General features: G+C 38.1%; 2 protein-coding genes across 5 annotated transcripts in view; both read left to right on the top strand.

Moving 5' to 3' along the window:
• LOC122556381 (endothelin-converting enzyme-like 1) overlaps positions 1-23,341 on the top strand; it is an 89,116-nt gene extending 65,775 nt beyond the window's left edge. Inside the window, exons 14-18 of the mRNA XM_043703015.1 lie at positions 227-351; positions 3,729-3,794; positions 3,882-3,977; positions 16,939-17,015; positions 22,811-23,341. Of these exons, the coding sequence (XP_043558950.1) occupies positions 227-351; positions 3,729-3,794; positions 3,882-3,977; positions 16,939-17,015; positions 22,811-22,910 (464 nt within the window). The 3' untranslated portion in view covers positions 22,911-23,341. The remainder of the gene's footprint in view (positions 1-226; positions 352-3,728; positions 3,795-3,881; positions 3,978-16,938; positions 17,016-22,810) is intronic.
• Positions 23,342-26,490: 3,149 nt separating this feature from the next.
• On the top strand, positions 26,491-58,353 carry cops7a (COP9 constitutive photomorphogenic homolog subunit 7A). 4 transcript variants are annotated; one of them, XM_043702290.1, is made up of 7 exons: positions 26,491-26,594; positions 35,934-36,113; positions 39,101-39,176; positions 52,175-52,263; positions 53,842-54,044; positions 54,845-54,950; positions 57,955-58,353. In XM_043702290.1, exons 2-7 carry the CDS (start codon positions 35,952-35,954, stop codon positions 58,111-58,113), a joined length of 795 nt encoding a protein of 264 aa, XP_043558225.1. In that variant the 5' UTR covers positions 26,491-26,594; positions 35,934-35,951; the 3' UTR covers positions 58,114-58,353. The 4 variants fall into 4 exon arrangements, with proteins under 4 accessions (XP_043558225.1, XP_043558228.1, XP_043558226.1 ...); XM_043702293.1 differs by lacking the exon at positions 35,934-36,113 and adding an exon at positions 49,079-49,244 and having other exon boundaries at positions 26,510-26,594; XM_043702291.1 differs by lacking the exon at positions 26,491-26,594 and adding an exon at positions 26,749-26,839.
• The last annotated feature ends 13,736 nt before the right edge of the window (positions 58,354-72,089 follow it).

Here is a 72,089-nt window from a genome sequence, read left to right as displayed (position 1 = left end):
TTCAATATAACTGATTCCCAAATGACTATAGTTGAGTCCTTCGCTTGCAGCTTCAGGAGTGTTGGTTTTATATTTTTGTGAATAAATTATTAAGTAGAGAATGTTATGAAGTTGTAATGCTAGAAAGAGTATATTTTTTGTTACATTACCTTGCCTGCATTCACATGTAATTTTCACATATGAATGTGAAAATGCTGTTATAAAGATAATACTTATTTTGTTTCAGGGAGTCATTATGATAAATATGGCAATCTGAAAAAATGGTGGACAGAAGGATCCTATGATAAATTTATTATGAGAGCACATTGCATTGTCAATTTATATGGAAACTTTACTGTTTACGACCAAAGGGTAAGTTCCCTGGTGTCTGTTTCTGCTAAACATTCATGAATTCTGAATTCCTATTTTTTAAATTGAGGCAGAGGTATTTATATAGAAGATCCAAAGAAAGACAACACCTTATTTAAAATGTGTGTCTGAATATTTAGAAGAAAACTGTAAGGAAATGAAATAATTTGGAGATGGCATTCGATGTATTTTGCAAATCCGTTCATACTTATTGATCAGAATTTTACAGCAGAGTCTGAAAATCTAAATACTTTTGAGAATCATGCTTACGGATATTAATCATTTGATATTTTAGGTCTGAACTTCCCTCCATTACGGTCCTCAAAATTACACATAATTATGGTGAAAACAGGGGTGAAATCAGGTACTAAGTCTAAACAATGGTATTTGTTCTCAATTTTCTTTCCTCTACTGCTCCTGATCGAGCCTTCCCCACTAACCAGACACATCTATGATATAAAATATTACTCAGAAAATAATTAAGAATGCTAATGGAATGCTATAAGAATGGAATATAAGGATGCAGACATTATGCTGCAGTTACAAAACACCTGGGTAGACTTCACGGAGTACTGTGAGCAGACCTGGGCACCACATTTCAGGAAGGATACATTAGCCTTGGGGAAGTACAACGAGGTTTACGAGAATGATACATGGACTTCAGGATTTAAATTATGAGGAGAGATTATACAAATTAGGCCATTTTCTCCAGAATTTCGAAAGTTAAGGGGTGAGCTGATTGAAGTCTTCAAGATATTAACAGAAAAAGAGAAAATAGATAAAGATAAAGATATTTCCACTGGTTGGGGATTCTAGAACTAGGGCCAGACCATTCAGGAGAGGTGTTAGGAAGAGCTTCTACGTACAAAGGGTGGTAAACGTTTAGAACTCTCTTCCATAAACAGCAATATAATTGGATCAGTTGTTAATTTTATATTTTAGATCGATAAATAATTAAGTAAAAGTATTAGGGATATTGGCCATAGCCAGGTAAATGAAGTTCGGCCATTGATCAGCCATGATCACATTGAATAGTGGAACAGGTTTGAGGGGCTGAATGGCCTACTTGTGTTCCTCTGTACATAACTGGACAATCATCCTAACACAAGACTTCCAAAACTTAATTACAAAAATTCAACTTGCTCTCAAGCAGGGTATTAATACAACAATGCTCATGTTCATTACTTGTACACTGCAAGGTATGAACTGGACATCAAAGTATGGTATGGCCCAGGAATAAATCTGTCCTGGGGATATTGAGGGTACAAGCAACAAAGCATTGAAAGTAGTACTTCAAGGACACCAGATTTACTGAGGCAAATGTTACCTTGGTCCTTGAGGATTGTATCAGTACAGTCCTAAGCACAAAGCTCACAACTGACACAGAGGGAACAGAAAAGAATTTCAGACATACAAGTTAGTTATAGAGTCACACAGCATGGAATCAGGTGCCTTTTGCCCGAAATGCCGATTCTCCTGCTCCTCGGATGCTGCCTGACCTGCTGTGCTTTTCCAGTACCACACTCTCGACTCTAAGCCAGTCCATGCTGACCATAATCCCAAACTAAACTAGTCCCACCTGCCTGCGCTTGGCCCATATCCCTCCAAATATTTCTTATTCATGTGCTTATCCAAAGTGTATTTTAAACATTGTAACTGTACCCACATCCACATTCTCTAGAAGATCATTTCACACATCTGTGTAAAACATTTGCCGCTCATATCTTTTTAAAATCTTTCTCCTCTTACCATAAAAGTATGCCCTCCAATCTTGAAAACTCCCACCCTAGGGAAATGACACCTGCTATTTACCTCATTCATACCCCTCATGATTTTATAAATTTCTGTAAGTTCACCCCTTGACATGCTACCCTCCAGTGAAAAAGGTTCCAGCCAATAGGTATGTTTTTGTGCTATTTGACTCTATTCAACCTCCCCCTATAACTCAAACCCTCCATTCTTAGCAATATCCTGGTAATTTGTTTCTGAACCCTCTCCAGTTTAAAAATATCCTTCCTATAACAGGGCAACTAGAACTGGACGCAGTATTTCAGAAGTGGCCTCACCAATGTCTCAACAACATGACGTCTCTACTCCTGTACTCAAAGGTGTGGGCAACGAAGGCAAGCACACTAAATGCCTTCTTAACCATCCTGTCTACGTGTGATGCAAATTTCAAAGAATTATGTACCTGAACCTCTCGTTCTCTCTGTTCTACAACACTACTTAAGGCCCTACTTTTAATTGTATAAGTCCTGTATTTATTTGTTCTCCAAATGCAGTATCTCGCATTTATCCAAACTAAATAGTTGTAATGATTTTCTCTCGAGTAGGCCAAGTGCATTCATTCTCTAGAAAAAGTAACTTCACTAAATGTTATGGTCGTCCCAGTAATGAACCTGCTGCAGATATAGTAGCGTAAGTGGTCGCATGTCACTAATAGATAAGTAGAAGGGAAAGAAAAATACAAGGTCAGATTTTCATGATGCAAATTTTTGTGACATTACTCCTGTAAGATTTTAATCAATTGCTCAATTTCCTGTTCAAATAACTGTGTAACCTTAATTTTCTTAACTTGTTGTTTCGTAATTGTACAGAAGAAAACTATCATGATTGTCACGAGGTCAGCCAGGTGGACCTGATAGAATATGAGTTCACTGACTGGGGCTGTTAATCTGCTCCAATCAAAGAGCCCTGGCTGACAGATATAAACAGGAGTAACATCCTGTTCACTCTGAGAGCTCGGAGTAAACTGGATCAGTGTGAAGGACTCTCGACATGTAAATAAACGGCGACTTGGTGATGGGATACCAGGCCTGTGTGGAATTATTTCAAGAACATTAGAAGAGTAGAAAAGGAATGATATGTTTGGACACAAAGACTAGTTCAGACTGAGCAGTACAGATTTTGAAGGAGACAAATAGTGAAAATGAACAATGTTTCTTGGCCACAATATGGGTATATGCTGATATCTGGGCAACTATTTCCTTTAATTTTACATGTCCACATTAGGCTTTTGACAATACATCTCCTGAAAACAAACTCAGATGCCTAATTAGAAATCATCAACGTATGTTGAAATTTACAGAATAAAGCAGATTCCATTTTCAAATGTTCAAGATATTGAGGAAATGTTCAGGATAAACAATAAACTGAAGTCAATATGAAAAATATGCACCCCCTCCCCACCACGCCCCAAAAAGACAATACAAGAGAAAATCACTACAACTATTTAATTTGGATAAATGTGACAATTAAAAGACAATTGTTAGAAAACGTGTGTCTTAGTAGGGAATACATCAGATTTTAAAGGGAATAATTTTACATTGGACTATATCCTATCTACAATATGTTTTGCTACTATTGGTCTCCCTCTACAGGTCAATGGCCAACTTACACTTGGAGAAAACATTGCTGATATGGGGGGACTTAAACTTGCATACTATGTGAGTGAACTTGTAATATCTCTTTAAAGAGCTGTATTTTTAAATTGCCACAGCCTATAGTCAATGGCTATTTTGTCTATATTCCAGGCATATCAGAAATGGGTTCGTGATCATGGTCCTGAACATCCACTTCCAGGCCTAAAATATACCCATAACCAACTTCTCTTCATTGCGTTTGCACAGGTAAGAAAACAAGGCTATTTTAGCCAATGATCTGAACAGGTCTACTTCATTTTGAATTAAAGACCTTTCATAAACTCCCATTCATTTTTCAAATACACAAATGGCGAAAGGCCGAGTATTGTCAGGGTTTGCTTACTTTGCAATGAATAAATGCACTCTTATTTGAAGTGTTCTCTGTTTTGTTGGTCAATGTTATAAGGCCTAAGTATTATTTTAGGAACTTCAGGGTTGGCATCATCAGGAAACTTAAATGTTTACACATACTATGAATTGAACAAATGTTTTCATTAGACAAACTTAGAAAAGATATAATCAGACAGTTAGAGTGGAAAGGTGTCTCTGAAGAAGGTAATGGCAAACTACTCAGTTCCTCAGAAAGTATGATGGAGGAAGAGGCAGAAAGACAATCTTCTTCTGCTTATACATCACAGAGTGGTAACAAGAGCATAGTAGCACTGTCTAGCATTGGACTAACAATCCAATAATGCTCTAAAGACGTGAGTTCAAACCCCACCCTGGAACTAGAATGATTTGATTTTAATTAATTAATAAATCTGGAATAAGCAAGTTTAATACTGAGAATGTTTGATTGATTGTGCATTAGGCTATTTTCCTTGAAAAGAGATTTTCTAGAGGTCTTCAAAATCTTGAGTGACCTTGACAAAACCATGCAAAACTGTCCCTATTAACAGAAGGATCAAAAAGTCAAAACACAGATTTAAAGTGATTAGCAAATGAAGCAATACTGATATGAAGGAAAGCATTTTTACATGGCAAGTGTTTAGGGTCTGGAATGCACTGTCTGAACATGCTGTGGTGGCAGGTTCAACTGAGGCAGTCAAAAAACTTTACGTAATTATCTGAAGGAAACAAAATGCTAGGTTGGATAAAAGAATGAGGGAATGGGATTTTAAGCATGGCACTTGTAGAGGAGCAAAATGCACTTGATAGGCAACTATTCCACGATTCTGCTATAACTGTAGTTATAGTGAGGAATCCTTTGCAGATTACCACTCGGCCTTGTTTGTCAGGTACTGAATTAGTCCTCCTTCATGTTGAGCTCCATTTTGAAGAAGCACTAAGGGTAGCAGGGACACAAAATATACTATGGGTGGAGACCATCAACGTTCATCATCAAGGGTAGCTCAGTAGCACAACTACTGACTGCATCCTGACAAACCTATATGCTAGACTACACAAGAAGCCAAGGGTGAGAAAACCAATGAAAAGAGAAAAAAACTTACTTGACTTCATCCTCACGATCTAACTGTTGTTGAATTATCAATCTGTTGTAGATGGGGCTGAAATGGTCTGAAGACATTAATACCATTTAAGCACCAGCCACTGCAATAACATCACAAGGACATCAGAGTAAAGGAGGAATTTCTAGGATACAGATGCAGGGCTAGTGAATTTCTAACAAGCTCTGTAATCTTTTAGGCAAAATTCATGTAGACTGTAAATAGTTGCAGTAAGGTTTGGAAACCATGGTATCAGAAACAGTATTGCCAGCAAGATTTAATTTCACAAATGGACCAAATTAGATTAGATTCCCTACAGTGTAGAAACAGGCCATTTAGCCCAACAAGTCCACACCAACCCTCTGAAGAGTAATCCACCCATACCCATTTCCCTCTGACTCATGCACCTAACACTATGGGCAATTTAGCCTGGCCAATTCACCTAACCTGCACATCTTTGGACTGTGGGAGGAAACCAGACCGCCCAGGGGAAACCCATGCAGACACAGAGAAAATGTGCAAACTCCACACAGATAGTCACCTGAGGCTGGAATTGAAGCTGGGTACCTGGCGCTGTGAGGCAGCAGTGCGAGCCACTGTGCCACACCTGTAGAACACAAAATTGGACATCCTGCAGAAAATAATTCTTAAGGCATAGAATAGTCTCTAAACCGGATATTAAGTCAGAAGCTGAACAAAAAATACACTTATTTACATATTTAGGAGGTTTCAAGATGATGTTATCGATCACTGTTGTGTAAATGAAACATCCAGTCAAACTCACTGAGACATGGAAAACCTTTGACAATTACTTCAAACTCCGAACTAATACATTTTTTTGAAAAGGCAAGATTTAACAAAAAAAGTCAGCTTCCATATTACGTGATTTCATTAACAATCTTTACATGCTAGCAGAGAAATGCAACTGTGATAACTTAAACTCAGAATCCATAAGCGACCAGGTTAAGACTCCCATTGTTATATGCAATACAGATGAGTCAAAGAGTCATAGATTCATAGAGATGAACAGCACAGAAACAGACCCTTCAGTCCACCTCGTCCATGCCAACCAGATATCCCAACCTAATCTAGTCCCACTTGCCAGCACCCAGTCCATATCCCTTCCTATTCATATACCCATCCAGATGTCTTTTAAATGCTATAATTATACCAGCCGCCACCACTGCCTCTGGCATCTCATTCCATACATGTACCACCCACTGCATAAAAAAGTTGTCCCTTAGGTCTCTTTTATATCTTCCCCCTCTCACCTTAAACCTATGCCCTCTAGTTCTGGTCTCCTGCACTCCAGGGAAAAAACTTTGTCTACTTATCCTATCCATGCCCCTCATGATTTTATGAACCTCTATAAAGTCACTCCTCAGCCTCTGATGCTCCAAGGAAAACAGCCCCAACCTATTCAGCCTTCCCCTATAGCTCAAATCCTCCAACCCTGGCAACATCCTTGTAAATCTTTTCTGAACCCTTTCAAGTTTCACAAAATCCTTCCGAAAGGAAGGAGACCAGAATTGCATGCCTTATTCCAAAAGTGGCCTAACCAACATCCTGTACAGCCACAATATGACCTCCCAACTCCTATAGTCAATGCTCTGACCAATACAATGGCAATTCTGCTATAATAGACAAAGGAAATGTTCACAAATGTTAGACATTGTTACACATACCACATTTCAGTCCTTCACATTGACATTGGCTCTACAACAGTCCAAAACTACTGAAGGTCTGCTCTCTCTCACTCTCTCTGTCTCACTCTATCTATCTTCCTTTCTCTCTCTCTCTGTTTCAATCATTCTTTTCTCTCAACAAACCAATCTCTGCATCAATCATTTCCCTGTGGAAAAACATTCATCCCTCTGCACAGAAATTTCCCTATCCTGTCTACTCTCCATGACAATTTTGAATTGATCACTTTGTCACTGATTTCCCATTAGAGGAAATAGTTTCTCCCAATTTACAACACAATCTTCAACAAAAAAGACTGTCAAATCTCTGTCCTGTGTTCTTGCTATCTCTCCTGACTGTCCCATCTCCCATATAGCTAAAAGATTTCATCATTTGGTAGCTTGCCGATAAAATGCTCAAAACCATCACTTTGGACATGGCATTCACTCTCAGTTTGGAAATGTGTTAAACTAGAGGGATAATAATTATAAAACCAGACAGGGGTACAAAATAAAATTGGCAGAGTATTCACTGTCCAAAATATATATATGTGTACATATATGGTTTCTGACTGTAATCATGGAGACTCAGAATGACAAATGCTGACATTCTGTAGATGTAGGTTCTCAAAGGACTGCAGTGTCTCAGTTCTAGAAAATGGTTTAAGTACAGTACATCCCATTGACTCCAATCCAGTTTATGTAAAATTAGCTTTATTTACTCCTGTATTAACTCCTGTCTTTTTGCGATTTGTTGAGGTGAATCTTGGCCACCTGTAGCTTTGATATCCAAAACAGGATTAGAAATACAGTAAAGTTCCCTTGACACTGTTCCCATCAAACACTCCCAGGCTGGTACAGCAAGGAGTTAGATAGAGCAAATCTCTCCACACTGCCCCCAAATAAACCGAGGGGACAGATCATGACGTTAGAGGCAGACTAAGTGTTCCACTGTCTGATCAATTTCTTGCTTCCACCAGTTCCTGTAGTATAGACATTTCCACTTCCTGGTCCTTTGAGACCACAACTGCCAATTAAAATTGTTATAACCAGTTACCCTCCTCAGAGCCAGAGATACCAGGTTAAGACTCCCAAGAAATATGACGCTCATATACAGCAGAATGACTTTGTCTCATTGTTCATGTGTTGGATTTGATTGCCAGTACAGCAGGGGATGAACAATGTTCACTGCACTGCTCAAACCCTGAATAATCCAGTTGTTACTTATTTAAGGTAGGTGATTTGATATCAAGTTGAGAGGTGACATAGAGAGAAATGTCTGTTTCTGCTGCTCTCTGTGCACAGATATCAGAGCACAGGGAACATACAAGTTTAGTCCCATATTGACAAGCACTTTCAGATCAGATTTAATATTTAAAGAGATCCACTTGATCTGCTTCGATGATATTGGCTTGTGAAGAAAACTGTCAACCAAACACAAAACAAATTTACTGTGAGGACTGCTCTACCTGCTCCACTCCTTCGCCAACATACCCATAACTTCTTTCTCCTCTGAACACTAACATTCACACAAGTGGGAGATGAAACATCATTATGTCTCATCTGTTAAACTCACTTGCTTCTTGTAGCAATGTTCAGGTCTTGCCACACAAGGCTAAAAGCCTGGCTGATAGTGAGACCTCAGTATCAAGGACAGGACACAAGCAATACCTCACCTCACAGCCAAACTCTGGTTCAGTACTGACTGACCCTATAAACTCATTCACCCACCATTCTGACACTCAATTAGTATAGGCAGCACAACCATGTCTTCCATGCCCTCTGTCATTGCAAATACCTCTTCTGTCCAATGCACTCTCATATCTTCATACTGTGTTGGAGCAACTGCTTATTCTCTCTCCTGCACTTCTGTAGCGCCTCATTCCTGTGGAACACCCCACCATGTCAGTCTTGCTGAAAAAAACAAGCTTGGAGTCATCCACTCAACTGAGTTTCAGCAGTATCCTGCACTTCAAATGTTGACCATTCAGTCGGGTTTCACCACCTAAATACAAAAAATTGCTTTTTCTGCAACTCAGCAAGTGTCACATCAACTTTCTGGAGCAGCAGTCTAACTTGAGGCATGATACACTCTTCACTGATAGATTGAAATGTTACAGATTTATTTCAGATCAAGGAAAACTTAATACTAGAGAAAGCCATTTAGATTGTGAGTGTGACAAAGGCCCGGAAAGAAAACAGAAGGATCAGCAAAAGGGTCACTGAACTCAAATCGTTAACTTTGCTTTCTCTCTACAGATGTTGCTCGACCTACTGAGTTTCACCAGCAATTTCTACTCTTGTTTCAGATTTCCAGCATCTATAGTTCTTTGTTTTAAGATAAAATTTGGCAAGGAGATCTACAGAATCTCTTTTAGTACAAACCACAAAAGGCACACCAGATATGGCCATAGAACAGGTAAAACAAATAGCAGACAATGAAGGTCGTTGCAAGTACAGAGGAACCTCGATTATCTGAATGAGATGGGCAGGCACTATTTCGTTCAGATAATTGATTATTCGGTTAATTGATTTCGTCTGGGGCTCGGAGTTTTCTTTATTTCAATGGAACAAATCTATCTCCCTTATTTAGTGAGCCAAAATGCATACGATCATTTAATGAAAAAAACTGCATTCAGCCCACAATCCCATCCATTCCCACCCCGACCCCACCCGCCCCAAACCCCGCACCCACCATCCGATCCCTGGCCAACTCCTCCACCCCCCGACTCCCCAGGCAGCCGGACCGGACACCAACAGTAAGACTGCTGCTGTCTTTGTGGGGTAAGCCTACACACACACACATCCGAAATGGAAAGGTTGAATAAGAAAGTTGTCAACTCAGTAGATCCATTTCCTTTAAAAAGACCCCTCCTCTTCAAATTTCTGTTTCATAGAGGTGCAGGTGGGATGGTATCAGAAACAAGAATAGGTGTGGAAATCCTGGAATTGGTCCTAAATGACATTTTTAAAGAATTCCCAAGTTATCCTATTCAGCAAAAACCTGGGCCTAAGAATTCAGTTGTATTGGTGGCACAGTAACCTCCATGTGAAAATGAAATTTAAGATTTAGGGAGCCAACTACAGTAAGTGCTGTTGCTGTTCCTCAAAAGCCAAATTGAAAACTGGGTGTAACAGATACTGAATAAATGTACCAAAATACTAGGGAACTTTAGCAGATACGGCAACATCTCTGAAGTGAGAAAAAATAGTTAACTACTTAAGTCCTATATGTTTCTTCTTTAGAACAGGTTCAGAACAGTTTGGTATTGAACTCAAAACATTAACTTTCTATTTCCACAGATGCCGCCAGACCTGCGGAGTTTCTCCAACATTTTCTGTCTTTGCTTCACATTTCCAGGATCCGCAATATTTTGCTTTCATATTACTGTACTAGTTTTGAAAATAAAGATAAATAGTAAAACCATAAATGCAACAAAGCAGCCCATTATATTGTATTTTTAGATACCCGACAGCAAATATTCTACTTAAGATTATCTGTAAAAGATTATACTTAAAACTGGATCGAAATAAAACCAGAAAGTGCGAGAGAAACTGAACATGTCTGACAGCATCTGTGGAGAGAAATCAGAGTTAACTTTTCAAATGTAATATAACTTCTTCGGAACTGAAAGGAGCTGGAAAACCATTGCTTTTATTTTAGTGACAGGGAGGAAGAGTGACTGATATGGTGATTGCGCCCACAGCACAAAGGCAGTGATAATGGTCGTAAAGCAGTGATAGATTTGCAAAATTGGGGTAAATGTTACCTGTGAAAAGGAGAAAATGGATCTGCTCTGCTGAGAAAAAAAGGCCAATAAAACACAACATGGTTAGAGACAAAAACAAACTGCAGATGCTGGAATTCAAGCAGGAGGCTGGAAGAAGATAGCAAGCCAGGGAACATTAGGAGGTAGAGAAGTTGATATTTTGGGTGTAATCCTACTTCAGGATTTGGCGAGGGTGGAAGGGGAGCTGCAGATAAAGTGGGTGAGGGGAGGCAGGGTGGTTAGGTGCAGACTGGTGGAGGGTATGACTTGGTTGGTCGATGGGAGGGATGAATCCAGTAGGTGGCTGAGAGGAATGAAAAGGAGGGGGAGCAACTGGGAAGGGAGTCAGGAGATGGGAAGGGAGATTATTTGAAATTGTAAAACTCAATATCGAGTCCTCCGGGCTGTAGGCTTCCCAAGTGGGAGATGAGGTGTTCCTCCAATTTGCGGTTTGATTCATTGTGGCAATGGAGGAGGCCAAGGGTGGTCATGTCGGAAAGGGAGTGGGAAGGGGAAATAAAATGGGTGGTGACTGGGAGATCCAGTCAGCTCCTGTCGGCCTGGCTGAGATGCTTGCCGAGACATTTCCTTGGTTTATGTTTGGTCTCTCTGATATCGAGAAGACCACATTGAGAGGTCCGGATACAGTAAACAAGGTTGGAAGAGAAACAGGTGAACCTCTGTCTCACCTGGAAGGACTGTTTAGGGCTCTGGATGGAGGTGAGGGGGGGTGATGTGCTGGCAGGTTTTGCATCTTTTCCAATTGAGGTGGAAGGTACCTGGGGGTTTGGGCGAACTGGTGGGGAGAATGTCGCAAATCAAGGATTGGCGAAGGGAATGGATCTTGCAGAAGGTAAAGAGGGGTGGGGAGGGGAAGATGTCCTTGGTAGTGGGGTCTAGTTGGAGTTGATGCAAGTGTTTAAGGATGATGCATTACATGTGGAGGCTGGTGGGGTGGTAGGTGAGGACAAGGGGGACTCTGTCTTTATTGCATTGGGGGGGGTTTAGAGCAGTTGAACGGAGAATTAAGGTGGTGTGGTGGAGGGCTGTCTGGATGACAGAGCGGGGGAAGCACTTTATTCGAAATAGGTGGATATCTGGAATGCTTGGGAGTGGAATGTCTCCTCATTCGAGCAGAGGTGGAAGAAGTAGGAGAATGGGGTGGAGTTCCTGCAGGATACTGGGTGGCAGGAAGTATAGTCCAGGTAGTGAGTCTGTGAGTTTGTAATAAACGTCCGTCTGGAGACTGTTGCCGGAGATGGAAATGGAGAGGTAAGGAAAGGGGAAGAAGCTGTCCGAGATGGACCAAGTGAATTTGAGGGTGGGATGGAGTTTGGGCAAAGTCAATTAACTTCTTCAGTTCAGCCTGGGTACAGGGCATGCACCGGTACAATCATTGATGGAACAGCGGAAGAATTGGGGCACAGTGCTTGTGTGTGTACTGAGGAAGGTCTGTTTGATGTGGCCGACGAAAAGGCAGGCATAGCTGGGGCCCATCCGAGTGCCCATGGCTAACCCCGGATTTGGAAAAAATGGGAGGAGTTAAAGGAAAAGTTATTAAGGGTGAGGATAGTTCGGTGAGATGGAGGAAGGGATTGGTGGAGGGGGATTGAATGGGTCTGTTGGAGAGGAAGAAGCTGAGGGCCTGAAGGCCATCCTTGTGGGGTATGCATGTGTATCAGAATTGCATGTCCATACTGAATATAAAGCACTAGGGTCGGGGAACTGGATGTTACTGAAGAGGTGGAGGGCATGGTAGGTGTCGCAGATGTAGGTGGGAAGTACCTGAACCAATGGGGAGAGGATGGAGTCATGTTTTAACGAGATGAGTTGAGTAAGGCAGGAGCATGCCAAGACAATGGGTTGGCTGGGGTAGTTGGGCTTATGGATCTTGGCGAGCAGGTGGAAATGGGCAGTGCATTCCTAGGGCCAATGAGATTGGAGGCAGTGGAGAGGAGACCTCCGGAGGCATTGAGAGCATGGACAGTGCGAGTGATTTTGGCCTGATGGGTCACAGTGGCATAGACTCTCAGAACAACCTGGACTACACCTCCTCCCACTCAGTTCCTGCAAGAACTCCATCACTTTCTCCCAATTCCTCCGCCTTGGGATATAAGAAGGATGGAGTAAAGAGGTCATATTCTGAAGCGGTGCAACTCAGTATTAATTCCTAGATGCTGTAAATTGCCTAAGCTTAAAATGGAATGTGAGTTTAGTCATTTTTTGGGACATCATCCAGAGATATGCTTTATAGACATTGCATTTGTTTGTGTTTGATCAGATCTGCTTAATTCCTGCACCATAGCTTAGAGGTGAGATGTAGAGCCTAAGAGATCTCTACCATGGTTTAAATGCTCTAAGAAGATCATGAAACTGAAACATACATGAAAATATATCGAAAGCAGTCACTTTTAGGGAATAAGAGATGCCTTCGAGTTATTCCCATTAGTGTAAGTTTCAGCGCAACTTTACAAACCTCAGTTGTAGGAAAGTAATTCTTCATATCTGAGCAGCAACCAAGCTTTTTTAAGATTAAATCTAGTCCCCCAAGTTCTCTCTTTGCTGCAGTACTATGACCTGTTCAAATAGCCAGATTGCTGTTCCATTATCTGTCAATCTGTTGGCGGGTTTTTGTTATTACTATCACAACTAATGAATGCGAGTGGGATTTGTGACAGCAGTTTGACTCAATCTCTGCATTTGCCATTTGGGAAGTATCTGGTTTCCTCTCCTTCCCCATCAATACCTCATCTCAAACTGCAACCAATCACTCAGGCTGACCACTGTCTATTTGTAGCATCCTCAGTAAATAACATCAGTTATAGAGTCATAGAGATATACAGCACAGAAGCAGACCCTTCAGTCCAGCTTGGACATGCCAACCAGATATTTGATCTTTTACTATAAATTCTCGGTCCAAATGATCCTCCCCACTAACTATGTGGTGAAGGAGCAGCGCTCCAAAAGCTTGTACTTCCAATAAACCTGTTGGATTATAACCTGGTGTTATGGGATTTTTAACTTTGTCCACCCCAGTCCAACACCAGCACTTCCACATTATTTGTACCATGGTCCTCTCCCATTTTTTGTACAAAAATGTTTGCAGATAAACTTTTACTGTGGTGACATTAGCTCTTTCAATTTTTTTTCTTAACACTGTACGTCCATACCAAGAACTTGAAAAAACAACCAGAAATCCTGATTGAGATCAAACTGGCAATTTAAATACTTGCAGCTTTTTCTGAAGCTTCTGTACAGGAAGGATCATCCTATTGGAACAATGAAAGGAAGCTAACAGGTAGCTCACAACATATGATCTAAAATAGAGCTTTCTTTTTTTATTATTCTGGCTTATGAGATTGTCGTGAGATTTCAGAACATCCAAAGGAAATAAATCTGTTAATGGAATTCTTTTAAATAATATTTTTAAAAGTGTAAAACTGTTACTGCAATATTCAAGCTGATAAAGAAGGCAACTCTAGTGCAAGCATTTTTGATATGAAGTGCAAGTGTTATTATTCGTTTTGCAATGCAACCTCCAGGCAAGCCTTATCTGATTGATAACTTGCACAGGGAGATCCACTTTACAGATGTCAGACAGGGAAAGGGCTCAGGACATATTGTTAGTAGATTAATTAAGAAATAATAAAGAATTATACCGCTCAGATAAAGGCCATTCAGCCCATCATGGGTACGTAGTTGTTTGACAGAGGCAACCAACTAGTTTCACTGTCCAGCTATTTCACCCATCCTGGCATTTTTCCCCTTCAGTTATGCATCCAATATTCTTTTAACTATTACAATTGAATCCACTTCAACCACACATTCCCTGCCTGTTCACAAGTCTCTTGTAAATGCCTCTTAATTGTTGCTATGTTATCAGTTTCTACAACCTCCCCTGGTAGAGTGTTCCAGGCACTTACGACCCTCTGTGTAAAATTTTGGTTAACACATTTCCTTTAAACTTTTCCCCCTCACATTAAATCTTTGTTCCCTAATATTCTCATTCCTGATGAAGGCCTATGCCCGAAATGTCCATTCTCCTGCTCCTCGGATGCTGCCTGACCTGCTGTCCTTCTCCAGCACCACACTCTCGACTCTGATCTCCGTCCTGCAGTCCTCACTTTCTCCTCATTTTATATACGTCTAACAATTCATCCCTCAGCCTTTGATGCTCTAGCAAAACAATCTAAGTTTGTCCAACCTCTCCTTATAGCTAAAACACTTCAGTCCAAGCAACATCCTGGTAAACCCCCTTTGTATCCTCTCCAAAGCCTCCACATCCTTCTTATAACTGCTGAATGTGGCCTAACTGAAATTGTATACAGCTGCAGCATGACTTGTCAACTTTTATTCTCAATGCCCTGACTGATGAAGGCAAGTATGCCATATACCATCTTTACCATCTTATTCACTTGTGTTGTCACTTTCCGGGAGCTATGATGTACACCCGAAGATTATTTTGTATATCAATTCTCCTAAGGTAAAGGGTCCTGCCATTTACTGTATACTTTTCTCTTACATTTGACCTCCAAAAATGCATCACCTTGCACTTGTCCAGATTAAATTCCATCTGCTATTTCTCCACCCAACTTTCCAACTGATCTATATCCTGCTGTATCCTTTGACAAACTTCCTTACTATCCACAATTTTCATGTCATTTGAAAATTTACCAATCTGACCACCTACATTTTCATCCAGATTATATACATATATTACATACAACCCACAGAAAACAACTGGTCACAGACCTCCAGTCAGAAAAACTACAAACTACCACCTGTCTTCTGTGACCGAGCCAATTTTGTTTCCAATTTACCATCTCACCATGGATGCCATGTGACTTAATCTTCTGGACGAGCTTGCCATGAGTGACCTTATCAAATGCTTTAGTAAAATCTATTTAGATGACATCCACTGTGCTACCCCCAATCATTTCATCACTTCCTCAAAAAACTGAATCAAATTTGTGAGACTGCCAACAGCAACCCACAGTGAACCTGATCCTTGCCAATGGTCAATGTAAATTAATTCAGATAGCTAACTTTGGTGTTACTGTTGGTTATGGGTGACTGACATGTCAGAAAACTAGGGAATTGATGCCTCATTTAATTCAACATAAAATCACCCACTATGTCAGGTCATTAGAATTATGGGTCTTTTTGTTAAAGTTCAATAGTGCATATTGATTTGGCCCATTGCCAGCTAAATAATCTACTCATCATTAGCAATTGTAAAGTGGTACAAATTAATTTATAATTATCTCCTGATGGATAAATTCATCACAAAGGTTTGTTTTCCTTAACAATAATAATCAATAATAACAATAATTAGGGCGGCACGGTGGCTCAGTGGTTAGCACTGCTGCCTCACAGCACCAGGGTCCCAGGTTCGATTCCAGCCTCGGGCAACTGTCTATGTGGAGTTTGCATATTCTCTCCGTATCTGCATGGGTTTCCTCCAGGTGCTCTGGTTTCCTCCCACAGTCCAAATATGTGCAGGTCAGGTGAATTGGCCATGCTAAATTGCCCATAGTGTTAGGTGCATGAGGGAAATGGGTCTGGATGGCTTATTCTTCGGAGGGTCAGTGTGGACTGGTTGGGCCGAAGGGCCTGTTTCCACACTGTAGGCAATCTAATCTAAGAATGTTTCCCTTCAGATTGTTTGTATTAATTTCTTTGGTATTTAAGTCACCTAAGCTACCAGGTTACCCTGTTCTCGAAAAGACAGTCAAACAGGAAAGAGTGCAAAGAAAATTTACAAGGATGTTGCCAGAACTAGTAGGCCTGAGTTGTAGGAGGAGGTTGACCAGGGGAGGACTTTTTCCTTGGAATGTAGGAGAATGAGAGGTGACCTTGTTGAGGTATATAAAATCACGAGGGACATAGATGGGATGAATTCATATAGTCTTTTCCCTAGGAATGGGGAATTGAAAACTAGAGGGCATCGGCTTAAGGTAAGAGGGGAAAGGTTTACGAAAGACCTGAGGGGCAACTACTTCATATAGAGAATGGTGTGTATATGGATGGGCTGCCAGAAAAGTAGTTGAGGCAAGCATAATAGCAACATTTTTTTAAAATTAGGATAGGTACATGGATAGGTAGGATTTAAAGGGATATGGACGAAATATGGGCAATTTGAACTAGCTGAGTGGTCAGCATGGACTAGTTTGGGCCGAAGGGACTGTTTCCATGCTGTATTACTGTATGACTCTATGACTCTAATGAAATACTGACTATTTTTTAAATTATTACACTACCTCATTAGAATTGGTGCATGAAGAGAAGATCACAGTCCATCTACCTACAGCTGCTTACTGATAAACATGCCCCAGAACACTGCAGGTATGATTCTTTAAAGCACTTTATCCTTCTGCTCTTTCATGAAATTAAAAAAAGTTTATTTGTAGATACTTTTGACTTCATGATTTACATCCTACATTATGTCAAAATCATTTTGATACTCACTCAGTCAGAATTAACATTTGTACTTAAGCTACAGATTTTTGTGTTCTGTACATCATCAATAGCAAACTTATTTCAAGCATTTTTCCTCACATTGATGTGCCAACATAAACTGTCTGAATGGAACTTCCATTGATGTGACCATAAAGACAGTACAACTCTCGGTGCCCTGAAAATGTGGTTTAACTTCCTGCTGCATAGAAACTCTTTTTACAACTAAATGGCTTACATTGCTATTTAAAAAGTTGTTAAAAGTTAATAGAATAGATCCTGATCTTACATAATAGTGCAAAATGGGTGAAAACAAGGGAGAAGACACTTTTGCTTGTCTTCATTTTATTTCCATTGATTTCAAAGTTTCAAAACTGTCCTTGTTCCATAAGTAATGGAAAGTCATGGCAGCCTTGTCAATATCTGTCTCACTGAGTAGTGACCTCACAAATGTCCTTTCAGTCTTACTTATTGCCATCCCATCCCCAGACCACCACTGATTCTTGGATTTTGCTAGAAGGTCGCTAACACTCTGCATTTTCTCTCTTAATTTTTATTCACTCGTAAACAAGGCCTTACCATTGGTAATTTTATTGTGAATAATAGCTTTGACATTCCACTTTGATTGAAACCTAATTAATAAGTAGCAGAGTTTTCCCCTTTCTGAGGGTTCTCCAAACCTAAACAGGTCCAAACCATTCATTCACAATTGAGGGGATTTGTGGGAGTAGAGGTCCTGTTGCAATTGTATCGAATTGTGTGTCGAGAATATTGTGTGCTATTTTGGCTTCCTTAAGTAAGAAAGGATATACATGCATGCATGCCATAGAGACAAAGCAACAGAGGTTCACTAGTCTGATCCCTGGGATTATGGAATTGTTTTATGATGAGAGATTGAGGAGACAGTCCATATTCATTCATTTAGAAGAATGAGAGGTGATTGCAATAAAATACACAAGATTCTTATGGGTTTGACAGTAGAGAAAAGGAAAAATATTTCCAGATTGTGTTGTCGAGAACCAGGAGCCCGATCTCAGAGAGAGAGTTTGGCCATTTAGGACTAAATAAACAGGAACTTCTTCACATGGTAAATCTTTGGAATTCTCTATCCCAATCTTGGACTACTGGGATGCCATTCAGTAGAAGCAGCTAAGTACTCACACAACCAGCACACCAGATCAATTCAAAGCCAGTGGCGTTCCCACTTTTTCTGCTCCCCAGGATTTGTTTTGAGTCTGTTTTAAAAAAAATTCTCAAGGTCAGGTTCGTAGGAGAGTAGTCTGACACAGAACAAACGACCAAGAGGCGAGACTGCTAGAATATGGGCATTTTATTCCCCGCAGCGTCGCCAGAACGGGTCTGGCTTATACTCACTCTACATGTTACAAAAACTGGGAGCCGTCAGTTCTCGTAGAGCGGTTGCCAACAACCCACGCTCGGCGGTTAAACGTAACCCCGGAGCAGACTCACCGAACTGGAGACTTTTCCAGCTGATATACTCTTTTCCAGATATAAACATTCATGTGAACAGCAGAGCAAGGCTAAAAAACACATTCCATTCTGGTTACATACAGATAAGAAGATTCACACGGGACTAAGCAACACCTCCATTCCGGTTAGATTCACACATGTATTGGGACATAATTTTTAACCGTTTCACCACATTCCACTGCTTGGAATTTTACACCACAGAGTCTTATCTCCAGTAATTGCCTGCTATTATCCATTCTTGGAGCTTAGCAAAACATTCATAACAAGACCACCTGAGAACAAAAGAGATGTCTGGCCATTTGTTCAACCTGCTTTTGTTGATACAGTTGACAGGTGGCCTCATTCTAAATACTTGGACTGAGCTCCAAGAATGGTTATTAGAGTCGTCCCAGCAAACAATATTGACAGATTTTGCAAAATAGTTCTAACATTGTTTGATTGGCATTTTTATTATCTTATAGTAAACTGTTCTTTCTTTGAAGAGCTCTTTCAATGTCTTTATTTTTACTTGGATAAGATTAAGGTGTATAAAGTGAATTGTAAGTTTCCTCTATGGGACTTCCACCACCTGTAATCGATTAAATGTTTTATGAGAAGGTGTGGAGGCAATATTTTTCAAAGGAAAGTTGAATGTCTGAATTTTTTGTTCCCAAACTGCAGACAAAGATTTCCCCATAGTTCACACATTCTCTGAGATACTGTGAACTATATTTATGATCAACATCACCCAAGTCCATTAAAAAAAAATAGAAACATTGGAAAAGGAATAGGAAAAGCCACCCTGACAGTAGTATTTTCCATACTCCCAATGACAGATTAAGCCTAAGAATTTACATTACAGAAACAGTCCATATTTCTCCAAAACATTAGCATTAATGTTGGCCCTCCATATGAGCAGGAGTTGTAAATCCATCTGGTTCTCATATTCTTGTATTGTCCATCTATAGTTAGTTGGTAACATTGATTAGATTAGATTCCCTACAGTATGGAAACAAGTCCGCACTGACCTTCCAAAGAGTAATCCAACCAGACCCATTCCCCTACCCGATATTTATCCTGATTAATGCACCTAACACTACGGGCAATTTTAGCATGACCAATTCACCTAACCTGCACATCTTTGGATTGTGGAAGGAAACCAGAACACCTGGAGAAACCCACGCAGACACGGGGAGAATCAAACCCGGATTCCTGGTGCTGTGAGGCAGCAGTGCTAGCCACTGAGCCACTGTGCCACTGAGATTGTCTCTACATCAATCACCCCCAATCCCCTCCAGCTTAAAAACCCTCTCCCAAACTGTCTGATACTTTGTCTTCTGTTTCATGGCTCTGCGCAACAATCCAGCACATTTGTTTATTTGTATAATTCTCTTGCAAAAACATAAATAAGGTATTCAAACAATTACATTATGACGATTTGCTAAAAAGTGCAGAAAGGCAATCTGCTAAGTATGCATTTACACTAGTTTTCATTCATTGAAGAATAACTGTTTTGTTTCAAAAACAAAGCCAATGACCTGGAAATACGGCAGCCCATTGAGGCAAACTTCAATGGGTGATAACTAATGATTTACTATAAAAGCTATCTTCATCTATTTACCTTGCATCAGGTAGATAACTGAAAGTCTCTCTCTGGTTTGGTATTGTCTTTTTTGCACTCTGTTCCTTTCAGCTTTGCTATCTTGTTCTTCCTTTACTATCCTTAAAAAATAATCTATGTGATGTTTCCTGTGGAATTTTTTTCCATTCCATGTGTCAGTCTGGAACAAAGGATTTCCTATTCACTGACATTGCCAAATCATGCCAGATTTTTTATAAAAATAATAGCAAAATTAAAGTTATATATCTTGTCAGCCTCTTAAACCCAGGACATTTGTAAATTTGAATGCATATGATTCATCTAAACCTTCAGTAGCTCAGATGGATCCTATTATTTTTAATATCTAGGTCAACTTGGCAAATTGAGTTCAAAGTAGTTTTTTCTAGCAAGAAGCAAAGGGTAATGGCTGAAGAGTATTTTTTTTTTATTGGAAGCCTGTGTCCAGTGGTATATCATAGTTTTCGGTGTTGGGTCTCTAGCTGTTTGTTTTGTGTACATTAATGATTTAAACTTGAATATAGGAGGGTTCATGGATGATACAAAAATTGGTGGTGTGTTAAATAGCAAAAAGGGAAGAGTTAGACGACAGAACAACGTAGTTCGGGTGGTTAGATAGGCTGAATAGCAGCAAATGAATTTAATCCTGAAAAGTGTGAGGTATTGCATTTTGGGAGGACTATCAAGGAAATTGTGTACATGTTGAATGGCAGGAGCCTAGGAAACACAGAGGATTCCAAGGATCTTTATGTGCATGTCCATAGATATTAAAGGCAACAGGACAGGTAAATAAGACAGTAAAGATAATATTTGGGATTCTTTCCTTTCTTTGTTAAGGCATTGAATACAAGATCAAGGAAGTTATAATGGAGCTATAAATAACTTTATTCTGGATTAGTGGTGCTGGAAGAGCACAGCAGTTCAGGCAGCATCCAAGGAGCTTCGAAATTGACGTTTCGGGCAAAGGGCTTTTGCCCGAAACGTCGATTCGAAGCTCCTTGGATGCTGCCTGAATTGCTGTGCTCTTCCAGCACCACTAATCCAGAATCTGGTTTCCAGCATCCGCAGTCATTGTTTTCACCCCTTATAAATAACTTTAGGTAAGCCACAGCTGAAGTACTTCGTACAGTTCTGATCACCATACTAGAGGAAGGATATGATTGCACTATAGAGGATGCAGACAAGACTGATCATAATGTTGCCTGGATTTGAGCGATTCAGCAATGAAGAGAAACTAGAGAGGATATGCTTGATTTCCTTCAAGCAGTGAAAGCTGAATACTGTCTGATTGAGGTGTTCAAACTTCTGAGGGTCATTAATAGGGTAGCCAGAGAGAACATTTTCCTCTTAATTGAGGGCCAATAGCCAAAGGGTACAGTTTTAATGTAAGGAGCAGTAAGTTTATAGGGAATTTGAGGAATTCTTCAGAGAGTCAAAAGGATTCTTCACTGTCTAAAAGGATGGTAAAGATGGGAACCTCAAGAACTTTTAAGAACTATTTAAATGGACACTTGAAACAGGATCACACAACAGCCTACAGGCCAGGTGCTGGAAAATGGGATTAGAATAGATGGAAGTTTGATGACCAGCGCAGACACTACAGGCCTTAATGCATGCTGTAAAAAAAAAACTCTGACTTCTTAACTCTAAGACATTCCTCATTAATGTCCTTCCTGCAGCCCCAAATGTCTACAGCTGATTGATGTGCTTTTCCAGAGTAGTAATGTTCCTCTGGTGTGGACCTTTCAGTCAATAGTCTAATTTCTATCCTTTAAATTCTGAGTGATTTTGAAATTGGCCCAAAAAAATACTAAATCATTACATTAGTGCACATAATAATTTATTTGGTTATTTCTTTATGAATTCTACATTTTTCCTTTAAACCGTGGTGTACAATAAATCAAAATTCTTTAACCACAAACCTTCCTGGTTATAGCCAATTTATATTCTGTTAGTACTTTGTATTTTCTAAGATTATTTTCTACAGCATCTAAAATGTAAATAAATATCTTATTAGAACATGGACTTTTTAAAATTACAGCCAGCTAAAACAGAGAATAGATAAGTATTTAAAAAGGAAATTTGTAAACGGATACAAGGAAAAGGAGAAAAAATTGGACAGTATTGCTCCAGCTATCAAGTTTGCAATTCCCTGTTGTTCTAAAGAACCAGGACTGTGGATCCACGGGCATTGATTACATTTATTCTGCCACCTAAGTGATTATTCTGTAAGTCCAAAACATATGTCAGCAGACTATTTCATTGTAGAAAGCTGACATCCAATTCTAATCATCTTCTTGTTCAATATCAATTTTTAACAGAGGTCAATGAATAGCAATGAAAGTTGTTATATTGTTATATTGCCCCTCTTTCGTTTAGGAGCACTGAAGTCAATTGTAGTGTCTTAATATTCTGTAATAATTGCAATATCCAGAGACCAGTAATTGAATAAAGGATATGGTTCAGCCATGGGTATTTATTTTACAAACTAAGCCATAAATACTTGTAACTAAACTTTACAAACTAAATATAATATAGATTTACAAGAATAGGTTGTTTAACTTGAAAGCAGTAATCTTCATTCTTATTTTAACAGGGTTCTTGGAAGTGTTTCCCAGTTTGATGAATTTGGAAGGGTATTCCATTGTCCTAAAAGAGCTCCAATGAATCCAGTTGAAAAGTGTTCAGTGTGGTGATTCCAGATTCAATTTTTAATATACAAAGCTATTTTACTTTTTCCTTAATGTTTGATAAAATGTGGCCAGTTCTTTTTATCTCAATTGCATTTTTATTTTTGTAAATAAATGTAGGCTGAATTCTTGACTGTTTTCAGAGCAGCAAAATGTCATTATTTTAATGATTCACGTAAAATTCACATCTTTGCACAAGAGATTTGAATAAGAATCTTTCTCTTTTCACTATGCCTCGTATTACCAATCCTAAACTACGTTTAGGTAATAGATGCTTCATGATTGAACTGTACTTCATGTTACTTTTGTGTTTCAATGTATGCCAGTTGTTAAAAATCAAGCAAGGTGTTTTAGACTGGTTGAATATTTGTGCACTTTATTAAAAGCTTAACAAAAGCTTATGTCTTACAAATAAAAATGTATCATAAAAAGAAGTAACTGAGTTTCTTTTTTCTTTAAATTCATAGCAGAACATGAAATAAATCTACACCAAACTGCTTGAGCTTTTAGAGTGTGTGATATCCATTAAACAAAAATTGTTCAGTGTATAACCTTTGTGTAAAAATTGAAAATGTGACTAGTTAATTTTTATATTTAGTATCATTGAAAACTAACTTGTTAGCTTGTTAAATGTCAACGGCTGTAGTTATCAAGTCTTCTGGTATTTAATCATGCTATCAAACAGCTGTCTTTTCTAAAGTATTTACTGATTCTGTGTCTGCACTTTCCTTTGAAGATATAACGTGCAAACTCAAAATAATGTAAGAAAGTTGTAGTATCCTGACGTAGTGAGGAAGCAGATGAATCCTTAATACTTTCCTTTAATGCTTTACTAAGGAGCCATTTGTGTTTTTTCCCCTCAGTATAGACCTTGTGATGAAATAAACGTGACTTGGCTCAGCAAACTGTTTTGCTTTCAAATCAGTTGAGATCAAAGAGGTTTTAGTTTATTCCCCTAGCTTAATTCTGCTGTGTCTGTGAATATTTTTCAAACAGAAAGCCATATGAAGAACAATATTTGTTGGTTATAAATCACAAGGAAAATTTAAAATTCTCACACAAACACTTGATAGACATGCATAAATATAATCAATGTTACCTAACATTGAGTTGCAAGTCATTAAAGGGCATAGTTATGTAACAAAATAGGAAACCCACTATTCAACATATCATTTTAAGTCATCACTAGCAGTGACCAGAGTCTGTATTTATAAGTTGATGAGATCACTTTAGGAGTAATTCCCAAGGTAGCTGACAAGTTAACAGCTTTGAGTAACCAGACTATCACTTAGCTCAACTGCCTGTATGTGCTGAGCAACATTCAGAAATGACACAACTTCAATCTCAGGATTGATGTACTTGAGTTAAACATCGTTCTTTCCTGAGATATGGTCATTAGCTTTTTGGGAGATTGATTCCATGATCACATTTCATTGCATGGAGTCTTTCTGGGTGGGGAAAACTGAGTTTGAGAGATGATCCATAAGAAGCCTTGCCAAGTTTCTAAATAACGTCCTACAGTTAGTATAAATGGTGTATGAAAAAAAAGTCAATATTTTGGCTAGGAATGATATACTAATCTGATGCTTTGGTCTAGAGATGGTGTTGAACTTTGTCAGTGTTGATGCAGATGCATCCATCCAAATGAGACACCATTCCATCACACGCCTAATTTTGTCTTTTAAATAGTGGAAAGGCTTTGCAAGCTAAAAGCTAAGCCTCTTAACAAAAAATACCCAGCCTCTGACTTATGCTATTGACACAACACTTATGCTATTTGTCCAGTAGAGTTTCTTAATATTCAAGAATGAGGTTAAAAGAAATATGCATGAGATTTTTCTCATACAACTCCTCGTGCAACAGCTCTCCCATCCCTGGAATCAACCTGGTGAACCTCTTCTGAACTGTCTCCAATGCCACCTTCAAGTAAGGAGACCAAAACAGGACACAATATTCCAGATATGATCTCACCACAGTCTGAGTTTGACACTAAATATAAACTGAAAGAACTGCAGATGATGTAAATCAAAAACAAAAACAGAAGTTGCTGGAAAAGCTCAGCAGGTCTAGTAACACCTGTGAAAAGAAATCAGAGTTAATATTTCGGGTCCAGTGACCCTTCCTCAGAACTGATAGTAATTAGGAAAATATCGGTTTATATGCAGAAGATAGGGTGGAGGGAGGAGGTAAGGAGAAAGTGAGGTCTGCAGATGCTGGAGATCAGAGCTGAAAATGTGTTGCTGGAAAAGCGCAGCAGGTCAGGCAGCATCCAGGGAACAGGAGAATCGACATTTCGGGCATAAGCCCTTCTTCAGGAGGAGGTAAGGAGTAAACTATAGGTGGGAATTGAGCCCCTTATCTTCTGCACATAAACTGACATTTTCCTAGCTACTATCAATGCTGAGGAAGGGTTACCGGAACCTGAAATGTCAACTGAGTCGAACAGCTGGGAGGTCTATAGGTTGAAACAATTAGGACTACTGTTCCTAAAATAGGTAGCATGAGGCTCTTGTGTCACCTCTGAACCAGGAGATCTGGCTCAAGTCACTCCAGAGATGCATTACAACATCTCTAAGCAAGCTGATTATGATAGTTTCTAAAAGAGGCAGTGGCAGATGCCATGTGCAGGATAGAGAACATTAAGGAAGATAACTGAGTCATGGCCTTCATCAGGATTCTACGTTGAAATGGTATCAGGAAAGAAAATAAGTTGAGGTTTTATGCTTTTCTCACTTGCACTGACTGCTAACCCCATCACGCAGGGCAGAACTGTTCAAGGGAAAGTCCACTTGTAGCATCATTGTCATTGCATCACAAATTGTGTGGTGGCATTGAATTCCCAAATCATATTGAATTGATTAAAAATGGGAAAATCAGTATGAGAGACAGAACATTTGTTGATTTGCAAATGTTAACAAAGGGATAACCAGTTAGGAAACGTAATATTTGGAAATATTGTTGTACAGGTTCTCCATTTTAAGAGTATAAAAGATATGTTAGATCTCTTTCACCTTAATTACTGTTTTTTTTCCTTCTGGTGTACCTATATACTGACCCTGGTTGCAGTGGTGAGATGCCTATAATCTCAACTTCAATTCCGTCCAAATAATGTTTGATAAATATTGTCCTACCTAGAATTGGGGCCCTGTTTGGTTTCCGTGCTAACTTAAATCAAGCAACGTGATATCTTGATGTTTTGTCAATTTGATTCCTCAACGCTAAAGGTTCCTTAACTTGAGTGATTGCCCCGCAGTTGCTAACTGAATCGCTATTTCGAGCCTTTCTCATTTTCGTCCTCTCTCCTAACGTAAAACAGGAGCAAAAAGAAACAAAAGAACTGCAGACGTTGGAAATCAGAACCAAAAATATAAATGCTGGAAAGACTCAACATTTGTGGAAAGAAATCATCCTTCCACAGAACACAATAGTAGGAGCGACAGCTACTCCGCGTGCGTGAGACTTAAATTTAAATGTCAGAATCACGAGGCGCACCTAACGGATCCGCCTTATGAATGAAATACGGTTGGCGGGTTTACGTGTTTGATCGATAGCTGAGCCAGCAAATAGAAAGCTCGATTGGTGTTAGGGGTGGGTCCAGGAGGTTGCTGTTCCGGCCAATAGGCGCTAAGCGAGGCGGGGGCGCCCAGCTCTCTTCTGAAAGAGGGACTGAGGCAAAGGGCCTAGTCGTAGGTGAGTTCTTCAAAAGCATGTGGATTGTAGATGCTTCGGTAGTGGTTGACTGAAAGGCAGTAATTGTAGTTGTCAGTTAAATGTATTGTAAGGCTTAGCTGTTTGAGTTATTAGCACGTTGTGTGGTTGCAGGGATATCGGATGTGGGCCTAGCAGTGAGCGTCAAACACATTGTTCTTTTTTTTGATTGTGTGATTTAAAGGATCGAGCATTTTCTTCGTAATTTAAAACGTGACTTCTTAAAGGTGTGTTCTCTGTCGCTCGATTTGAGCGGGAAAGCCCTTTTTTAAAATGGGTTTAAAACTGATGATCTACAGAGCTCTCATAGAGCTGAAGTGTAAATGAGTACAATGCAGACGAGAACTCATGCACCTTCTTTTGTTACTAAGCGTAATTAGGTTCTCTTAATTCCAAACAGCTCTAAAGAACTGCGGATACCTGTAAATCAAAACAACAAGGAAATTGCTTGGAAAAAACTTAGCAGGTCTAAAGAAAAGTCACTGATCCCGAAATGTTAACTTTGCTTTCTCTCCACGCATGCTCCCAGACCTGCTGAGTTTTTTTTAAGAAAAGTAATTTTCTTTCTCTCCTATGTCCCCATGTACTTTGGTACTTGGCTGAAAATCCAATTTTTTTTAACAAAGAAAGAAAATGAATTTAACCGTTCATTGGATTGTTTTCCCTCAAGATGTTAATGTAAATTTTTAAAAAATCATGTGCAGTAAGAGAAGTTGCCACAAAGTTGTGACAAAAGGTGAAGGTGTGTGGAGTTAGATGAGTTGTAGAATGTGTTACATGACCAGAAAATATCAGTGCTAATATGAGGGTTTTTGGACATGGGAGAAGTGTTTTCTAGTGGTGATAATCTTGCATTGGCAAAGATTAGGAATGTGAAGTACTATATCAAAATATAGAAAGAAATAGGCTGGTAGATAAATGAAATTTATAGCAAGCTGATCCATTTTAGTAGAAGTGTATGGAAGATAAGTAATTAAACAAGGTAGCAAGACAGTGAAATCCAGGATTACAAGTCCATCACTGAAAGTAGTACAAGTTGATCAGGCAAACCAAGTTCTGGTATTTTATTTATGCAGGAATGCATGTTGAATATTGGTTCAAATATATGGTCCTTATTTTATAAAAGGGAAGCTGCAGGTCTGGGAAAATGTCAAAAATATCCTCAATGTTGCTAAACTTGAGAGGAGGAGAAAGTGAGGGCTGCAGATGCTGGAGATCAGAGCTGAAAATGTGTTGCTGGAAAAGCGCAGCAGGTCAGGCAGCATCCAAGGAACAGGAGAATCGATGTTTCGGGCATAAGCCCTTCTTCAGGCTTATGCCCGAAACATCGATTCTCCTGTTCCTTGGATGCTGCCTGACCTGCTGCGCTTTTCCAGCAACACATTTTCAGCTCTAAACTTGAGAGGATTCAGCTACAAGGAATGATTAAGTGCGCTGGTGTGTTTTTTTTTCCTATTCTGATAGAGGCCTTTAAATTATGAAGGGATTTGCTTGGGTGTTAAAACCAAAGCTATCCACTTTGTCAATTCCATCATGCTGCTCCTTCCAACAGTCACCACAATTTTCCATTTGGCTGATTTTAAAATCTCAATTGATCCTAAGCACATGTTTAAACCTCTCAGTAAGACTAGATTTTTCTGCTCTCTTTGTTCATCAACTAACCCAAGTCATAAACTACTTGTTTCTTAAACATCACTTTTTTTTTAATCCACTGAGCAACTGTTGCTAGATTGATTGTGCTTATAAAAGGCTGTTCTAAACTGCTAATGATCAATGTATTTAGAAATGTCATTGTTGAAGGGTCTGTCTTTGTAGAAATGAACTATTTGTTCACTCTTAACTTCAGAAAATGTCTATAATTCAAACTTCTATATTCTAGGCAATGAAACTAGTTTGTTGAGTCCTTCCCTTGTATTTTTTTTTCCTGCACCTCAGATGCTGCCTGACCTGCTGTGCTTTTCCAGCACCACTTTAATCTAGACTCTGGTAATTCCAGCATCTGCAGTCCTTGTTTTTACCTCTGTCTTTGTCCTTATTCCACCCGTTGACAGACATGGTCCGCCAAGGAGGGCCTTAAACTAAATACAGGGATGGATTCAGTTGCATGGAAATTTAGAAAATCAAAAGTAAAGGAGAAAGTAAGAGTGCAGGTTAGTGATGGGCTCGTTGTTACTTGAAAATAAGAGACTGTGTGAATGTCATTTTGCACCAACAAATCATTAAAAGTGGAAGAAAATTTAATAATAGATCAAACTTAAATGTTTTGTATCTTAACACATGAGGCTTTTTGGAATAAGAGAGATGAATCGGCAGTGCAATTGGAGTTCAATGGATATGATCTCAAAGCCATTACACACAGAAGGTTACAAGGAGGTCCAAACTGGCAGCTTAACGTTCAGGTGTATTTCACCTTTCAGATCGTAGGGAAGGAAATGTGGTGGGGTAGCACTGTTAATAAAAGATAGAGGTCAGTTCTGAGACACCATCTAGGCTTGGGTGGTGTAAAGTTCCATTTGAGTGGAAGTAAAAAAATGGGAAAGAAGACATTAGTAGGAGTAGTGTATGAGCTACCAAACATTAGTCACGCTGAGAAAGTGTATAAATTAACAAATAATTGGAGCAGTTTTATGAATGGAACAGGAACACGATTTTTGCTTGTGAGTGGGTTAATAAAGGAGTTATGAATGAATAGAAATAAAGAGCTTGTGAATGGGTTAGTGAAGGTACCGAGAATACAATATCTCTCAGAAGTTAAGGAAAGTGCTGGATGTCTTGTAACGCATAAAAGTGGTTAAACTCCAAGGACCTGATTAGGTGTACCCTAGAACTCTGTGGCAAGCTAGGGAAGTGATTGCTGGGTCTCTCGGTGAGATATTTGTATCATCGATAGTCACAGGTGAGGTGCCGGAAGACTGGAGATTGGCTAACGTGGTGCCACTATTTAAGAAAGGTAGTCAGGACAAGCTAGGGAGCTATACCTGACGTCGGTGGCCGGCAAGTTGTTGGAGGGAATCCTGAGGGGCAGGATGTACATGTATTTGGAAAGGCAAGGACTGATTAGGGATAGTCAACATGGCTTTGTGTGTGGGAAATCGTGTCTCTCAAACTTGATTGGGTTACTTTTTGAAGAAGTAATAAAGAGGATTGACGAGGGCAGAGCGGTGGGAGTGACCTGTATGGACTTCAGTAAGGTGTTCGATACGGTTTCCCGTGGGAGACTGTTTAGCAAGGTTAGATCTCATGGAATACAGGGAAAGCTATCCATTTGCATACAAAACTGGCTTAAAGGTAGAAGACAGAGGGTGGTGGTGGAGGGTTGTTTTTCAGACTGGAGGCCTGTGACCAATGGAGTGCCACAAGGATTGGTGCTGGGTCCACTACTTTGCATCATTTATATAAATGATTTGAATGTGAGCATGAGAGGTATAGTTAGTAAGTTTGCTGATGACACTAAAATTGGAGGCGTAGTGGATAGCGAAGAAGGTTACCTCAGATTATAACAGGATCTTGATCAGATGGGCAAATGGCTTAAAAGTGTCAAGTGCAGTTTAATTTAGATAATTGTGAGGTGCTCCATTTTGGGAAAGTAAATCTTAGCAGGACTTATACACTTAATGGTAAGATCCTAGGGGTTGTTGCTGAACAAAGAGACCTGGGAGTGCAGGTTCATAGATCCTTGAAAGTGGAGTCGCAGGTGGATAGGATAGTGAAGAAGGCATTTGGTATGCTTTCCTTTTATTGGTCAGAGTATTGAGTACAGGAGTTGGGAGGTCATGTTGCAGCTGGACAGGACATTGGTTAGACCACTTTTGGAATATTGTGTGCAATTCTGGTCTCCTTCCTATTGGAAGGATGTTCTGAAACCTGAAAGGGTTCAGAAAAGATTTACAAGGATGTTGCCAGAGTTGGATAATTTGAGCTATAGGGAGAGGTTGAATAGGCAGGGGCTCTTTTCCCTGGAGCGTTGATGGCTGAGGGGGGTGACTTTTATAGAGATTTCTAAAATTAAGGGACATGGATAGGATAAATAGACAAAGTCTTTTCCCTGGGCTGGGGGAGACCATAACTGGAAGGCATAGGTTTTGGGTGAGGGGGGAAAGATATAAAACAGACCTACAGAGGCAAATTTTTAACATAATGAGCTGCTAGAGGAAGTGGTGGAGACTAGTACAATTGCAACATTTTAAAAAGGCATTTGGATGGGTATATGAATAGGAAGGGGTTGGAGGGATATGGGCTGGGTGCTGGCAAGTGGACTAGATTTTGGTTGGGATGGACAAGTTGGACCGAAGGGTTTCCAAGCTGTACATCTGAGTATAAATTTGAAAGAAAAAGCTTATAAGGAAGTGAAAGTTAGTGATAGCTCTGAAGTCTGGGATAGGAGGACTCAAAAAAAAAAAAGGACTCAACAAAAAAAGAGAAAAACTACATGGACAAATTAGCAAGAAATATTAAAAACTGATCAGCTTCTGTACATTTATGAAAAGGGTGAGAGGTCAAAATGAACATAGACCCCTTTTAAAAAATGAATCGGGGGGAAAAAGTTTTAAGAAACGAGGAATTGCAGAGGAGTTAAACAGATGTCCATATGATGGAAGATACTTCAAACATCCTATTCTTACTAAAGAGTATGGGAGAGGAATTGAGTACTCATCACTAAAGTAGTAGTATTGGACAAACAAATGAGATGAAAGACCGATATGACCCCTGGTCCATGATGGCTTGCATCTGCAGATTTCAAGAGATAATGGAGGCATTGGTTGTAATTTTCCAAAAATCTTTGAAGTCTGGGGAAGTACATGATGATTGGAAAACTGGTAGTATGGCAAAAAGGGAGGGAGGCAAAAAAGCAATTACAGGTTGATCAGCATAACTTGTATTGGAAAAATATTGGGATCATTTTATAAGGAATTAATAGCACATTTTGGGAAATCATAATCTAATCGTAGAGTTGCCCATGGCTTCATGAAAGGCAAATAATGTCTGACTAATTTCTTCATGTTTTTGAGGAAGTCTGAACTGGAGTGAACAGTGGGCAACCTGGAGGTGTGTTTGTACTTGGATTTCCAGAAGGCATTTGACAAGGTACCTCATAAAAAGTAAAATGGTGAGATCGGAGCCCACAGTGTTAGAGGTAGTATATTGACATGGATAGAGGACTAGCTAATGGACGGTAAATTGAGAATGGGGAAAAGGGGTTCTTTTTCAGGTTGGCGAACTGTAACCAGTGGGGTTCCACAAGAATCAGTGCAATGATAGCAACTGTTTACAATATTTAATGACTTGGAAGAAAGAAGCAAATCTATTGTTGCCATATTTGCATATGACAAAAATAGGTGGAAAGGCGAGTTGCAGCAGGGATACAAAGAATTTAGAGATATTGAGAGGTTAAGTAAGTAAATGTGAAGTTGTTCATTTTGGGCGGCATGGTGGCACAGGCCCAACAAGTCCACACCGACCCGCCAAAGCGCAACCCACCCAGACCCATTCCCCTACATTTACCCCTGCCCCTCATACTACAGGCAATTTAGCATAGCCAATTGGACTGTGGGAGGAAACCAGAGCACCTGGAGGAAACCCACGCAGACACAGGGAGAATGTGCAAACTCCACACACAGTCACCTGAGGTGGGAATTGAACCCGGGTCTCTGGTGCTGTGAGGCAACAGTGCTAACCACTGTGTAATGTGGTATTGTTAGAGACCAGGTGAATGAACTGATGGTCTTATTCCTTCGAGATCCCAAGATGTTGTTCCACCAGATCTTCATGACATTATAGTGAGTAGTATTTAAGGCGCTCCTCATTATTGACCCTTTTTCAGGCTCTTCCATCAACTGATATTTATTTCGTTTTAATTGTTGTCATTAGTCGGTGGCACAGTGGTTAGCACTGCTGCCTCACAGCGCCTAAGACCCGGGTTCAATTCCCGCCTCAGGCGACTGACTGTGTGGAGTTTGCACATTCTCCCCGTATCTGCGTGGGTTTCCTCCGGGTGCTCCGGTTTCCTCCCACAGTCCAAAGATGTGCAGGTCAGGTGAATTGGCCATGCTAAATTGCCCGTAGTGTTAGGTAAGTGGTAAATGTAGGGGTATGGGTGGGTTGCACTTCGGCGGGTCGGTGTGGACTTGTTGGGCCAAAGGGCCTGTTTCCACACTGTAACCTAATCTAATCTAATTCCTCAACCATTTAGAATCTATCAATTCATTGTGAGAAGTGACCAAGTACAATGTGGAAAAGTGTAAATCTGCCTACTTGAAAGTATAATCTTTAAATGGAGAAAGATTGCAATACTTGGATGTGTAGAAGGTGTCCTGGAATATTAGTCTCTCAAAGCAGTAAGTGATTAGGAAGGCAAATTAAATATTAGACATATATTGCAAAGGAATGGAATGTTGTTTTTTGTTTAAAAAAGCAGGTTTTATTGTCTGTGCAGGGTGTTGGTGTGTCCACATCTCAAGTACAATATAAGAGTTTTTATCTCCTTTGTGAACCAAGGATAAATTGTTAGAAGCAGTTCAGAGAAGATTCATATGACATTCCTGGGATGAAGGTTTAATTTGTAAAGAAAGGTTGGACAGGTTTGTCCTTATACCCTTTTGCAATTTAGAAGAATGTATAAAGATATTGAAATATAGGTCCTGAGGGACTTGGTAGAATGGACACTGGGAGAATGTTTCCTCTTGTTGGGCTGGCAGTTTGCAGTGGTAATGCCATGGGACTAGACATCCAGAGGGTGGGCTAATTCTTGGGTCACTGGTTCACATTCCACCTTGGCAGGTGGTAGAATTCAATTTTGATTAATAAAAGTCTGGAATTGAAAGCTAGTCTCAGTTTTGGTCACCGTGGAACTATCCTAGATTGCCATTAAAACCCTTTTTAGCTCATTAATGATCTTTTTGGGGATAGAAATTTGCTGTCCTTACCAGGTCTGTGTGACTCTAGACTTGATTCAATATAATTGACCATTAACTGTATTTTGAAATGACCTTGAAAATCATCTGTCACGCGCAATTTGGAATGGGCAACAAATGTTGATCTTGCTAGTGACATCCACATCCCATGATGAGATGGGACTAGAACCACAAATCAAAGTTTAAGAATGAGTTGTTTTAAGATGGAGATGAGAATTTGTTTTTCTGAGGGTTATTGGTTTGTGGAATTATCTTCTCCAGAAGGCAGAAGGGGCTGGTTCATGAAGTGTATTCATAATGGAGTTAGATTGTTGATGAGGGAATCAGAATTATTGTAGGGGTGGGGGATTTTGCAAACAGATGAGTGGAGTCGAGACTACAACCAGATTAGCGATTATTTTATCAAATGGCAGATCATGTTTGAAAGGCTGAATTGTTTACTCCTGCTTCTAAGTTCTAATTTTCCTCCGACAGTATAGAAAAAAATTGTATATTCTAAAATCAGACAGAGAACTGTGGATGAAGAAGATCTAAAACCAAACGACTTGCTGGAGGAACTCTGGTATGACAACATCTGTGGAGAGAAAGCAGTGTTAACATTTCAAAGTCCATTTCTGAAGAAAGGTCACTGAATTTGAAATGTTAAGTCTCCTTTCTCTCCACAAATGCTGCCAAACCTGCTGAGTTCCTCCAGCAATTTCTATTTCTTGTGATAGAAAATTGCTGGTTGTCATCATATATTTGTGGAAGTTTGCTGTGTGCAGATTGCAGTCATGTAACAAACTTCATTGACTGTATTGTAATTTTATTAGATTAGATTACTTAGTGTGGAAACAGGCCCTTCGGCCCAACAAGTCCACACCGCCCCGCCGAAGCGCAACCCACCCATACCCCTACATTTACCCCTTACCTAACACTACAGGCAATTTAGCATGGCCAATTCACCTGACCTGCACATCTTTGGACTGTGGGAGGAAACCGGAGCACCCGGAGGAAACCCACGCAGACACGGGGAGAACGTGCAAACTCCACACAGTCAGTCACCTGACGCGGGAAATGAACCCGGGTCTCAGGCGCTGTGAGGCAGCAGTGCTAACCACTGTGCCACCGTGCCGCCCACAAATGTAAATGTAATTTGAGGTGACTGATAGTCATAAAAATTTATTGATGCAAGTCAGTCTTTCCATCATAATCTCTTGGATGAAGCGAATGATTTTGTCTATACTTTTCTAGGAAGATTAGTGCAAGATCAGACATGTATCCTATGATCTGCCTTCAATCTGATTTTTGCTCATTTCAATCGTTTCTGTTTTCTCATTTTTGAAATAGCATTTCAAAAGAAATTGATTGATTTATTTTTTAAATGCTCAATTCTTCAAGGCTAATAATTTCTCCAACCTTTCCTTTTATTTGAATCCTCTGTATTTTCTCCACTTTTTCTTTTGGCTTTCCCTTTCCCTTAGCAATAAACTGAATACTGCATTCAAGTTTGAAACTGACTACAATGTTGTACAGTTCTCGCATCATTCTAACTTGAATTCAAGAGAATAGCAGTCAAACTAAGAATTCTCCTATATTAAATGTCCAATCTGAGTCATACATTCCTATCAATATCTCAGTTATTTCTGCATCCTATACAGTGTACTGATAATATTCATATATTCTGCATAATATGTAGAACCTTACAGTTGTTTTGAATTTGATCAGTTGTGAATTTCATCTCAATACAGTTATTGGTCCTTGACTGTTTTTTCCTACCTGTGTTTAGGTATTTTCTAATCAGCCTGCTCAGAGATGTTGTTATTGTGCACTTCTGGAGGTGAACCTGGGCTTTCTGGCTCAGTGGTAGGGACATTGATAGTAAATTATATTGTAATCGTACAAATGACTTTGTAAATTAGGTAAGCTTGCAAAAATTAGCAAACTAAGGTAGGGGAGCTCTAGTGCATGTACCAAAAGGATTTAAAAGCTAAGCAATTAATGTAAATTGGGGAATGTACAGACTGAAGCACTGATCCCTAGGTACTTTATTCAGTACTGCTTCCCATTTTGATATAATTCCCTCAATAAGTAAAAGATCTTTTTTTTCCTTTTAGTGAATTTCTTTTTCATGCTGTTTGAAATTGTTCTCTTGGGGTGGTGTTTATTGAAGAAAGTCAATTGGAAAAGCAACATATTTCTCTTTTAAAAGTAGATTGGGAATTATTTATTAGAGTATTTCTTTTATAATCAACTGATTTCCATTTAATTTGTGATATATTTGAGGCTTTCATTATTGCAGGAGAAACTAGAACAAAGGCAGCTGAGAAATGCTCTACAGATAACTTGCGTACTTCGGAGATTTCACCATACAAACTATCTTCTGTTTTGGCACTAGTGTAACTTAAAAATGCCAACTTTTGTTTTACAGTGAGTCACCTTTTGTGCAATGGCAGGAGAATCAAAACCTACAAGTAATCCTTTGGAACAATTCATTTTGTTGTCCAGGAATGCAAAAGGCCCAGCATTAACTACCCTTATTAGCCAAGTATTAGAGGCTCCAGGCGTTTTTGTTTTTGGTGAACTTTTGGAAATACCTAATATACAGGAGGTAAGAAAGAGTGCATCATAAACAGTTCACTTTTCTTAATTTTTCCCTATATGCTACAAGTCTTTGCAAAAATTAAAGTGCAGAAAATTAAATAATCTTCAGATACTTCTCTTTAGAATCTTAGAATATTAGTAAGTACAATTTATTAATTTCAAGTGTTAAGTATTAGGTATGTAATATGAACATAAATAAACAAAAAGATACACTGAATAATAGCAGTTTTTGTGGCTTTTCTCAAAGTTTTAAATATTATTCTAAGTGGTTAATTGAGCATCCTTGATTTAGTGCATAACTGCCCTGTGTGATACTGGCCTAAATTCAGTTTATCTAAATTGTGCGACAAAGCTGATCATAAGGTGCTGTAATTGGCTTCAGCAATCAAAGATTAGAGAGAATTTGAGACTGTGTGTGTGTGTCTGAGAATAAAGAAAGAAGTTTGTTCAAAGTAGTGAAGGGTTTTATAGGTATTCACAGATGACCTTTTTCCACTGACCAGGCAGTCATTAACCAAATGGGACAGCTTTTAAAATAATTGACAAAAGAACCAATAGCAAAATAGTTTATTTTTTTTGAGAGAGTTGTTATTTGGATTAGAGCTTAAAAATGTGTTGCTGGAAAAAAGCGCAGCAGGTCAGGCAGCATCAAAGGAACAGGAGAATCGACGTTTCCAGTACAAGCCCTTCCTGAAGAAGGGCTTGTACCGGAAACGTCGATTCTCCTGCTCCTTTGATGCTGCCTGACCTGCTGCGCTTTTTTCCAGCAACACATTTTTAAGCTCTGATCTCCAGCATCTGCAGTCCTCACTTTCTCCTTTGTTATCTGGATTACCCTATCTGAAAGAATGGCGGAAGCAAGAGTTTGTCCATACATTTCAAAAAGAAATTGGATAAATTTCTGATGCATTTGCAAGGATGTGAGGAAAGAACATGGGAGTAGGACTAATGAATAGCTCTTGCATGGAGGTAGCGAAAGTACAATGAGCCTCCTGGCTGAATGATCTCTTGCGCCATCTGATTCTCAAGGAAAAGGTGATATTCAGTGGCCTGACATTTTTAAATAGGAAGGATAGGCTTGTCCCTGGACATTTTAGTGTCAACGGAATCGGGCTGTTTTCTGATATCTAAAAGATGATGTAGCTTGCCACCACTCTGTCTGGGATCATGGAAAGAAATTGGCACCCATTATGTCCAATTTCTGGGTTTAAAAGTAGGAGTCAAGGGACAAATTTGCTGTTATAATTTCTCATGTCTGATCATTCCCAGAATGTGACAGATGCTTCATAGTTTGGACACTTGCCTGAGACAAATATTAGTCCCTCAAATATGCTGATCACTAGCTTTAATATCTGTCTTCTCTGTGCCAGATTCAACAGAAATGACAGACCTTTACAGAGGCTTACTGAGACTTGAAGGGCTGCCAAATAAGAACAGCATTGTTTTTGTTTTGCCTTGGTTGCTCCTCTTTTACGGATATGAACATGTGTAACGATAAGTTCAGCAATTACAGCCTTAATATATAACTTGCATGAATGGGAAGCTTTTGGAAACAATAATTTAGAATAGAATTACTAAGCAAAGCTAGTTCACATTTCTTTAAGAGCAGATTGCGTTGAAGTAACTTTGAGTTGAGGTAAGAGGTTGGGTGAGGGTAATACAAATGATGTGTCGGGCCTGGCCTTGCAAAGGACATTTGTTATTCTCTGGAGTTTAGAAATATAAAAAAAACTCATTTTAAAGCATTCAAGATTATGAAGGTGCTTGGCAAGCTAAAAACTGTGATGTTTCCACTAACTGATGAACAGGATGTAAGGGGTGAATCATCTGGGACTGAACAGGAAGAGGTTTCAATCTTGAAAGAGTTATCAAATTTTTAAAATTCTCCAAAGGGTTGCAGATGTTCCATCATTGAGAGATAAATTTAGAATTTCAGGGAAGAGTTGAGGAAGTGGAGGTGAAGGTTAAGATCGCATTGAATGACAGAGCACACTTGGTCAGGCACAAGGTCTTCTTCAGCTCTTTTTTTTTCAAATGTTCTTATTGCTCAAGTCTACTGTGCAGTATGTCAGCTCATAGAATCAAAGATACGCTAGCAACATGGATACAAAATTGGCTGTGAAGGAGAACTGTAGTGCATAGTTGTCTTTCATACTGGAGAAAGCTTTGTATATTTTTATATACATGTGACAATAAATGAAATCTAATATGGGTCTCTGGTTGTGATCCCTGCTGTCCCTGCCCCCTCCCTACAGTTACTAGTTGACACCTCAATTACACATCCAAACCAAGTGAATTTTCCAGGTGCTCATCTGACATGATGTATTAGGATGTTTTGCATGTACATTTTTCACCAGTATTGTTTTGATGAGGCTTGGAATCCACTTACCAGTGAAATTTGTTGCCTTGAGCACTCATTTGTCTATACACCCTACTTTGTGCCAGTTTCAAGGAAAAGTATAGCCATTTAGGTGAGGGGTGAAATGATCGCCAGCATTCAAGATAGATCGGTTCAGGTTGCTTGCTGAGCTGGAAAATACTAGGTAACATAGGAATAGTGGGGAGTGCTGTTTGTTCGAATCTCTGCATTGCTGCTTCTGCTTAGCAGCCTGATATTGGTGGTCCCATGGATGTTTTGTTTGTAGGTTTTGTCACTGAAGGTGAAGTGCTGAAACCCAGCAGACCATCAGACAGGCAATTGCACCAACACGAAGCAGAAAGAAGGAAGGGAACACTCGACGTTAATTTTCAAACCAAGAAATTGACATTGTATTCACTGTTTCCTGTACATCCAAGATTGGGAATGTGGAACTTTAGTGAATTTCTGATAATTTTTTTTTGTTGATTATCAGCATGAATATTAGGTTCGTTTACAAATTTTAGAACTTACAAATTTATTGAAGGGCAAGTTATACTTTTGGCTTCAAACTTAACTCCTACAGTTTTCCACTTTAAAAGTGTAAGTGTCAGTAATCTTTGAGTCTTTCTCCCCAGCTGGCTAATGGATCACATGCTGCCTACTTCCAATTATTGAACCTGTTTGCATATGGAACATACTCTGACTATTTAGGTAAGGAACTGGTATTTATTATGGCTGTTTTGTGAAATATTACTACTGGCGATGGGATCGTTACAGTGCAATAGGAAATAATTTGTACATCAGATATGCCAATGCCAGGTCTTCACCTGGAGTTAGCTGTTGTGATCCCATGTTCTTTGATTGTCTTTGAAATGCTTTTTCTTAAATATGTCAGTCTTATGAGCGAGTATGTTTTCAGTTTTTTGTTCTAATATTCCTCTTGTTTATAGTGGAAATCAAAATTTAATCTTTTCACTATTATTAATAATGTTTTGATTTTGCATCTTGTTACCAATTTTGCAATCTGTGGAAATAGGTTTTGAAGGAGTAAAGATTTTTACTTCTGTAAATCTACCTTCAAAAGACTAGACCTTTTGGAGTTTGCTTCATAATTATAACTTCTCATTTCTGATTGTTACAGTGAGTTATGAAATCTTTATCATGGATATAAAGGTCTTGCTATAACTGAATGCTGTCTCTTAGCCAGTGGCTTGTACACATTCAGTGTTGTGTTCTTTTCTAACTTTTGTTTTTAATATAAATTTGAATATACATTGTGCCTTCTGGCAAATGCATCTTCATCCCAAACTTACCCTTTTCTATTGTTGTTTTGTCAATTAGAATGTAATCTCTGGTGCATTTTTGCTTCCCCTGCATATGCCAGATAATCAACTGAACATAATTGCATAAAGAGTGCTGATGTGAGGAACACCGTAAACAAAACTTTGGAACTATGACTAGCCTCTGGCAATTACCTTTCTCCATGAAAGGTTTTCCTGTTGACCTCTGTTTTGATGAGACTTCATACCCTTGATGTTAAGGCCTACTGCACTATCTGTTGCCACTTTTTTTAATTCCTGTATTCAATATTTATCCCAATCTTGGATGAATTTGAGGTGTGTAATGAAACTAGCTTGTTTGGGTAAAAATTGAATTCTGATGGTGATCAAGTTATTGTCGTTTAAAAAAAACAAAAGTAATTTGTTCCTACCAGTTATTGTAGAATATGTGCTGTAGTCCACGCCACTCTCACCATCTCTATTTATTTTAAACATACCTGTCCCTCGAATGGCACTGATAGCAATGGTAGCTGATAAGTCACAATTAGAGGTTCTGCTGTAGCTGTGTTAAACAAGTTGGCTATTTCAGCATCTGTTTATTGAGCAGTTGCCTGAAATTAGAAGTTTATTGGGAATATGTGCCATTTGCTCCTGATTTGAGGTCACTTTCCATGCAAGCCAGTCACATTCAAATTGCCCAGGGCTTTAATCTGAGTAAACTTGTTATACATTATGTACTGAATGCTGGATTTATTATTGCTATTAGTATGAATCTTTGCAGTAAGGGTAGGATAAACAAATAATTGCTCATATTCTACAGGATTATGTGCATCAATTAATCTGGTGGGGACTGTACTGATGCCTCCCAATCAAAATGATGAAAGTCATCGAAGAGTGTGTGAATTGGCTGATTTAATAGTATGTCTCGGGCGCCTGTAAAAATGTGGGCTATGGTGAACTTTGTGGTAGCATTGGACAAGATGTCCCAGGCCCACCTTGATGTGAGGGGCATTTTGCTCCATTGTATGTGCTTTTCCTGAGGAATGTGACCAGTTTCTTTTGAGGCAGTGCGAGTTGCCATTAAGTGGGATTATTCCTTAAACAACTTGTTATTTGCCCAGTTCTCCTCATTTGACAATCAGTTTTTCTGTCTTGCCAAATGCACTGAACAAGTTGATGACATGAGAACTCGACACTGAAACCAGAGCAGATACATGGAGGATTCACCTTGCTGCTTACACTGAAGGATTTCAATGTTGTGTATGACCAAACTGCATCATGACCTGATCCACAAGCACTGCCCGTTTACATTCTCTTGTCCTCATGTATTGATACCTACCATTTGCCAACTTTGGCAACGATCATGTCACATCTCTGATAGATTGGCAGCACGCTCTGGAAGTTCAGGCTTGCATAGCAGTGTACATTAATCTCTCACCCGCACGGCTGGCAGCCATGTCTCAGTGTTGTTGGAGCAGCCCTTGTTGAAGTCCATGGAGGCACTTGTCAGTCCGGGTATCCAACACAGTCAGTCAAGGGCAACCTCGCATATTGGTCTATGGTATTGATCACCATCAGGCATCAAGTCAGCGATTTTAGTCAAGGTCTCTGTGCTTCTGCAGTTTGTGGAATGGGTCACACTCAGTTTGGTGAGTAGGGATAACTCCGTCAAGGAAATCTATACCGATCAGTCAAAGGTCTGGGCACTCTCAATCCTGGGCTGTCCAGTTATGGTGGGGTTAGTCCATCAGCTCTGTCTGCAGAAACTAAAGGGAAGGGGCTTGGGGAGCTGAGGCAAAGTTGTCTGCTGCCTCAGGAAGTAAATTCTTTGGAATCAGAGCTGCACGCTGGAAAGGTGGTGGTGCTATCAGATGTAAGGGGTAGTTAACAATATCTCCAAGGAGGTGATGTGATCAAGCATGGATATGAATAGGATCACATAGGAGGTGTTGGAAGCATTATCACTTCAACAGGGAGGCAGTGAATGACCAGGCTTGGCATAGTCCATTTATATGCCGGGTCTGGGAGAGAAAGGTGGACAGGTACTGTCTTTCACCCCTCTACCTGTACAGGCTCTATTTGCACTTGAATAAACTTTCTTCTCCTGTGTCGAGAGAAAGGCAAAGATGTGAGAGTTAAACTAATTGACTTAACTGCTAATTCTGATGCAGGACAGTGAAAGGTGGTCAGGTGCTCTGCAGCAGCACAGGGGACTTGCAGGATATTAGGGGTGGAATGAGAGGGAAGATGTTGCAAGTAATGAAAGTGGTACAGCAGGAATCTTGGTTCTAAGTAAGTGCAGAAGCAGAAATTACCATTCTCTTGGACTGTGGTACAGACCTGAGTGGTAATCTCAGACCAGACTGCCGACATCTTTTGGTATAGCCGCCTCTGCTGGTCCCCTGACAAGAGCATGACACTCGTCTGTCCTGGGACCTGTGGTCAGTGTTGCATCATGGTACGATCCTCCTCTCTCCGATATGCTCAGAATCCATGAGCAAGCAGGGCAGCTTTAGAGTGCTGGTTCACTGTGGCCTTTTTAAAGATTGCATGATGCAAGGGATGCCAGTCTTTGAGTATCAGTTGAGTGGTAGCTTGTTTCAAGGATGTCGAGTGGGAGGCTGAGACTGGATTGGACCTGAGGTATGCCATAGGAGCAATGTAAGTTGTTAATGAGGCATATTTGGTAAGATATAGCAAGTTTTCCAAGTTTTTCCATGTGACCACGTTGACTACTATGCAGCTTTGTCTGGTGTACAGATCTTCAACACTAGTAGATATAATTTGAGCCCATAGTTTTGATATTAGTCAACTTGGCCACTTTTTTTCTCACAAATAAAATAAACCAAACAGGCTGAACTATATCTATAGCTTTCGAGAGTGAGACAATGGGAATGGAACATAATGTAGGATTATTTGCTTGGAACTCTTGACTAAAGTTCCTTGCTGTATCTTTCGCACCAATGTTCTTTCACTGTGGCTGAGGGTTGGAATGTTTTTGACAGGTGGATGATTTTCCATTACTATTCTTGACTGGTTATTGTAGAGCAACAGATGTTCTTCTGATTCCGTGATGGTTAGGGCTCTATTCTTGTATTGTTGGCATTGTGGGACTGTGACTGCTGCTTTTTGATGCAGGTAACCTTGACCAGATTGGTAACTCATTCTGTGCTCCACTGGGTAATGCTGCTGGCATACTTTTTTTTATTCTACCCATTGAAGTAAAATTCATTTTCTGCAAGATGGAACTGGACAGTGAGAAAAGTATCACCCAATCGTGTGCCTGTATGGTTCAACTGAAAAACTGAGGGACAATCTTTAAGAAAAGTTAGCTCAATGATCCAGAAGCTATCCATTACCAAAGAATAGTGTAAATCTGGAACTCCGTTTTGCTCTCCTCTTCCATCTGCCCACCACAAAAACATCAAAAAAACTATGGCTAGATCAATTGAAATTATCAAAATTGGGATTAACCATATTTTCTTGGGTAAAGATATGGAGACATGCAGAGTCAAACTGAGTAAATGTAATCAACATATAGGTTAATCATTATCTAAATGAATGGCAAAGCAAGCTTGAAGGTCTAGGGAGAGGCTGAATTGGCTGGGGCTGTTTTCCCTGGAGTATCGGAGTCTGAAGGATGATCTTAGAAGTTTATACAATCATGAGAGGCATGGATAGGGCTAATAGATTTTTTTCCTGGGATGGGGGAGCCCAGAACTATGTTTTGGGTGAGAAGGGAAAAATTTAAATGGGACCTAAGGAACAACTTTTTCAGAGGTGTGTGGGTGTATGGAATGAGATACCACAGGAAGTGGTGGAGGCTGGTACAATTACAACATTGAAAAGGCATCTGAATGGGTATATGAATAGGAAGGGTTTAGAAGGATATGGGCCAAGTGTTAGCATATGGAATTAGATTAATTTGGGGTATCTGGTTGGCATGGACGAGTTGGACCGAAGAGTCAGATGCAAGCATGGAAACAGACTCTTATGACTAAACAGTCTTCTACCTTACTTGCGTATCTTGCTTATGATGATCCAGGTGCCTAATTTTGAGTTATTAGATTGACCCATTGTTTGTCTTGGTTAACCATTGGGTTAGATAGCACTACTGCAGGAAAGTCTTATGAACGCCTTTTTGCCTTTGGCAGGTAAGTTGTTGCATCACTGCATGCAGTACAGGTCGTTTTGTATATCGTGACAGTTGGTGTCCTCTGCAATCTCGCGTTATACCAAATCTCAGTACAGAAAACTGCATAGAAAACCATGTTGTAGCAGATGGCTAATATGAAATCACTATGCCAACTTGACAAAGAGCCCCATCCAAGATCAACTTCCACTGCTCTCTGAGGAAGTGAACATTGGAAAAATTTGCTGGAATGCTTCCTGAGATCATGCATGGAAAGGTGGTTGGGGGGAGGAGCTTTAGGAGAGAGAGGGAGTGAAAAAAGGTGCAAATGCAGTGATGTCCACCGAGTGGTGGAGAGTAAGCAGGGTCTTTTTGTTAAGCAGAGGCTCAATTGCTGGCTGTCTGAAGTTTCAACACTGTGACTTTACAGGAGAGGGTGTACATGTGTGGAAGGTGGGGATGTTAAAATAAGAACGGACCATTGGTGACCTCATGTCTCCTCTTCTTACCCACCCATCCCCAAGTTATGCCTGATGTAAGGTCTTTCAGTCTCCGTTTGAAGAGGAGGGGAGGATCTGAGAGTCTCGGCCCCTCATTCTGTCTGAAACCCAAGACCCAACTAAACTTCCAGTCATTCAGAGCATCCCTGCTCTTTAGCAACACCATCAAAAAGAGATTTTACTCTCTCCAAAAGAGAACTTTCTGCTTTTCTTCTTTATTGGAAATGTTTTGGTAGTAAGTTTGGGGAGAAATCCCATTGTTTGAATGACTTTGTCTGCATTATGAAGTGACTTCTTAGCTGGAATTGAAAGTTAGAAGCCATGATAGGATTTAAATAGCATTAAATTCAGCAGCCGGGCCAGTGCCAACAAATTTCAGATGGAACATTATTTAATTCAGAAACTTAGTGTTAAATTTACTATATTATTTCACTGAAATATGATTTCAACATTTACTTTAGACTGTGCTATCTTTTGAGTTAGGCTAACTATTTTTGTTTCAATATTTTTGGTGGTTCGCCCCAACCCTATTGTTCTCATAGGCCCAATTATTTCTATTATGCGATTTTCTAAAACGTCGGCATTGCACAGGAATTCAACTACTGTGCTATAGGGGAACTGCCTGCATTTGTGTTCAGTTTTTTATATTTCTACTTGCTAAATTCTCCTAAAATATCTTTACTAATAACGTTGGTACTTTGATAGAATTAATTTAACCTACTTTGTCTTAAATCCGCAAATGCTGTGAAAATAGAAAAGTCTGAAAATATTCTGCAGGTTTGGTATTTGTTGTGTGAAGAAAGAAAGTTAAGGTTTCAAACCCTTTTAACTTCCATTTCTAAGGAAAGCATGTTAACCTGAAATGCTAACTCTTTCCTTTTCCATAGATGCTGCCTGATCTATTGAGGATTTCAAACACTTTCTGTTTTATTTCTGATTTCAAGCAGATACTTTTCACGTTTTTACTCTAGCATTATATATGATCATTTCAAAATTACTTTTATTTTTTTCTTATGGTATTAATTTATTTTCTGCCTCTTTAGTTTCTTTTGAATATGATAACATTTATTTTAGATCAAAACTTTGGAAGACTAGAATAGACAGTGTGTTTAGAGGAAATGTGCAGCTGTAGCAATCTGGATTTCTCCAGCAATACTCAGCTTTAAGTAATAAATGGATATTGAAACATGAGTTGCCGATCTGCAAAGAATTGAGCTGCACCTAGATACCCCATGCATAACTAATTCATCTCATAGTAACTGTATAGTAAAGATTTGTTTTTGTCAAACAGTGAACATATCCTTATTTAACTTTACGTATAAGAAAGTGGTTATACTTGTGAAACCAAAGTTACTACAATATGAACTTTTTGTTTTTTGTAAATAGAAATCCCGCTGGCATCTGTGGAGATAAATATTGGTAACTCTTCAGAAGGATAATACCTAAGCTGAACATTGCATCGTATAATTCTGTTCCAGCAAGAAAATGTTTAATTTACATTTCTATGAGAATAAAGTATCTTATTTTGCAGATGTCCAGATACTTGATGTCTCATTTGTAACTGAAATACTCATGTTAAACCTTGGATTAACATAATCCAAACCTGCTGCTGACTATGTGAAGGCAGCTATTCAACATACAACTTGAATAATTGCAGTTTATTCACAAAGTGAGAAAATATACCCTTCGAAAATAGCAGGCTGAATTTTTTATTAGGTTAACCTTTTGTCTACCTGCTGTATTGTCTATGATCCTGTTAACCCCTCAAATTTCAACAGCATTCCCTTATCTCCTGCTTCAAGAAAATTGTTTCCTCTCTTTGAACCTTGCTTACTAAGGTAATTTTTTGTATAAAGCTAGTGTTGCCCAAATCTGTACAAGGGTTGAATATTATTCCCATACTTGAGTAAACTTTATTAGCATCGTACATAGTTTGATGGGCTATAAAGAAATTGCTCTCTAGGTTTTTAAATTACTGTTGAATTGGAAAATTGCATTATCAGCCCGTGGTTTACTACCTATTTCAATGCTCCCTCACAGTCATCTCATCATATACTCTCCATTAGCTTGAATTCAGCCAAATCTCTCCTGCACATTTCCTAACTTCTATCAAATGCCTTGCTTATTGACATTAAATGAGTTCTCAAGGCCTCCGTTTTAAAATTCATATGCCTTTTCTCTTCCCCACCTTTAATCTTCACTGGTTCTCCAAGTCTCCCTGGGCTCTGCGTTCCTCCAATTTTGGCCTGTTGTACATCTCTTATTTCCTTTCCTCCACCATTGTTGGCCGTGCTTTCAGTTGTTTACATACTAAGCTCTGAAATTCCCTCCTTTTAAGCCTCTAATGTCTCCCTTTCCCATTTCTTTTTAAGGCACTCCTTTTAAAACCTATCTTTTTGACCAAGCTTTTGGTAACCCCTCATTCATAATCCTTAGGTTGCTTGGTATCAGATTTTGACTGATAACACTGCAGTGCCTTGGGACTTTTAATCACCTTTAAAGATGCTTGTGAGCTAAATTAATTGAGGGGAAAAAAAAGTAAGAAACCAGGCAACTACAGGTAGAGATGTGACTGAAATCTGTGGCAGGATGGCTGCTCGAAGTCTGTCCGTGTGCATTTGTGAAGAGTAAAGCCTAGTATAACGAATCTAGTTCATATTTTCTAAGGATCTTGCTAATATGATTAAGGGGAGGAATAATGGGTTGGTGTCTATGCTGATCTGTACCTGAACATTGAGGTGGTGTTCAAGATTCTGTACCGGTTTCTAACACAAAATCAAACTTTATGTTATTGGAGGTAACCATGCACAACGTATGGAAATTGGGGAGCACAGAGATTTAAGGAAGCATACATTTTTGCTTTGTGGGATCTGACAGGTGATGTTCCCCAGTATGTTTGGCCTCAGCTTTTCAACATGTATGTCAATGGCTTGGATGCAACTAGAAGTACATAAAATGCAAAAGTTTATCTGATGCTAAAAATTCGGGGTTTCAGTTGTGTAGAGCCTTCAGTCAAACTGCTCAGTTTTGGACACCACACCTCAAAAGCAACAGTAGCCTTGGAGAGTGTGCAGGTCTGATTTACATGAATAATGCTGGGATTTAAAGAGCATAAATTGTGAAGACTGCTTTCATAAATTTGGTTTATATTCTTTTGCTTTAGGTTATAGTTTGATCCAATTGAGGTGTGTTGTTTTTTTTAAAAAAATGATTCCTTAAAATAACTTCTGAGAAACTATGGCACAATTTTAGTGTGAATGTGTAAACTTGGGTGTGGTTTAGGTCTTGGCAGATTTGAATTGACAGAAGTTTCAAGTGTGCTTGGGGATTACTGTGATAAGCTATGGGGCTAGCAATCAACCAACTGATAAGTGAGTTGTCATCTTTTAAATGGTTAAAAATTGTGGCTGATTAAACCCTGGAAAACCAGTAGCTACACCAATGGAAGAATGTCTAAAGAAAATATATACTTGCCTTCTGATGTGGGGGATTGGGGAAACTATTCAGAATAAAGGAGCACAGTTTTAAAATCAGAATTAGGTCATTCTTAATTAAAATGTATATTGACTTTTTTAATGCAAAAGCATTAGCGAAAATGTAAACTTTTTATTTCTGCAAAATGCTGTTTGATGTTGAGGCAATTAAAATTGTAAAGACAAAAATGGCCGGATTACGTTTGAGAAAACCTATCAAATAGGGTTGAGGTCAAGATCAGTCTAGTTTCAAAGATCTCATTTTCTGATGTTCCTAATAGATATTAGATATTGTTTCACTACTTCTATTTTGTCTGTCCTGTTTTCTTCTTCTTTTTTTTTCTCCTCTTTTTTCAGCATCTTTCTTTCCCTTCTATATGTTTTCCGGTCTTAAAATTGAAGCCTTTGTCTTTACTTTATTTTCAGAATTAAAGATCTTTTCATTTCTCCTTTTAAAACTGACTTGATGTTTCCTTGTAATTCAGAAAGCAACAACATGTAGTTATCCATTCACTCTCTTCAAACTTGGTAGTATCCTGTACTGTAGTGAATCTACTAAAATTAATTCAATTGGAATATACTACAAGAATTTTCAAACTTTCTGAGCAATGGATGCCTCCCAAAAGTCTTTTGTTTGGAGCACCTTCATGAATGACTGGCTGAAGTGAAATTTTTGTATTTGGTGAGTATCCTACCTGCTTGCGATGCTTTCAGCAATAGTTTAAGCAATCCAAACATTAGTGTACAATAACCAAGTAACAAGATGCTAATAGTACTAATTGTAGTTATTATTTCTAATATTTGTTTCGCCATGAATGTTATTCCTCTAATATGTATTCGTTCTCTACACAGATGAACTCTACACAGCCTTCAAGAAGTTTAAAAGTACATAACATAACCCACATATACAGTTCACACACATAAACTTCATGATTACCATGCAGCAGCACTAAACTTGAGATTTATGTGCTTCAAAAAATGAAGGATCACCTGCATGTGACCCTTCACTAAGTACTGAAGATGTAATTTGTCATTTGGTTGAAAATGATTTGAAGAAACCAGTGACATTTGAACAAATACTCCTCTATTGAAGTGCTAATGAACAAAGGTTGAAGTAACACAAACCAAGAATTTGTGATTATGTATGCTGTCAGATTGACTTAATTTTTATTCTCAAATATGAAAAAAAATCTTGCCAGTACTCTTACTGCTTTGCACACTTCTCTAGAATTCGAGGAATCTGCAAGCTCCCTCCAACCATTCCATCAGGTGAAGATGTAACAGAAGTCGGCAGGAAGTTGTTATTAGTGAAATTTCTCCTGTTCCCTCAACCTCCCCATTCAACCAAACATCATCAAGCTATGTCCTTATGGAAGGGTTGCAACAGTTTTCAGGTATCAAAATGGGGTCATATGTTTGAAATGCACTGCTCCATACCGCTGGGGTGTAGTAATTGGATCCTGGACCCTGTTTCCCTGTGGTAGCAATGAAAGGAAATGAATGAAGTTCGTTCTGCAAATCTTATGGGCTGGTGTATTGTCTGCTGCTTGAACTTGTTTAACTATCCACAAATTGCCATGCACCTGTGTACGCCCACTGGGAGGGAGAGAGAAATTGTTATGAATTAACAAAAATGTTAGAAATGAAATTGTACTTGATGTCTTTCTCATTCATACAAAGTTTATTGCAAATGTAATTAAGTGGACGTGAAGCATCAAGACATTGAGATTGCAGGTAGGATCAACTTTAATTACAAGACCAGGACAGCATTCAAACTTGGGCTGATAGGTAACTAGCTATATTTAGGTTATCTCCAATAAGAGATTTAACCATCTGCATTGATATTCAATTACTGTGTCATTGCTGTAATTCTCATCAACCTCATGAGGGCCACTACTGACCAGACATTATTGGAGTTGCCGAATAAATACTGTGGTTATAACAGCAATGTATTTCACAAGGGTTCATTTACCTAATGACTTCATGATATTTTCCCACCACCTATAAGCTTCAAGTGAGAAGCATAATGGAATACTGTCCAGTTGCTTGGATGACTTTGGCTGAAATAAGCTCAGTATCATTTAGGGCAAAGCAGTCGGTTTGTTTAATCTGTATTAAACAATATATATTAATGATTTGAAGAAGAGAACTAAATGTAATATCTGCATTTTCAGGTGTGGGTGGAATCTCATGGAAACCTATAAAATTCTAACACGAAAAGACAGGGTAGATGCAGGAAGGATGTCCGTAGTGGCAGACAGAGTTTAAGGATACAGGGTAAACCATTTTAGGGGTGCAATGAGAAATTTCTTTACTGAGAAAGTGGTGAACGTATGGAGTTTGCTATCTTGGAAGGTACTCCAGGTCAAAACATTGTATGATTTCATGAAGCAGTTGGATACAGTACTTGGAGCTGAAGGGATCAAATGTTAAGGGGGGAACGCAGGAACGCATTCTAGAGTTGGATGATCAACCATAGTCATAATGAATTGCAGAGCAGGCCTAGTCATTGCTCCAATTTCCTCTGTTTCTATTGACACTCTAACTGCCATTTTGAACATTCGGTCTGTCCACCACCTCGTGCCAATGTAACCTCCTAAACTGAATTAGTCAGGCAGAAGCAGTGGCCCTGCCTGACAAACTTTTGCATGAGCAAATTGTACATGCAGAAAGAAAGTTTAAGGGATCATTGGTGTGTAGCGTGTACAGTATGCTTTGCCATAACTGACCAAGGCTGCTTCAACAGCACCTTCCGAAACTCTGATCTCTGCTACTTTAGAGGAAAAAAGAAATCAAATGCACAAGAGCATCGCCACATGCAAGCTCCTCTCAACCATCCTGAACTGGAAATATATCAATGTTCTTGCATCATCCTCTGATTTTTATCCAACAGCACTGTGCTTGTATCTGCACCCCACAAACTGCTTCATGGTGGCTGCTTCTCACCACCACCTCAATTAACAGACAAAAAAATTGGGCCTTGTCAATGATATCCACTTGACATAAATGCAAAAATGATCAGCCTTCAAATATCCGCTTTAAAGTCATACTTTGCTTGCTTTGTTAATTTCAAATTTACAGGCGCATTGAAATAAATCTGGTAGCTTTAGGACAGAAGCTATGCTGGCTTATAGAAGTTGCTGGCTTTCTGGAAAAAAAGAAAGACAATGTTAGTTCAAATTCCGAGGTCTTAATCCAAAGAATTTGAAATGCATGAAAACAAACCAATGCGATTGCAATATACTTTAAATTAATGGCCATATCACTGTTACTAGTTCACTTCTAAGCCACTTGATTTAATAACTATTTCATGCCTTGTCCATTTCCTTATATCAGCACAACTGTATAAAATGAGATCACTCAAAAAGAGTGGTTTATGGCTAGCTGAATTTGTGTGCATACCTGCATTGAAAACCTTTTTGGAATTCAAAATTATAAATCATCTAAAGTAAACTTCTCTGAATGTAACATACATGGTAGCCCCAAGGACAATGGGTCATGTGCATACAATAGAATAAGAGTTACACCACAGCCCATTACTCAATCTTTGGCAATGTAGTCAGTACTAGAATCATGAGGCTATCATATGCTGAAATTTAAATGCAGGTTTGTTTCCTTTTGACTTGATTTGCACAAAAAAATACATTATTGGATATTCTTTGTAATCTATATCTTCTAACTGCAAATGACACTCAATACTTTGAAATTGCTATTTCATGCCAGTAAGGACGAGCAGTTACAACTGCACCGTATTGTGAATCTAATTTCCTAAGTGAGGTACTTTTTGCAAACTGCTTAACTTTAATTTGTCGCCTATTGTGCGTGATTATCTGTTTCAGTTATGAGAAGGCACTGGTGAACTCACTCATGCATAAGAATTTAATTGACACTTCCACACAAACTTGACATTTGTGCAAAAACCAAATGCTCTCAAATCTTACAGGTCACATTTATATAAAGGATACCTGAACCAAGGATGGAAATCTGGTTGCCCCTTCATGTTTACTTTGATGTGACAAGTTACTGCTTTAACATAAATGCTCCTCAGTTGTCTTTCCTGTGTTCATTTCATATATTAGACATAAATGCACCGTCAAACGTTATCTAATGATAACAAACTGTTATTTTTAAAACAAAATAAATGCTAATGCTTAAATTGATTTGAAGAGTTAAATAGACTTGGGGGAAATTAATGAAGGCATAATCCAAATATAACCTTTTTTGGCATATTGGTTGTGCACTTAGCAAATTTGAGCTGTGTATAATTCTTGCTTTAATTAACTCTAAAGGTTCTTTCTAGAATTACATATTTTCTGTTGTTTAGCAAATAAGGGAAGTCTACCCGAATTAACATTAGCTCAGAAGAACAAGCTGAAACATCTCACCATAGTAAGCTTGGCGGCAAGAATGAAGGTACTTAAGATTTTGTTTGTGTGTACATGCTAGGTGTCCAGGACGCATTGCCATGTAGTGATATTTTTGTGTTCTGATTCAATTTTTGTAGCCAGCATTTTTTTGTAAGTGGCAATTACACTTCTGTACGTACATAGGTATTAATTTAGTTTTTCTTTATTTAAATTCCTCAGCAACGATATTGTTCCTATAAGTCCAATGTAAAAGTGAATGTGAACGTGATGGAAATTGAATGCCAATCTTAGAGTGCAGTATTATTTGAAATTATCCCTTCACCAGTTTTAGTGTTATTTGAGAGATCTTGGATCTATTGAGAGATGCCGCAGAATGACCTTCAAGCCTTTTTATATGCAGATATTTAATTGACAGCAAATACTTTCTTGGATTTTTCTTTCTGTCTTCTCTCTCATATGTACTATCTTATTTTATTAAATGTGAGACTGTTCCAGGAACTAGGTGACGTTGTGGGGTGTATCATTCCCTTTTCACCTCTAGAATATAAGATTGAGTACAGTTCAAACTTAAACCCTCCCTGTTTTCTGTCTGTCTTGTCTCTTTATGAAATAGGTTGGCTGGTTTAAATCCAAATCCAAAAGATTCTGGCTGAATGCACAAAAAAATCTACTCTGAATTGGCAATTAATTTTGACCCCACTGAGTGGTTGATGGCAAAAGTGTAAGGACTTAAGCACATTTTGTTGTGAAACACTATGTTTTAGTTGGAATATTAACATCTAACCAATATGTGCTTGACACAGGCATGTTTGATACTTGAGATGGCTGTCTATAATGTATTCTGTTCCCTCAGAGTAACATGCTTTGTAGTTTTTATTTTAAAACCTGTAAATTCCGAAGTTCAGACGCTTTATATAGAAATCTAAACCTTTCATGCTGTTTTTTTTTTTAATCAACATTCGTTTTTCTTACTAAACTGAATTTCTTACTTCTGCCAGCTTGTACTATTACTGCAGTTTTCCCATAGTCTCATTGCTTTGAAAGTTAATACTAATTTGAGTATTGTAGGCAAAATAACCTAACCAGAAGGAAAGGTTTTACTAGATAAACAAAATATTTGATAATCTATTATCCAATGTTATTGTTAAAGTGGACAGAGAGGCTTTTCTCCTATGTTCATAGCTTGATGGTTTGTCACCATCTATTGAATCACTTAACTGATAGCGCCATTGTGTTTAAGAGACTTATGAGGTTATAACTTTACATCAAGAGAACATCCTAATGTTTTGAAATGCTGCACTGAATGTATGATATTGAGATTTATGTTGTGTGAGAACAATAATTTCATATTAGCTCGATATATGTTAATAGTCAATATTAGCGAAAAGTTGAAACCAAATGTTTGTTCTATTAGTTGCAACCTTGGTAAGATTTTTAGGAATATTTTACTAAAAATAATGAATACCTTCATTACAACTTATTTTTATGTTTATTTAGTTCTGTACTGAGAGAAAAAAGTCTTATTTTAACCATCTACATTGAGATCTCCAATAATGAGGAATCAAAAAGGTTTTTGTTTTGTCATTGCACTGAAATTGATGACCTTTCTTTTATAACTTGGCAGTGCATTCCATATTCCATGCTCCTGAAAGACCTTGATATAAAAAACCTCAGAGAATTGGAAGACCTGATTATTGAAGCAATTTATACTGATATAATACAAGGCAAACTTGATCAGCGAAATCAGCTTCTTGAAGTTGACTTTTGCATTGGCCGAGATCTCCAAAAGCAAGACATCAGCAGCATTGTAAAAACTCTCCAGGAATGGTAATTGACTTTTTGTTCTATGATGTGGAACTTTTCTTTACAGTAATAATGTATAAGGAAAATTTGAGACAATTACAAAAATCTTCAGACTCTCAGCATATTGATGGGAAACCTACTTGCTTTCATATGATTTCGTACCTATATTGATGTGAAGGTAAGTTTTTAGAAATATTTGGCCATTAGATGTGATCCTGTTAAACTGAATTGTCAGATAGAAAGGGCTAATTTTATGTTGTTTTTGCTACCTCGAAATCCTATTGTATAGATTATTCCCTCTGAGTACTCCAGTTATTTCAGGTTTTTACTGTAATTAATTGATGTTAATGCTAGTGAAAGAGTAATGTATTGTTTTTTTTTAAATTGAAGCATGTGTTCAGCATTTGTATCATCTTGTATCATTGGCAAATGCCAATCACTCCTGACAAAAATGAGCTGATAGGTGTGTTCTTAACAAAAGTGATAGATACTGGAACTAAATGTTTATTGTCTGAAAAGTAGGGATGTTCCAAAAATATAAGCATATTGACGTTTTTGATGTGCACTGAACTGTGCTCATGATATTTGGTGAACTGTAATGGAAAAATAATCTGTCAATCAATGTACGTTTTGTTAATTGTGCAACTTCTTTAAACCTGAAAGTTACAACTTTTCTGAAATGCAGCTGTACTGTAATTGCATTTTGTTTTGTAGTTTTATGGAAAAACATTCATGAATTAACTTCAGTATCTTTTTAGAATGTATTTGTCTATGACCACTTTATGCAAATATCCTATTCTAACAGGTGTCCTGTTTCTTGACAGGTGTGATTGTTGTCAAGCGGTTCTGCTGGGCATTGAGCAGCAAGTGCTCCGTGTAAATCAGTATAAAGAAGGCCACACAAAAACACAACAGCAAGTAGAAACTGAAGTGAGTTCAGGGGGTAAAAACTACATGCTTGACATGTCAATCCTGCTTCCATTGGTTATGTAAAATTTTAATCTGATGGAAGTTTTCTTTAAATCTGCAAACTGTAAGATTACAAAAAGCTCTTAAAATATGAAAATACCTTTCAACAATCAAGTTATTTGTAAAGCATTGGTGTAAAGATTTTTCATTTGTCACTTTTTTAAAATCTGGTTTTGTATTGTCCACCCGAAGTGATTTTTTTTTTAATTCCACCTAACTTTGCAGTACTGCTTTTGAACTATTTGAAGAAACAACACGCACTAACAGTAGATAAGAGTTGCTCTGTAAACAAGGGCACTTGATCTGCCATTATTGGGAAATATTGCTTGTCAATGAGTTGAATTACTTTTTGACAACTTAACTGCATTTTTGTCACCAGGTTAGACATCTGCTTCACTGAAAGTAATATTATCCAGGCAGGCATGATGCATAGTTAACCTCCTTCACTAAACCCTCTATAAAATCCCATAATAAGCTGGTGGAGAGATTCAAATAATGCTGTGTACTACCAAGGAGTGTCTCCTCTACAGGCTAAATAGCAGATTAATCACTTACCAAATTTTGCAAATAAGGAATGTCTCACTCAACTTTGCAGATTCCTATTCATTCAATAAATTAATCTATCCCTATCAACGATTGTTCCTTTTTCCTGTACAGTAGCAAGAGTTAGTGTTTAATTTTGAATGTGGCATTGATTTTTAACAGGAAAAATTTTAATTAAGACTTCCATTTGAAAGAAGAAATTTTTCATCCTGTCAAAAAAATCTTCAAGCACTTTTTTTCTCATCTTTTGGGACTTAATTTAAGAAACAAATGTTACCATTTATGGTATTAGTGTTAAAAATAATGCTTTGTCACAACAGTTTAAATTATTTCTTGTAATGTTTAGTTAACTTGAGTTTGCGATTATCTGAACTTTACATGTTATAATGCTTAATTAGTAATTTATAAATTTGCTGAATATGGGACCTTGCCACGTTCTCAAGTCTTACAATGTAACAGTGGTTCACTCCAAAGGTACCTAACTTGCCTTAAGGTACACTGAAATGTCTTAGTCGTGGACAGCACCATATATTTGTCAGTCCTTTTGGAAGTGACTGCATTGCAAAAGTAATTCATTAGTGGTGATATCAGATTGAAAAACACTCCGTGCACAATGCAGAACAATATATGTGTTTACTCACCACTACCACCAACTCTTGAAGGTTTGCATGAAGATTTGTAGCCTGGATGTCAGTTGCTGTGTTTGTGGCTATGTGAAGAGAAGATCACTATGGAGTATTCACCAAGAATGGACATCCCCATGACTTCATCCGCAGATGCTTAGCAGAGAAACAACGTGATGAGGTCATGCCGCAACCTAATACACTAGCCACACAATCTTGTATAAAAAATGTCTGAACTAACAGCCAGACTTCTCTGACCACTCTGATTCATGACAGCCCATAAACCGACAGCCACACGCCGACAACAACTCACCAGAACAAAAGACCCTGTACCCATCACGTTCAAGACTAACATAATTCACAACATTCCTTGCTCAAACTGCACAAAACACTATACAGGACAAACAAGCAGACAACTAGCAATCCACATCCACGAACACCAACTAGTCACTAAACGCCACGACCAGCTGTCCCTAGTAGCCATGCACACAGATGACAAGACCTAGTCCCAATGTACCAGCCACTAAATGAACTATCTGAACCGGCAACCGGAAGCAGCAGGAATGGAACCTACTAAATTCAAGAAGACACAGTATAGCAGCGCTTCAAGGAGGCTCCAAGGCACTGAAGATCTCTCAGACGGAATGAAACATCTGCAAATCAACTTCTCAGCGAACATACCCACAACGACGGCAACTCTTGTATCTTATTGAAGTAGTTTCTATACTTTTAAGTAAAATAGTTCCATGTTTTTTGTTGTAAATTCCTATGACATTAGTGAATGTCATAAGTGGGTGGTCAGTTGAGCTGGATTTATTTCTTAATTTATTAACAAGATGTGAGTTAAACCAGCACTTGGTGCCCGTCTGTAATTGTTAATATACAGTCATGCACCTAAAGTTCAACTGCATTGATGTGGTTCTAGTCACATGTAGGCCAGACCAGGTAGGGATGGCAAATTTGCTTGCCTGAAGGGCATTTGTGAACCTCTTTAAATAAAGAATTGCTATTAGGCTAGCTTTTAATTCCAGATGCTTTTTAAAAACTGAATTCACATGTTACCATCTGCCATGGTGCAATTCAAATCCATTTTCCCAGGATGTTTAACCTGGGGTTCTGGATAGCTAATATAGTTACCACTCTGCCACTGCCTCTCCACATGCTGAAAAATGTATTCTTCCAATTCAATATTTTATTCCCATCCTTAGGATAGTAGAGTTTTGGACCGTCACGAAGATCAGGAAAATCACAATGTAATTGCAAATCTTTTTTTTTCATTCAATCTTTCTTTCAAATTGTTGTTCTTTACCATTTGAGTTCTGAAACCAAACAATTTTTCCTTGAGGTGTAGATTTTGATACCTATCACCTGGCAATACTAAGAAACAGTAGTTGCAGCTTAGGCAAAAATAATCTGATATACTAATCTATTTTCTCTTCCATAAGTTCCAAATAAAAGTAGGATTTGGAGAAATTTGTACGATTTTTTTTTTTCTAATATAGTTGCTTCATTGTAACAAAACATCTTCAGTTATAATTGTTAGACATTTAAAAATTTGTTGAACAACAAAGGGAAGATAATTGGGATTTGGAGGTGACATTTGCTAAGAGATGGAGCAAGTAGGTAACAGTCTATGTTTCAATGTGTGTAAAATCATGCATGAATAGATATGTAGCTGGCATGGGAGACTCATTGGATTTAATAAATTTATATTTAAAGGTAAATGCTGTGTATCATGATTTCATGTTCTACAATAAGAAAAACATAAATTTTGATGGCGGAGACTTTTTATTTTTAAGGTGGCGAACATAAAAAAGACATTGAAGGCAACAGCATCTACCTCAACCCAAGATCCTGATCAGCATCCGATGGATCGTGACACTCCACAGCTTGTTGAACAGCGTCCATCTACAAAAAAATTGTCAAAATCTAAAAGTTTATCATCTAGCCGTCATTAGAAGAATAAGTTGGCAGAATTATTCCAGTGCTTAATAGGGAAGCTGGAACTGAGAAGAAATGGAAACAATGAACCTAAATGGCACATGGAAAGAAATGTGAACAATTTTCCTTGTGCATTTGCAATTTTTTTTGTAATACAGATTTTATAATGGAAAGCTAACTACTGAATCATCCTTTCCCACTAAAAGGTACTGGTTGCAAACTGACTTCTGAAGTAATAAAAGATTTTTTGTATTGCACATGTTCATATTTGTTCACTATTCCCTACAGGGGCTGATTTTAATATGTTGGTGCAGAATAACTTCTGTGGTAGAATGAAGTCACTTTAGAAGTAGCTATAGTTTTTTTTTTATTTAGCATTCTTTAGAATAAGCTAATGACTTGTGTTGCACGTAACTCATTTAAAATACGTTGCTCCACAAATCTGGTGGTCACTACTCTCAAACTGATCTTAAAAAGAGCCAGTGGATTTGAAATATAATTGCTCAGAATGTATAAAGAAATGAAATACAGTACTGTAGTGGGTTGTTAGATGAAATTATTAGTTTATTTCTTATTAAAGTTTTTTTTAATAACCTGGAATTCCATTTGAAAATGCCATTTCAAAACAAAAGTTGATCAATGCATAACTTTATGCATGGATAATCTTATTGTTAAATATGACTATATATTTATCCAATGAAAAGCAAAGGCTCATCTCTAAAGCTAATGTGATGTTTGAGACAGCAGTCTAGAAATTAACGTGCAAACCACCATTTCTGGCAGCATTACTTTAGGATTTATGCCACTTGGTAGATGAGGATTGAATCACCTCAAGATGAGGGCAGTACAAAGATAGAACTGGTATGTTTCCTGCGAGTGCTAAAGTAACTTGTACTGGTACAATCCTGATGCTACAATCATATCAGTTACTGTGATACTGGATTCAAAACCCATTTATGGAAGTCCAACATACAAATCTATAAGATAGAACTTGAATCTGTGCAATTAAAAGGTTGCTATACACCTTGCATCTGATGTGGTTTTTAGTAATGATTACTTGTGCAAAGGTTGTTGATGTTCTATGTTGATTTTCAGAGAAACCAATTTTTTTCAAGGACAGCAGAAAGTGAATAGAGAGAAGAATCAATGAAATAATTGATGTAAAATCTAAAATGCAGCTAATGTCAACTCAAACTGCTGCAAATAGTGATGTGATAATGTCCAAATAAACTTTCTTGTTATCTTGATTTGAGGGAGAAAAATTGGTCAGGGCTATCTGCTGTGTTTCCTACATGATAACAGTGATGACTAGAAAATGCCATATTGGCTTTAAAACACTCAAGTTGTGCAGCAATTTGAAAAGCAGTATATGCATTAAAGTTATTCTTCTATTTGCATTCACTTGAAAGCAGTTATATCCTAAAAGCACTATACAGTGCCTACATTGCAAGGACTGCAGCAGTTCAAGAAGACAGCAATTGGAATGGACCACAGGTAGTTATTTGACAAGGAAATGTTTTCAAATCTATTTTGTGTCAATGTTGAAGTTAAAGAGTGATTTAATTAATATTCCTCCAACATATAACAAGGTATACATCAGAAAAAAATAAGCAATTGACAGTGCAATTAGTGAAGAATTGTACATCATTGTCTCCAAACAGTGCAGTTTTTGGTTGCCTTTTGTAATAAATTTGTAATCTTCATAAAATGAGTGATATGATTAGGGTGTGTAAGCCAAATTAGCTTAACATTTGTTGTGAAATTGAGATAGTTTGTTACTAAGGAAGGGTTTTGCTTGAAATTGTGCATAATTGCCCAATTGAGAGAGAATTATTTATTAAGAAAATTCAGTGGATTCAACTAGATGAATTCTGTGACCTCTACCACGTAGAACAACAAGGATGGCAGATGCAGGAGAACACCAGCACCTCCAACATTGCCCTAAGTCTCACACCATCCCACCTTGGAACTATATCACTCTTCTTTCATTATTGTGGAATCAAACTCCTGGAGCTCCCTCCCTAACAGCATTGTGGTGTCTGTGCATTCGTAATGACTTGGAGCAGTTCAACATCCAGGGCAATTATGGATGGGAATTAAATGTTCATGAAGCCAGTGATGCCCACGTTCCAGAAATGAAGAAAGCATTTATTTTTCTCTTCAAAAAAAGTTTTCTTATAGATGAATTGGGTGCAGCTTAATTTAGGAAGAGGTGATATGGTAAATACATTTTGGAAGAAATACCTACTCCTTTGAATAAAATGTCACTGATTCTTAGACACAATTTTGCTACTGCCAAGGCTGTTGCAAGTTTTCGTTCCATGTACAGACCTTCCCTTTATCACTTTTAAAAATTGCGTTTAAGCCTCCATTTGATATTGTATATGTATTATTTTCTGGAGCATTTCAATAATAAATGACACTAATGATGTCAAATGTTTTCAAATACTTGATCTTGAGGATCATGATTGATTTAGCTCCTTGTAAAGAAGCTTAATATACCAAGTGCATCAAAAGCTCTAACAGACAATTTGTGCAGAATACCTTTTTGTAACAATTGCATTTTATATCGGCTAATATAATTGGCTATAAATAGTGAACATATTAAGTCTTCCCATTATAGATTGAGCCAGGAATATTTTTCACCACTTGCAGCTTCCTGACTGGGATTACAAAGAAGCCTGTATATTGAGGGATTGGAAAATCTACATGGATAATTGAGAACTAATGGTGGATGACTGTTAGTTTATTATAACAATATTATTTTCAAATTGGCAATAATGCTAATTTGAATTATTCAGAAGGAGTTGAATTGATTCCTTGTTCAACAGAAAGTTGAAGGAATAAGGGTTTGGAATGCAAAACATTTCTAAACCAAGTGGTCAGATTAGATTCTAAAATAAGTCCTGCAAAACTGAGCAAACTGCTTTTTTTTAAAAAAGAAATCATGTAATGGGTTCATCAGCGGCAAAACCAGTAGCTGCTGCCCATCTCTTGCTGAAGGTGATGATCAGCTGGCATCTTAAACCACTGCAGTCTTGTAGTGCTATTAGTTATTTCCTGGATTTTATTTCATATTTATTTTCTAAATGTTCATTTTTTGTGTGTGGAAACCACTTAGGCTACTGCGGAGTAAGTGGTTCTTTGAACCGTTCTGGTCATAATAATATTTATTTTAGAAGCAAATTACTGCAGATGTTGGAATCGGGACTGAAAGAAAATGCTGAAAATCCGAGCAGGTCAGGAAGCATCCATGGAGAGAGCAAGCTAACATTTTGAGTCTAAATAACTACATCAGAGCTCTGATGGAGAGTCAACCAGACTCAACGTTAGCTTGCTCTCCTGCCTGACCCACTGTGATTTCCAACATTTTTTATTGTCAATGGAATCATAGAGATGTACAGCACAGAAACAGACCCTTCAGTCCAACTCATCCATTCCGGCCAGATATCTAAACTAATCTAATTCCATTTGCCTGCACTTGACCCATATTATGGTAAATTTGAATAACTTATTAAAATATTCCTTGTTAAAATGTTAAAGATTCTGGAAATCTGAGAATGAGTCTGAAGACATGAAACACCAGCTGGATGATTTGTTTCTTAACAGCCGTTGCCTGACCTACTGATTATTATCAGTTTTTTTTTAAAAATAGTTGCACGGTAGTTCCAAAAAGTTATGAAACAGAATAATTTTGAGCCACTAGAGGGAAACAAACATCATGTTTTTACTATTCTTACTAGTTAGATTAAACATGTTCAGATAATGCAAAGAATTTGCAATTTTCATTTTAATGTAGGTATATCTTTTACTGACTCCATCTTACAGTATGTTTTTTAACTTTTGTGATATGTGATTTCTAATACTATTTAGACCCTTTCTAGACCCAACATTTGTTTCTTTGTTCCATTATTATGCTGGTTTTAGCTTTGGAACCAGTAGCCCTCTTATAGGTTGAAAGGCAGAAGATATTAAGTAAAAGAACCACCTTTTGTTCTTTCCTTACATCTCGTTTACTTAATTCTTATAAGAGGTTACTACGTGAAGCATGAACTTTGTTCTGCTCCTCATAGCCGTTCCCCGCCCACTGAATGTTTCAAAATATGTACGTTTTATTTTAACAATTTATGCAATTTTATTATACAGGGGAAAACTTGATATTGTACACATGTAAGGTTAGTTTGTGTAAAGGGATCCATTGTAATTTTTGTGGGTAATAATAAATATGGTTCCAGGTGAGCTGGAACCCTTGACTAAAAGCAGTACAAATAGACTGCGAACTCAAAGGAAAGCAATAAGCAGAGGAGCTGGAGGATGAAGTTGATCAGACCACATATACAGACTGTAACGCCAAGAGGGCAGAAATTTTATTTTCAAATAATTTGTTTTTAAATTGAATATTGGGTGATTTTAAAATAGATGCTATCAACTGCAATATAGACAGGAGGCTGAAAGCGCGCAGCAAGCCAGGCAGCATCAGAAGATAAAGTCAATGTTTCGGGTGTAACCCTGCAGGACTACAGAATAGCCAAGTAGACTATTAGTAAACTTTTCATCAATTAGCAAAGCAAAAGCTAACTCATTGTTTTTCAGGAAAAATATTTCCCATTTGTTTGAATATTCCAGCCACGACAATATAACAAAATAGGGATGAGGTGTTTGTTTCAGCTAGTTCTGAATAATGGAAACCATTGAAACATGAGGAACTTTTTAAACCAATTGATCTTGATAATCAACAGCCCCTGTGATTACTCTGATCTGCATCCTGACTTGATGGACCTGATTCCATTCCACCCCTCCCACCCCCAACCTTGGAACAGATCCTGCCAACTTTTTCCTAAGTTGAGTTTTGTAAGAGATGCAGCTGGCTCCTTGTTGTAAGGGGAAATTTACGAGGTGTTTACATTAAATATGTAGGAAGATCTTTGGTAAAATGCTGCCACTAATCTCTCTTCTAGTACTTGGAAGTGTTAGCAGAAGGAGGATATTCTTGATTAACAGGAAAAGTTTACTGTAACTTGCTTTATTACTATATAATAAAGTACAATTTAGTACATTAACATGAAGTAAAAGGCATTACTGTCTAAGAGTTAGTATATATACCTAATATATCGTGTTTGCAGACGACATAGCAAACTGAAAGCAGACAAGCTGTATCAGAGGCGCAGTCATATAGCTATTTCAAAATGTCCTGGTTATTCCTTTCAGACCAACTACATTATACAACATCTCCCACAAGCATTTTCCCCTATGTTTCATTTGTTATGTACTTGCTTAAAGAGGTATATCAAGCTAATCATTATCCCTGTAAGTCACAGACATTACAATTTAATCAAGCTGGAATGGTTTGTGAATGATTGATTGTCTTTCTGATGTTCATCATTAAATGCATTCCACAAAGCTTGTATTGGCATATGGTTGTGCAGTGATGCAATCTTTCTGTGATTTCTATGTGTTGCTCCCTCTGTGTGGATAAGATATATAAAGGTTGCCATTCCACCAGTAGTTCTCCTAGCATATAATGTCTATCGAGATCTCTTTGCTACTCTCATAGCATTAGCTTCAACTGTGGAAACTTGTTTACTGCAGTGATATTTATCATGGTCAGTCGCTTGCTATTGTTAATGCTATCTTTACAGAAAACATTCTAATGGTCTTCACCTCTGGAATCAACTGTTTAAGAGGATATGGAGCTGAGTTTCAGTTTTCTCCCCATTGATCATTCTGATGGTGATATTCCCTATTGGAATTCAAATGAATCAATAGTTCAGCAAAGCTAAAATCCTTTCTTTTTCATGAGGGGTTTAAAAATTTGTATCCCTTGCTCAGCTTCTCTACTGTGGGTATCTTGACAAGCTAGTGATATGTTGAAATCTGGAAATTGTTACAAAGTTGAGGAGAGTACATGTGAAGTGAAGCAGGAAGCTGGAATTTGTAAAAATGATGGGAGGAAAGATTGCATGGTCCCTTTAATAGATAAAGTGCTTTTCTGACCTTCAAGATTTGAACCAGAAAATGCCTGCAAGCAGTTGCAGACACCTGTAAAAATTGGCTGTGTGATTGGAAACCTTAGCCTTGTTTTGATGTTTTGGAAACTGGCTTTAAACATCCAATTAATTTAAACCAAGCCCTTAGATACTGAAAACTTATTAAAATTTAAATCTGATGATTTTGAATACTTGGAACCAATCCAATTGTCAAGAAATTAATAGGTCATCAAGGGTTTAAAAGATGACGGTATTTGAAAATTGGGGACAGCACAACCGCCATCTGAGGAATAAACATCTCGCTCTTGCAAAAATCTTCATGCTGGCTAAAAGAAGCATCATCTATGCGCAAAGATATACAGCACTCTTAGATAATATCACTGACACCAGAATTCGGCAGAGAGAGGCATTCAGAACAGATGAAATTACAGAGAAAACATCCCTGACAGCTGGATCAGCAGAATAAAGGCTGGAGAGACAGAAGAGAAGGCAGAGCATTCCAGAAGACATATTCTGTGTGAACTTTGAGAAACTAAGTTTCAATTTATTGTTTTCTTATTATTTGGATTTATACAAGTGGGATTCATGTTTATTGAAACAGCATACCAGTACAATTTAGTTAAATAAGGGAATAGTTAGTACTTGGGGGTGGGGGGTTGTTCAGTTTGTCAGTAATTGTTAATTTATTAAATAAATTGTTACTTATAAAGTCAATAGTAGGGATTGCTTTCATTTAACCACACTTTTAACAGATTATGAGGAATAATGAGAGCTTTTCTGGGTGTATAGGATTTAATTATTACAAGGGAAGCTCTACTCCCACAATGACAGATTGGGGCTGGTGTCTTGATTATATGATCAGAGGTTCAATCCTTATCCCCTTTGTAACAAAATGGCTTCAAACTTGTCAAAAAACTCATTAACAAATCTGGTGCATTATCTGATATGATCACACCAGAAATCCCCTGTTTGGTTAATAGTCCATCAAGGACTTTGACAACTACATTAGTGACAGTGGAATGTAATTTGTTTTACCTCAGTTCACTATGAGAAATAATTGACAGCAATGAGATGAAAGATCCATTTGAAGGCTTATAGTTCAGTTCCCATTCTTTTCTATGGTCTAGTAGGAAAGAAATTATGAATTTTTGTGTTCTGGTCTATGTATAGCCCATGTTTCATAATCAACTATGAGATCATCTAGTTTTTTTAAGCTACATAAACTTGAGCTCTGGTTCTGCATTTGTTCATATCTAAATGTCTCTAATGCATGTTATCATGGAGAACAGCTGAGTGAAGGTGGAATGACCAAATACCAATATATCATTGGATAAACATATGGTTCGAAATGAATAGTGTAGGATAGATAGGCTTCAGATTGGCTTTGACAACTTTTTAACATTTAAGAGGGAGAATGGTGTTTTTGGCCACTCTTAAAATCTTTGAGGCTCAGAATATAATCTGTAACCCTCTCTCACACCCTTGTGATATACAGAGCTTCTTTCTCAATAACTGTGTAATGTGTTTCAGTGTTAGCAATGCTCTCATAGCATAATAAACTGGTAGCCTAGATCACTTTGGTTGTCCCTGGGGATAAAAAAAAACTGTCTATATCTTTTTTCTGAAGTGTTCATGGCAATAATGGTTGGAAATGATAAATTACAGTGTGCCAAGATATGTGTGGAAGCCAGCATGTCTTTGATTCTTCAAAAAGCATCTTTTCATCATTTGATAGTGTAGGTCTTGCTGAGCAAAACATCACACTTTGTTGAAGACATTTGTCTTGTATTCATCAGGACAATCTGCAAGGAATACCAAAAGGAAAAACAACATTTATACTGTATGAGAGGACAGTGCAACTTGATTGGTCAGAATACTCTGTTGGAGCAGGCATTGCCATAGAGAATGCATCAGTTAATAATGATTAGCAGTAACTGCCAAACTTCTAACACATTTTAAATAAGTCAGGTTGACTCTGGTTGATCAAGGAATTACACCGAGAAATGAACCAGCAATTGGCTGTCACCTCTAAAACACCTTCTTGAGGTGTATCCCAATTCCAGCCTTGTGATTTTTTATTTAAAGAACGGACCATCCCTGCAAACAATTTAAGGTATTCAATCACAAAAATATTTTGTTCTCTACCACTTAGCTCTTCAACTTTGTAAAAGAGATTGCTAGCAAAATATGCATTCTTCAGAAGGGAATTGTCTGGTTCTGGACAATATAAGTATGTTCTGCAAATTGGTCATCTGTATATCCTAAAGAATATTTTGATGTGTCTTTAATCTTAATAGTTTGAGCTTTCTTATATAATATCAGATCAGTAAGTTCTACTTTTGCTTCTCAATGAAGGAATTTTGTCAGATAGTACAATGATACTATCTCCTGTATCAAGCTTGAATTGAGTTGTATATCCATTTGCCATTATGTGCTCTGTCATACCTGGATCATGTGAGTTGCCTGTTTCCCTTAGAAATGCTTGTGGTATTTCTTTTAAAGGAAGTATGTCATCATTTAAAGATACATATTCTAATGGAAGTTTATCTTTTGAGTCAGAAATTTTTTCTAATAGTGTTTGGTACAAAGTTTACTTGTTTGTGAACATGATTGTGGCTGTTGTGTAAAGATTGTTTCTGTTTTTTGCACATTTTGAGAAAATGTCCATTTTCTTGCAAAAATGTGTTTCCTTTACAGTGCTGAACATCGCTTTTGTTCGTGTTTTTCATTGCTCCACATCTTAGACAAAAACCCCTAATATCCGAAGGTTTAAATACTCTGCATTAATTTGTCATGTGATTGCTTGGAGTGTCTATACTTTATGAAGTTGATAGGCTTCAATTGTCTTCTGGAATAAATTTGTCTTTCTGTTCTCCAGATTTTCTGTGGAGTTCCAAATCTCAGCTTCTACCACAATCTGGATTGCTTTTTCCAGAGTGAAATGTTTGATTGGAAAAGATTTGAAAGCGATTAATCAGAAATTGTAATGACAATGCTGTCACTAATTAGTCCTGTTGTAGTGCCCCATATTCACAAGATTCAGATAAAGTATAAAGATGATGGATGAAGTTATCAACAGGTTCTCAAATTAACTGTATTCTTTGAGGGAATCTTGTTCTTTCCATAACACAATTTGGTTTTGAACTAAAATAGTTCTTAGATATTTTTAAGGTAATATCAGAGGTATCAGTATCTTTCTTAGCATTTTGTTTGTTAATAGCATGGTCTGCTCATGGTGCCATAGAATAAAGCAGTAGTTTAACATTTTCTGCTTGTAAATTGGTGTGTAGACTTTAAATGATTCTATATCTCGTGAATTGTTTTTTCCATGTTGATCAATATAGTTGTCTGATGTATCTGTATCTTTGAATCTGCATGGACATTTAAGAATTTTCTCAGTTTCTTTGTTCAAGTTAAATTACTCACTTTAAATTTCGAAAGATTTAAAGTTATTTAAAATCTGCAGTTTATTCTTTTTCTTCTTTAAGTTTATTTTGTGGTTTTAATTCATTCGCAGTAAAAGTTGCCAGTGAATATCTATCCTTAAGAAATTTCTTTGAAATTGTAAATACATTTTAATTATTGTTAATATGTGAAACTATAAAGTATTTTAAATTGTCAAAGTTTTAAAATCTTTCAGTTATGAAAATATTTCTTTGGCACAGATTTAATTGTATTTTGAAGTGTTTGATGTTTTAGAAATCTTCTTTAATCTTATGGTGATTAAAACTTTATCTTCCTGATATAAAAATTTAAGATGATGGTTTTGCACAATGTTGCTGTTCTTAATCAGTTTGCCACCTTTTTGCACCAAAATGGATAACATTTCCCAATTGATTCATCTCCTCCTTTTTAATGAAAGAAAATGTTTTTCATGTTCTTCATAATTTTCAGCTGTACAATAAATATTTATTCGTCAATGTATGTTGTGTATTTGTAGTTGACTCTCAAGTGTCCTCTGAAATAGCCTAGCAAGCCACTCATTGAGTCAGACAGTGTGGAAACAGACCCTTCGGTCCAACTTGTCCATACCATCCATGTTCCCTAATTAAGCAAGTCCCACCTGCCTGTATTTAGCTCATATCCCTCCATATGTTTCCTATTCAAGTACTTATCCAAAAGACTTTGAAATGTTGGAATCTTCCTTCCCGCCTATCTGTTCCACCCTCCTCTCCAACCTATCACCTTCACCCCACCTTCATCTAACTATCGCATCCCCAGCTACCTTCACCCGCAGCCCCACCGTCCTCCCATTTATTTCTCAGCTCCCTTGGGCCACCCCCTCATTTGAGCTTATCCTCGAAACATCAATACTCCTGCTCCTCGGATGCTACCTGTCAGGCTGTGCTTTTCCAGCACCATACTCTTCGACTCTGATCTCCAACATCTTCAGTTTCCACTTTCTCCCAGTTTGTAGTTAAAGTCGGTCAGTGTGGCATTTCATGCTTTTGGAACAAGACCAGTCTGACTTAAAACTCAGAGACAGACTTCACATTTACAATTCAGTGTTTGACTTGACATGTCACCTTTTGTATCTCTGCCTGACTGAAGTTTGGAAAGTTAGGCAATCACTGATAAAACCATTAATTATCTTGGGACAGTGACTCGTTACAGATTCTGAATTTGCATCTTAATCGAAACTTGCATTTCCTTTCTAACAGAGTTCTCCATCAGCAATTTTAGGTTTTTTCACTCCACTTACACTAATTGTATGATCCTTTGATCTCGTTACTTATAAACTCTGTGTTAGTGTGCCCTCTCTCACTGCACCTGGTGTCATGTGATTTTTGACCTTGTCCACCCCAGTGCAACAGCGGCACCTCCACACCTTTCCGCTTCAAAGGGAAAGGAGAATAAAGATCTTGGAGTCCGCAATAAAAAGGCATCCTGGTAAATTGACTGAATAGCTCCACGGTGCTAAAGTGCGTACTTTCCTTGAAGTAGCCAAGTTGCAAATCAAGGTATTATTAGTTGTTCAGTTGGAAAAGGAGATCTAGAAAGCTACACCATCAGGACAGTTGTGATCAAAGGGGGAAAAGTTTATAGAAATATGTCTGCCAATGATAATTATATAAACTTGAAGGTAAAAACTGTTGTTCGATGGGATTCCTGACCTATCCTGTGTGAATAAAGAACAGCATATTGTAGATCTGTAACTACGTGGTTCAAATAAAAAAAACAAAAAAACCGCACAAGCTGGAAATGAGAAACAAAAATGAAATTGCTGGAAAAACTCAGATTGCTGGCAGCATCTGTGGAGTGAATCCGAATTAATATTTCAGGTCCAGTTACCCTTCTTCAGAACTTGTGGTTCAACATTTGTGCATTAAGTAAATGCTTGTGATTGTGTATAAATGAGCACTTTTCTGGTTGTCGGTCAGTGGCTAGTGGTGTGCCTCAGGGATCAGTGTTGGGGCTGTACTTGTTCATAATTTATGTGGATGATTTGGAGTTGTGGACCATGTGTAGTATGTCAAACTTTGTGGAGGACACGAAGATGAATAAGAAAGCAAAGTGCGCAGAGGACTCTGAAAGTTTGCAGAGGAACATAGATAGTTTAAGTGAGTGGGCAAAGGTCTGGCAGTTGGAGTACAATAATGATAAATGTGAAGTCACCCATTTTTTGGAAGGAATAACAGTAAAAAGGACTATTAGGGTTAGATTCCCTACAGTATGGAAAAAGGCCCTTCAGCCCAACTAGTCCACACCAACTAGTCCACACCAACCCTCTGAAGAGTAACCCATCCAGACCCATTCCCCTACCCTCTATTTACACTACAGGCAATTTGGCACAGCCAATTCACCTAGCCTGCACATCTTTTGGATTGTGAGAGGAAAGCAAAGCACCTGGAGAAAACCCACACAGACGCAGGGAAAATATGCAAACTCCACACAGACAGTCACTGGAGGCTGGAATCAAACCTTGGTCCCTGGCGCTGTGAGGCAGCAATGCTAACCACTGAGCCACTGTGTCACCCCATTGTTTGAACAGTAAAAAATTGCAGCATGCTATTATACAGAGGGGCCTGAGTGTCCTTGTGCATGAATCACAGAAGGTTGGTTTGCTGCTGTAATTAAGAAAGAAAATGGAATTTTGTCCTTCTCTGCCAGAGGGATGGAGTTTAAACGCAGGGAGGTTATGTTGCAACTATACAGGGTGCACATGAGGTCACACTTGGAGTACTCTGAGCAGTTTTGGTTCCTTACTTGATAAACGATGTACTGGCACGAGAGTGGCGTGCAGATGAGCTTCACGAGGCTGATTCCGGAGTTGAGACAGTTGGCTTATGAGGAGACATTGAGTAGACTGGGATTATATTCATTGGAATTTAGAAAAATAAGGGGTGATCTTATCAAAATATTTAAAATTATGAAAGGAATAGATAAGATAGAAGCAGGGAGGATGTTCCCACTGTCAGGTGAAACTAAAACAAGAGGGCATTGCCTCAAAATTAGGGGGAAGAGATTTTGGTCTGAATTGAGGAGGAACTTCTTCACCCAAAGGGCTATGAATCTGTGGAATTCACTGTCCAGTGAAGTAGTTGAGGCTTCCTCATTGAATGGTTTTAAAGCTAAGACAGGTAAGTTTTTGAACAGTAAGCAATTAAGGTTATGGTGAGAGGGTGAGTAAATGGAGCTAAGGCCACAAAAAAAATTGCCATGATCTTATTGAACGTCAGAGCGGGCTCAAAGGGCCAGAAAGCTTCTGCTTCTGCTTCTTATGTTGTTATTTAAGATTTACCATTGTTGTGTCACCTACTTGAAGTGAAATTTACTCATTTAATTGGAGTATCATTTGCCTATAATTTACATTGATTTGTGATTTGTGCTAAAGTAAAGATTACAGTAAATTAAATCTTGTTGGTAATTTCTTCATTGAAGTCATTTGGTGAAAATTGTTGCTTTGGTTTATAATTCCCCACAGAGATTGTTATTTCATTCAACAAGATTTAACTTTTCCAAGGATATTTGTAACGATAAACTTCAAGTTTGAATTTGATTTCTAAGATTTTGGCCAGTAAAACTTCAATGGGTGCACTTTACAGAGAAACAGGTATGATTGATAGCAACTTCTAAATTGCCACTTTGAACTGCGTATGGGTTTTTGCAGTGTAATGGGTAGTGAATATTGGCAGCTTTCTTGATAACAACGTAATCCAAGCCATTATCTGCAGATTACTATTTGTCAGTACTTGCAGTGAACAAATCAGAATCCCATTTCCTACATCACAAGTGACTACATTTCAAAAGCATATAATTGACTGTAAAGTGCCTTGGGACATAGTGGGCTCATGAAAGGCACAATATGAATTCAATTTTTTCTTTCTTTTGATATCACTGCTGTTTCAGGAAATATTTGTAAGAAGAACATTCACCCATACCATTTTCATTATGCAATTGAAGTTCACAATGATATTTTTGACAATTGAAAAGCAATAATTGTACATAAAGAAGTTCTTTGTGTAATTGAACTCACATGCCAGACCAATGATGATGATTGGAATTCATGAGTAGTGAGTATGCCATCCTCTTACTTGATTGAGACACAAAACTTTTCATTTTTAAACTTGGTTTACTTGCACTTAAATAATATTGTATTCTTCTGTGGAAAATGTTTAATCACCAGCTTCACTCTTTTCAAAATTCATTATAACACTGAAGTCTTTAAAAACCTATTGTGGAATTCCATGCATTTACAACAAAGGAAACTGATCCCATTTTGCAGCAAAATGTTTAATACACTTGTTTTCAATTTATTGCAAAAGTGAATGAAAATTTTAATCAAAGTGAATTCAGGTTATCTTGAGCAAGGTTTTAATATTCATGAGATAATAAAGTAAAGATGGAAGGCTTTGTCTTAAATTGCAAAGGTTTGATAGTTCAAGTGAGTACATATCCCACAATTATGTTTTTTGAAATATGCTTAAGCACAGCTTACTAGATAGACTAATTACCTTGAGCACAAGAAAAGGCCTCTCCTAGAATACTGTGTCCAGTTATGGTTG

Source organism: Chiloscyllium plagiosum, chromosome 13 (genome assembly GCF_004010195.1).
Source record: "Chiloscyllium plagiosum isolate BGI_BamShark_2017 chromosome 13, ASM401019v2, whole genome shotgun sequence".
Classification (NCBI taxonomy): domain Eukaryota; kingdom Metazoa; phylum Chordata; class Chondrichthyes; order Orectolobiformes; family Hemiscylliidae; genus Chiloscyllium; species Chiloscyllium plagiosum.
Note: the sequence above shows the minus strand (reverse complement) of the source record. Positions and strands in the feature narration are given on the sequence as shown.

Excerpts from the sequence above, each read along its gene's own strand:
- cops7a (XM_043702290.1), top strand. The coding sequence starts at position 35,952 with ATGGCAGGAGAATCAAAACCTACAAGTAATCCTTTGGAACAATTCATT. Across the intron at positions 36,114-39,100 it reads AAATACCTAATATACAGGAG|CTGGCTAATGGATCACATGC; the intron begins GTAAGAAAGAGT and ends CTTTCTCCCCAG. Across the intron at positions 54,951-57,954 it reads AACAGCAAGTAGAAACTGAA|GTGGCGAACATAAAAAAGAC; the intron begins GTGAGTTCAGGG and ends TTTATTTTTAAG.